This window comes from Mustela nivalis, assembly GCF_964662115.1.
Source record: "Mustela nivalis genome assembly, chromosome: 2".
Classification (NCBI taxonomy): domain Eukaryota; kingdom Metazoa; phylum Chordata; class Mammalia; order Carnivora; family Mustelidae; genus Mustela; species Mustela nivalis.
The window spans coordinates 41,582,717-41,654,805 of NC_139021.1; the positions used below are offsets into that span (position 1 = coordinate 41,582,717).

Sequence of the window (72,089 nt, forward strand, 5' to 3'; positions counted from 1 at the left end):
TGGTTGTTGGGACTAATTGATCGTGATGTTTGACTGAGTTGATTTAATATAGTGAGTGACTTCTCAGCAGGTATTTTTCGGATTCATTTTTTAAAGTCTTCCTAATGTCTAATCTGGTACTTTGTGCCAGATCTTTTTTTAAAAAAGATTTTATTTATTTATTTGACAGACAGAGATCACAAGTAGGCAGATAGAGAGAGACGAGGATGCAGGCTCCCAGCGAGTACAGAGCCAGATGTGGGGCTCGATCCCAGGACCCCGAGATCATGACCCGAGCCGAAGGCAGAGGCTTTAACCCACTGAGCCACCCAGGTGCCCCACTTTGTGTCAGATTAATAATAAAATCTTATACAATAAATGGGTATACTTAAAATGGTAAAATGAAAGCATTAAGGTTCAAAAGAAGTGTTAAGATTAAAAAAAAAAAGCATTAACAACATAAATTCAGTGACACCTCTTATTTAAGAGATAACTAACTTTTCCGGATAAGTGACTACTTCCAGTAGACCACAAGATCTCAAGAGGACTGGTGGTACAATTGATTGTTTCTAGGGGTGATCAACAAAACTATCAGATTAATTTAGATACATGTACATAGTACTTGTTATGCTCCAAAGTTGTTTTAAGCACTTTCTGCATATTAACTCATTTAATGCTCACAATAACCATATTGGTTTGGTACTAATATTACTCCCTTTTTACAAGTAGGTAAAGCAAAGCACAGAGAGGTTATATAACCTGCCCCAGGTCGCACAGCTAATAATTATCTGGGCAGGGGTCGAAACCCAGCAGGCTGACTTTGGGGTCTTTACCCCTCAGCACTCTGCTCTGTTGCTTCTCCATGATGAGAGGTGGGGGGGGGGGCAGGTGCGGGAGGTCTCTTCTGATTCCTTCATGCATAAGTATGTCTTAAATCACTGACTCACCAGGAATAATCAGGACCACTTTCCTTCCTCAAGGACTGACTGTGGGACCAGAATAGGAGAGCCAATAGTGGGGTGTTCAGTGTTGCCACAGAGAGCAGTAGAGGGGGGATCTTGGCACCGGGAGCTTTCTGGCCTGGGGAAAAATTGAACTTTCTGAATCATAGTTTTCTCATGTTATCAACATGGAACAGAGAGTACCTCCTGGATAAGACTATTATGAGGATTATGTGAAATAATGGGGAGAAAGCATAACATTTCAGGCACAGAATGTAACAGGTGCTTAATACATCTTTGTTGAACTGCACTGCATCCCCATTCTGAGCGGCTCGGGAGCCCAGTAGATGCTAAAACAGGGGAGAGAGGCTATGCAGCATAGGTCTGCCTACACAGCATCTTTGAGTCTTTGCACAAGCCAACCAAGGCTGGAATACATGCTTCTCTGTCCTTCACTCAGTTGTTGGTTCCCAGTGGTAGTAATAGCATATTATGAATGTATTATATTATGAATGTTCTTGGAAACATTCCTTCAGATTTCTAATAGCCACGATTCCCTTGGGGATTGATGAAGCTTAGACAAAAGGTCTGCGTGATTTTTATTCACATCCGTCCCATCTGTGCTTCCCTGAGTCTTCCCCACCTCCCTTGGGAGGACCACCGTTCACCCTTGCATTCTCTATCCCTCACTGGGTTTGGGAGGATCACGGTTCATCCATGCGTTCTGTCTCCCCGTTTCTGCGGGGAGAACCTCCGTGTATCCAGGCGTACCACCCTGGGTATTTCTTGACTCCTCTCTTATCCCCATCCCTCGGTGGATCCCGTTAGCGCTGCCTTCACAACCTGTCCTGAATCTAACCACTTCTCTTCTCTGCCAGATTAATCCTGGCCTCTGTCCCCTCTTGCCTGGGTCACTGTGAGAATCTCAGTCTTGCTTCCTCTCGAGCCTCTTCAGTATACTCTCCACAGGCAGCCAGAGTGATCACGTCATTCTGTGCTCACCTTCAGTGACCTTCTGTCACTGTCAGAGCACAACCCAGTGTCTAACCATGGCCCGAGAGGTCCCTCATGGTCCTGCCCCTAACTATGGCTTTGTCTTCATTTCTGTCGTCCTTCCTCCTGCCTTCTGCTCTCCGTCCACTGGCCTCCTTCCTTCTGCTCTCAGAACACGCCAAGTGGCCTCCCACCTTGGGCACTCCGTGTTCACTTGCTGTTCCCTTCTGGAAGACTCTTTCCCCAGAATTGCCCTTGCCTGCTGCTCCTTATTCTTCATGTCTCTGGTCAAACTTTGTCTCCTCAGAGAACCCTTTTCAGTGTTCATTGCTCTCTCTCCCCAACCCTGTTTATTTCCCTTCACAGACTTAAAAAAAAAAAAACAACTACATATTTATTTGCTTTTCTGTTCTATGTCTAGGATGTCCAGGGATTCAACACCTGGAATAATAATTGGCACATATCATGAGTTTATTAAATATTTGGAATGGATGAGTGCATTATTGAAGAATTAAAAATGAATGTAGTAGAAGAAGGAATTAGATATTTCAAAAAGATTTCTTCTGAGAGCAGCAAGGGAGGTAGAAGGAAATCTGTCTAGGGGTAATTCCCTCCCCTGGACAGCAAAAGGGAATTTAACTATTTGGGGAATAGAGTGAGTCTGAGTTGAAGCAGTCCTCACCAGCACTCTGTTTTATACACCTGTTACCTGCCTGAGCCCCCCCCCCCCCCCAATCCTGCTGGTTGGAGGGTTAGGGAAGAGCACCTGATTGGCCATTACCAAGCAGAGCAGCTGTGCTTTCCTCTCTTCTTCTGTGTTTGGGGTCTCTCTGGGAGGGGGCCTACAGAAGCTTGTGGGCCTATTATTCCCTCCCTGGATGGTACGGGAGGTGCCAAGAGCCTCTTCGTCCGCTTGGGAGTAAGGGTCCTTAAGGAGAAGCTCACTACTTTGGCTGAACAGCAGAGCCGTTCTCAGGGAAACTCTCTGAGGAGTTTCTGCACAGACCTCCCAGATAGAGCCGCAATTTGTAGCAGTATTAGGCCTCTTTATATTCCAGTTTCATCTCTACCCATTGATTTTGTCATTTGCAGCTTATAATGGAAATGAGGATAGCTCGTACGATGGAGCAGTTACCAGACGCTTCTCTCTGTCTTGTGGCTGGGGCCCTCCTGGGGAATCAGGTGAATGGGCATTTGCTTCCTTAACCCCTCTGTGGGTTTCACCAAGACACGGCTGCCTGGAAGGTGGTCACCAATTCTGTAGATGGTTCATACTGCACAGTGTGAAAACAGATAAAAGAATTAGGATCACCCCCCAAGGTAAAAGCTTAAAGGAGAACATAAGTATATAAGTTGTGACAATTTATACTAATTTTAGGAATACACCTCGCTTTAAACAGGATGGAAAATACATTACATTTGGTCAGTTTCCCTCTATGCTATTCCTGGGGGACAATGGGATCTGTAGATCTTTGGATTGATTATGATGCTAGGGCCTTAAGGAAGGCTGATACTTATTTTGCTTTAAGAAAACTAAAGATGGGGGTGCCTGGGTGGCTCAGGCATCTGCCTTTGGCTCAGTCATGATCCCCGGGTCCCGGGGTCGGGCTCCCTGTTTATCAGGGAATCTGCTTCTCCCTCTCCTTCTGGCCCTCCCCTGTTCATGTGCGTGCACGCTCTCTCTCTCTCAAATAAATAAATAAAATCTTAAAAAAAAAAAAGAAAACTAAAGATATATATGGTGGCATGCACATGTATGTAGAGGTCAGTCTGGAATACAACTTTGATCTGAAAAAGTAAGGGGAAAAGGACTGTGAAGATGTGAAACAGAAGACTCAATCTCTGCCTGAAAGCCAGGCCCCAGATCACTTTCTAGTATGTGTGCTGCTGAAGCGAACACCCCTGCGCACTTTCTATTCTTTTTTTTTTTTTTAAAGATTTTGTTTATTTATTTATTTATTTGACAGACAGAGATCACAAGTAGGCAGAGAGGCAGGCAGAGAGAGAGGAGGAAGCAGGCTCCCTGCTGAGCAGAGAGCCTGATGTGGGGCTCGATCCCAGGACTCCGGGATCATGACCTGAGCCGAAGGCAGAGGTTTTAACCCACTGAGCCATCCAGGCGCCCCCGCACTTTCTATTCTTGATTTCTATTTAGTATCCTAGTCTCAGTGTTTTCAGTTATCTTTCTCGCTAGCCCAGTTGAGAAGCAACAAATCAGATGAGGGCAGAGGAGGTTTCAAGTCAAAGTCATGCTAATGGAAGAGAGTAATGACAACCGACAGGAAGGCAGGTGACAGCAAAACTTAAATAGCAATGCAGAACTGCTGTGAACTAGCTTGGAATTGTTGGGTTTTGTCTGCAAGTTCAAGATGGATGCAATGGGGGTTGCCTTCAGCATGACAGCCAGGAAGAAGACATTGGAGGGAGGCACTCTTCCTTTGTGTTACTGCATTTGTGATTTGTAGCACTTCCTTTCAACTCTTTCTTAGAGTTTCTGTCCCTTCTTACTTTACCCATGTGTTCTGGCCTTGAACTGACTTTGCCTATCTACTTGCTTTCCCCATTAGAGTCTTTTATAGATAAATCATCAGTATTTTCAACTCCCTGTATGATAATTCCAACTTCTGTCATATCTGAGTCTGGTTCTGATGATGGTTTTTTCTCTTTGTACCAAGTTTTTTCTTGCCTTTAGTCAGATCTTATAGTTTTTTGTTGAAAGCTGGGCATGTTTGTATTGCATAATAAGAACTAAAGGAAATAGGTCTTTAGTGTGAGGGTTTATGTTAATCTGGGTAGGAGTTGGTCTGTGTATAATGCTTATTTTAGCTATAGGTGCCAGAGGCTTTAGGTTTTTGTTTGTTATTGGTTCTCTCTCTTGGCTTTGAGGCTTCCCTATGTACTACTTGAAGAGATTCTGAATTTTAAATTTTCTTTAGTTGTAATTCACTGTTATTACAATGGAGTCTGTTGGTGGGGTGATAGGGTGTGTGTGTGTGTGTTTCAAAAATTTGTTTAAAAATTGTGTGTAGGTGAAGTCATTTTCCCTAGAGAATAGGCCTTTGTTATGGTGATGGCTGTGGATGGGTTTCCCAATGATCCTGGCTAGGAGGGCATCTTTCTCAGTTCCTTATTGTCAACCTGCTGGTGTTCCTGGAGGGAAAGCTCAGGAAAGTCCCTTGTCTCAAAACTATGGACCCCAGGAATTTCTCACTCTTATCCTAGTCTATGCTGAGTCTCCAGCAATTTGTCAGAATTACCAGTTCCTACCAATTTATGACTCCTGCAACTTCTGTTCTAGGTAAACAGATCTTGGTTGTTCTATTTTTTGGGATGTTCCTATCTCTCCAGATTTCAGGGATGCAATTTGCCCCACTACCTCAATTTTATGATAGATCCAAGCAAATTAATTGATTTTCAGTTTGTCATTTTTTTTCTCCTTATAAGAATGGGAATGATGATCTTTACATGTCAGAGTTGAGATTAAAGTGCCTCACACCAAGTCTCATGGTTTATATCCTAGTCCTGTTACTTCTAGTTCCAAAATACGTTTTGAAATATCCTCAGCTTTTGTCAAGACATCATGATTTTTTGTCTGGATCATTTCAGTAGTCTCCTGACCATTCTTGGTACCACCAGTAATGCATTCATGTTGTAGATTCTTTAAGTCTCATCTTTGACAGTCCTTATTAATACCTTCTAATGGCCCATCCACCTGAGTACAGGATACAGCATCCTACTACAGCCACTGCCTTACAGTGTTGTCCCTTAAAGTAGAAAAGACCACATGTTCAGTGTTTGGAGACAAGAATGTGGATGCGTTTTATAAGAAATAAGGAATTCTTCAATTTCTCTTGCTTTGATTAAATGATCCCTTTAAAGTGGGACATGTTCACAGAGGAAACCAGGTCAAACAGAAATAAAACTCAGTTAGAACAGATTTTAATATATGATCTATTTATTGATAGAGCATACCTGTTTCTTCCTGATCACACTAACATACCCCAAATTTTTACTTGTACAGAGGAAGGGACTGGATTGAAACATCTTTTATTTTGGCCACAACTCCTATAAAGTTCTGAGGGTTGTGATGTGACACACATTTTGTTGAAGCATACATGAGAGACGACACAGGTAAGATGAGGGCCCCTAGCATAAGCATTTGACCTCTTTTCAACTTTAGGCACTCTTAACTCACTATCAAAGACCAAATGAAGTGATAACTGTAACGCACCAATAGTCTAGAATTTAGCTGGCCCTGGAGACATTGCATTAGTGTCCTGGGGGTGAGGTCTAAATTAGATGGCAGTCAGGTACGTATGTACACAGGAGCGGTCATTACTGCGGGCAGATGTGCACAGCTAATGGCTGGCAGTGGAGATTGCTGCAGGGGGAATTCCTTGATAAAAATGAGTTAAAATGAGACAATGGATTATCCAGAAGGGTACTTTTCTACAGACTACACTTTTATTGGTGAAGGCAATCAAAGGAAAAATATTGAGCTATTAAAAATGAAAGCCACTATAATGTATTTATTTAATATCATCTATGTAGCACAAACTGTATGCCTATATATGAATTTTTTCTTAGGCTGTGTAAACTAAAGGAGATACTGCTCTTATTTTTTTCCCCAAACAAATGTAGATGGGAGGCTGGTACATTAAAGCAATGCAGGAACCTAATGTACTGGGGCAGAGGGACTACTTGCAAAAGAGTTAAATCTTTATGCTTGTAAGCCAAACTACCCATGATCTCATTACACCGCAGAGAGCTTGCAAGCATTGCTCCCCAATCACAAAGAAAAATCAGCGCACAAGTGACCTGTGTATTAGCATCTCTGCAAATCTCAAGCAGGAGCTGAGATTTATATACACTTCACACACCCCTGAGGAAAGACCCATTTTATGCCATTGATAGGCCAGATGTATTTTTCTCTGTGAAATGTGATCAGAATGTAATTAGAACAAAATACACTGTGTATTCAAAAACAAATAGACAGTATTCTTTAAAACTCCGTGGTAATTTAGAACAGGCAGCAATATCAAATTATAGGAGTTGTATGGAAGGCGTATTACCGTGTGATTGGGCCGGTGTGGTTAGATTAGCGACACTGCACTGGTTAGTTCTACAGCCACTGAGATGAATTGAAAATTTCACATGTCCAGAAAATCTTTGTCTCTGAATATAATTACTTCTGTGAAAAAATATCTTACATTAGATAGTGTGATTCCTTAAAAATGCCAAAATGTGGATTGGAGTCCTTTTTTTTTTTTCTTCCTCAAAACCAATTTTACATGGAAGGAAGAAATTGAAGATGGCTTTGGGGGAAAAATACACACATTTGTAACAGAACTTGCTAGAGCAGTACACAGGCTGCTATTATTCTGCATCTGTGCATTTTACTGTAACAACGTGATTAATGTGGTTTAAATTTTGAACTTATGGACTCGACTGTTTTAGTGTCATATTAAAATACACGAAAACTTGACACATCTATTTTCTATGTAATCCCAAGGAGTAAAAAATTATATGCATATTTGTAATGTTCAGGCTTTTGAATAGACTGTGTGACATAAGCATGGACAGTTATATACTGAATAAAACATGAATAAAACATGGTCAAATGTATAAACAACACAGACACCAGCCAAAAGAATTGTCTGTGTGCAAGATGAATTAGAATGAAAATCCATCCTTTAATTTCTTCCAGACTTTGGATCACAATATTTTGTATAAGACTGAATATAGGAAATATTAAGGGGGGGCATAATTTATAACCTGTGTATTACAAGGATTTTAATCCTCAGTTTTATATGAACCAGAAAGATGAGTTAAAACATTGTTAATGTTTCTAAACCTCTCTGAAGAGGTCCAAAGAGAGTATGGATTAGTGGCAATGAATTTAAAGACAGGATTAACAAGGGTTGCTTCAGAATTGAAGGTATTAAGAACCAACTTTACAAAGCAGAATATTCTCATAAGCAGATTTGAGCATCATCTGGGACTATCGATGAGTTCCAAGAAACCAGTACCCCATCGCCTTGCACTGGTATTGGTCAAAACCTTGCTGCTGTGAACAAGGTCTAGAGAAAAGGAAAGTTTGTGGGTGCCCATTGAAGACTGACACAAGACCTGGGGCGGTTTAAAATTCTTTGATAGTCCTCTCACTGACAGGCAGGGTTATGCCTGTCCCATCTGCATTTGGGTGGGTCTTTCACTGCTTGGACCCATGGAATGCAGCAGAAGGAATGCGGTGTCATTCTGAAGCTTGGTCAGGAAAGGCCATGCAGCGTCCACCTGGTCCCCTTTGGAATGCACAGGCAGTTGAGCCTGCCCGTGGCTGCACCTTGAGGTCTTCCCAAGCACAAAGGAGCAGAGACAAGCCATCCTTCCTTCTCCTTCACCCAGTCTCTCGTCCAGGGAAGCCATGGGAATGGTGAAGTTACTGCACACGACTTAGTTTTGGGGATGTTGGGCTCAGGACAGCAGTCACTGGAGCAAGCCAGGAGTTCCCAAACTGACCTTTAACAATGGCCACTTGGGGAGCAAGTTAAAAACAGATTCCCCTATTTCACTCGTGGGCATTCTGACTCACTAGGTCTGGCTGGGAGTAGGGGTGGAGAAATCTCTTTTTAACAAGTAGCACGGAAAGTTAACTATGATAAAATGACTCCAAGATGCCGCATGATTTGTTGGTCAATTTTGACATATGAATTTTTCATGACAAACCTATTTCTTTGATTACTTGGAATGGGCTCACGGGGCTGTTATTTTCCTTATTTTAAGACTGTAGAGCACACCACTTAAATGCCTATCTATTTTTCTAGTCCCAGTTGTGAAAAAGCAGTGAACAAGACAAGACACTCTCATTAAGTACTAAATCAGAGAGGCAAGAGGGAGGAAAAGGAGGTTTGGCATAGAAGGGAGTTTTATGGAGGATGTGGGGCTGCAGTGAGGCCTTCGATGCTGGCAGCACTGGGCGTGGCTTAGAGGAGAAGGAGTCTCACTGGTGGAGGATGGAAGCGAGAGGGAAGGCAGACAGTGAATGATTGCATCGCAGCACTAGCCATACGGGATCGTGCGTGTGTATTACTACTATTACTTCTAACAACAACGACGGCAACCCAGACCATCTTTTATTTATTGAGTGTTTCCTTTGTGTGCATTGCTCTCTTTTGCTCTCGTCTGTCTCCTGCCTTCCTAGTGCCAACACTGCATTGCTCCTGTTTGTATCCTGCATGTGGTCGCCAGGCCCACAAATGTTTGTTGAATAATAATGATGATGATGAGGATAATAGCTGATAAGAAGTAATATTTACGGGGCACTTCCTATGGGCCTGACTTTGTGCTATGCACTTTAAGCAGATTATCCTAGTGCATCCTAATAGTAAATCTGCCATGGAGTAAGATCCTTATTGCCATTTTGTAGAAGTGAGATCTGAGGCAGATTTGTGTTTGCCCAAAGTCATGCAGAGTGGAAATGGTGTGCCCTGCGTTCTGACCTATGCAGCTGGACTTTGAACTTGACTCTGAATCTGAAACTTGACTTTGACAAAGCTGTAAAAGAGAAGGAATAGACTCTGTCCCTCTTGACCCCTCTGCATACTGCCTCTACGTGGGGCACTCTTCTCATCTTTCTTTGCCCAGTGAGTACCTACCATCCCGCCCTATCCTTTCCTCTGACGCTTGCTGCCAGACAGAAATGATGGGCGTTTCCTGCACTACGTTGAACAATCCCATAAAAAAATGCCAATAGCATGCCAGCTAAGAAACACTGCGTAGTAGCACTAACTAAAAACTCAAAAGGAAGCCCCTGCCCCCAATATTTACAGGGGTCAGGTGGTGGTTACTTTTCTTTTATTAGTAAGCAGAGGAAATATTTTCTCCTGATCCTCTTCAAGTGCCAAACTTACAGGGAACAGTTTTATTTAAGAACTGATTCCACAGATGCCTAAAAACAGTAGCATTTTAATTTTTGGGGTATGAATTTAAAGATATTTTAATCTTCTAGTTCTTAATAAAGTCTGTTCATCTGTCCATGTGATCCCTCATTTAGTCAACAAATATTTATTAAACATTTTTCAGGCAAAGCACTCTTCTAGGCTTAGGAGCTAGAGCAGGAACGAGACAGGCTAAGACCCCGTCCTCACGCAAGAGGGAGTTTACAACCTTAAAATTGCAAGGGGGGAGAAAACATGAGAGGGAGAATTCAATTGCTTCTTTTGCAGCAAGAATTATTTATGTGGGATCCCTGAAAATATAACTAGGGCCACATTTCTTCATAACTAGACAAGCTTATAACCCCAAGGGTGTACGCACTGTCCGTGCCTTGCAAGAGAGGTAGATATAGACTGTGTCATTAAAGCCGATTGCTCCCACATACCCAGGGCTGTTTGGGGACTAAGAGAATTGAGGATTTATTTAGAACTCAGAGAACAGAAGAGTTGGCACCTGTAGGAAATCTTGCCAGTGCAGTTATGTTAATATCATAAATATTTCAGTAAAATCAGTGGTTAAAAGGATATCAACGTTGACCTAATTGGTTGCAAATAAGGCAAAACCGAGACTGCCAAGAATCCTTTTAAAGCTGAACTTGATGTACTTTGTTCAGCTCATTTTCCCCAAACCTCTTTGTTGGGGTCAGCCACGCAGGAAGAATATAGGTAGAAGAGGGTAGTTTTGTTGCCATCATTGTTGTCACCATGATTACTTTGTGTTTTTTTTTGTGTGTGTGTATGTGTGTGTGTGGTGATACATCAGATAATGTCTTTCTTAATTTGATGGACCAGAAGAAAGCAAGCTAAGATAATTTGCTTTTCACTAGTTTGATGTAATTGAGAGAGGGAGACCAAGAGAGATATTTCCTACCTATGCCTAAAGCCAAAGATACAAAAATGGGGTAAAGAGATGCTACTGCTAGAAAAAGATAACAGAGCCAAATTGTACCACATTGAGGGGTTGCTGTTGTGGCAGGATCATTTCTTGAGATACGGCCTGTGTTTTGCTTCTCCTGTGCCTGACCAGGAGGTGGTCATTCCTTGGGTCACTTATCCCGGGGGACGTTGGAGCTGGGAGGTTAACTTCACTTCTTGTCTTTGGTGAAAACCTAAAGCCTAAGCTGATTATACTCAAGTGTCTTGGAGATCAGGACAGAGAGAGAGAGAGAGAGAGAGAGAGGGAGGGAGGGAGTAGAGAGAGAGAGAGAGTAGAGAGGTAAGAGAAGAAAGAGCAGGAGAGAGGAGGGATCTTCTAGACCTGGCAGGATCTTGGCATAGCGGATTCTTGGACTCTGTTCTCTCGCCCTGGGCCTTGGAGGGAATGGCAGTATGGAAGACTGGACCCTGGGCGCAGGGTTTGCTAGTCAAGCCAAGGATTCCATGTCTGTTTCTACATAGGACCCTTGAAGTCATTGTCCCTATTGGGACAAAGTGAGCCTGGGCCCTAAAGCAGCAGCTGCACCCATACAGATGGGAGACTGGAGGTCTGACTTTGTTTTCTGGGCACATAGGTGCCTCTCATGTTTCTGTGAGATTTTGGAGTGGGGAAGATGTCAAGAATGGGGAAAGGTCAGAGAGCATGACCCACTTGCAAGGTGCTGACATACTACTGTTTCATGGATGCTGGCAGAACATGGACTTAGAGGTCGCCCATGAAGCAGCAGTCCTCACAGCAGTCCTAGCAGCCGGAGCACCAGCGTTTTTGTGTCGCCTCTTGGAGCTGCAGTGCCCACAGGGTGCTGGGACGGAAGCTGGGTGATACCTGCCCGTGTGGTTGCTTGTGTTGTGGGAAGAGAAACCTTGAGCTTGGGGAATACCAGTCCTGTGTCACGGGCAGGAAGGTATGTGCCCTTTGCTCTGGAGATACCAGGTATGTCTTCCAATATTGTTTGCTATAGAAAACATCTTTGAAAAAATGATCTGGAACAAAGGGCAGTCAGTCCACTGCTCATTAGATGTGCAGAAACATTAAAGACCCATGGAGAATTGTGTCCCAACAGAGAGGACATTCTGTAATGACTGAGACTAAATCTCTGCTTTGTAATAGGGACTTGAAGCCAGATTTAATTTGGCTAAAAGAAAATAAAGAATATGACATTTCTTAAAAGCAGTCTGTGGAATACCTTTTATACCTACGGTACTATTACTGGCCAAGCACGGTGCCCATGTATTATGTGACTTTTGGAGTCAGACAGATTTGAGTTCAAACTCCGGTCATCCCTTCCTGAGGTGGTCACTTAACCCTCAGCCTCAAGCTGCTCACCTTTGAACCAGGAATAACAATTTCTGCCTTGAAGATGGTGTGAGAAATCAATGCGGTGATGCCTGGGAAAAGCTTATCACATTGCCTGGCATGAAGTAATGTTTGGATTATTATATATATTATAAAATCCAAATAATAGTCATATTTGATAATCATATATAATCCAAATGTTTGGGAGCTATGATTTAAGGCAGATAATGCATAACACTAAATGTGTGTGGCAAATGGGGTAATTGAAGGTAGGAAAAGAGAGAAGGCCTCTTGATTTCAAGTCTTTTGTCTTTGTTCTGAGGTTCTCATTCTTTTGAATCAGAAGGCTATTTTTTAAAAAGATTTTATTTATTTATTTGAGAGAGAATGAGTGAGAGCATGAGAGAGGAGAAGGTCAGAGGGAGAAGCAGACGCTGGGAGCTGGGAGCCCAATGCAGGACTCGATCCTGGAAGTCCGGGATCATGACCTGAGCCAAAGGCAGTTGCTCAACCAACTGAGCCACCCAGGTGCCCTGAACCCAAGGCTTTTTGACTGGGCATCTTAGCTTTGAAGAAGATTCAAGTTTTCTGTACTTGTGTCCCTCACATCTTTGAGTTGGTGTAAAAAATGGAAACATTATTGCTTTGCCCAGAAAATCAGGGCTAACAACAGGAAGACCTGAAAAATCCAGGCTGACCCCAGAATAAACCCTTACAGTAGTGGACACAGGCTAGAGACCACGCAAGCAGGCATGAGTTGCTTATCACCAGTGTGACCAAACAGTGGGGTCCTCAGCTGGAATGTAGCTCAAGAAGGTCCCAGTCACCTTTAACTGGGAACATATGTACAATATAAGAACAAATTTTGTATGTACAGCATGGTGACTATAGTTAGTAATACTGTATCATATATTTGAATGTTGCTAAGGGAGTAGATCTTAAAATTTCTCATCACAAGAAAAAAATTATAACTCTATGGAGTGACGGATTGTAATTAGACTCATTGTGGTGATCATTTCATAATATATATAAATATTGAATCATTATGTTGTACACCTGAAACTAATTTAATGTTTTCTGTCAACCGTATTTCAAAAAAAGGAGCAAATCTTATGTTTTATGTGTGTCACGATGTGTATATGGTTGGGAAGCACTGTTGTAAGGATTGAGAACTTGGGGTCCACATTGGGGAAGACTGTAGAGGTAGGAGGTGATATGCAAAGTATTCCTAAAAAGCTCAGATGGAATTTCAGATTTATCAAACCCAAGCAGGGATGGGGAAGTGAATTCTAGGATTCCAGGAAGGCAAATTATTTGCCATGGAGTTGCTCACGTGGGGTTGCCCATGCACAGTTGTGTAATGTAGTGGATCCCATAGGAGGATCCAGCTGTCAGGCCACAAGAACCCTGGCGTTTAGAGGTAGAGGTTCTACTTCTGCCAGTGGGCTTGGGTGCCTGGGACTTATTTGTAGGGCAAGATACTGCCATTTACAAAGCAGAAATCTTTTTATCTGGGAACTACGGTGCCGATGCCAGAGTGAACCTGGAAACCAGTATAAAGCCCTATCCACTGCCCAGGCTAGTAGCTTAAGGCTCCTTGTCGTCCTCAATGTAGGGCAAGTGGACAAGTTTGGTGCCCAAGGCTGGAGTAGAGCCAGATTTTAAAGTAAAGGCTTAAGTGGGCTTAGGTTTGAATGTTAGCAAGGAAGCCAGGCAGGGGGCCAGGCAGACCACAAAACCCCCCTTTCTGTAGGGCTCTTGTGGCTGTGTAGTCTAGAATCCACCAGCTGATCGTGTCCCACCCCCGTATCAGTAAATAGCTTTGTTCCTTGCTGGAGCTGAAGAACATTTAGGTTCTATTCTGCCACATCAGATCACAAGATTTTTTTTTTAATTGAGTGGGTTAAGTAATAAGCTCAGATAATCACGCTCAGCCCTTGTAACAGCATTTGAGTCATTTATTAATGCAGGGACATTAAGCTGCTCTATTATAAATACAGGATAATTACCCAGATGATGTGTGAAGCTCTTTCCAAATTTCTTTTCTTTATTTAGTCCAACATAAGAACTAACATATGGTGCCTTTGCCATGAGTGCATGTGGGCGAGGTCAATTATGAAGAAAGCAAAAACTGATTGATCAGTGGGTGTGGTTTCAAGAATCAATCATCAGTAAAGACATTAAGGCCTTCTGGTATGACTGGAACCAGGTATTGGGGGCACTGAGACAAAAAGTGGAATCCCTGAGTCTATGCCCCAAAGAATTTCTAATCTAGTAGGGAAAGGAAAGCTATGCCACAGGAGTCACCTAGGGTGGGTGAGAATTTGGGAACCCTTGGAGATGCTTGGAAATGCCAACCACCAACCGCTGGAGGAAGGTAGGCATTTACAAAGACAGCAGCTCACATCTCTGATTTTTATCTTCTCTTTAAGGTGGGGAGGGCTCTTTAAAAAGTTAAGGGTTCAATCCAGTGTAAGGAAGGTAGTTGTGAGAAGAGGCAATCCTTTAGAGAAACAACAGCAGCAGCAATGAAAAGAAAGTAAATCTTGGACTCACAGCTTTGATGCTCTTTGAGAGAGTCTGAATGAAAGGTCTAAGATCTGTGCTAAGAGATTTAGAACAATTTCTTACCCTATAAACTTTCTGTGTTTTTTTTTTTTTTAAGTTTTCCCTGCCCCGCCTTCCCCATGGTGATTATGTGTATGCTTGGGTGAGGAAAACAAATTTCAGGAGATTGGAGTTGGCGGACTGTTGGTAATGGGAATTGTAAGAGTAAGCATTCAGCTGTTTGCTGTGCTGGTTGTACCAGAATTCCCCTGTCACTCCTAGAACCCTGCCTTACACCTGATTTGTGGGAGAGGGAGGAGGAAGGGGGGCCGCATCTCACTTTGGTGTGGATATGGGCTGGAGAGAGGAGAGTGACCAAAAGAGGCAAGACAACAGAGGTCGAGAGACGTCCCTGAAAGCAGGCAATCCAAGCAAAGGGAGATTTGGGAAATAGAGTTCTTTTGAGAGTCCTGAGATCCTGTGGTGATGTTAACTCATGCTTGAGAATTTTTTAAATTGATGCTAAGCCTGTGCCACCATCTTTGCCTCCTCGGTGCCAGAGGTTTTATGGGGACACCTAGGTAGCTGACATTTGACTTGTAAAGACCCCCGTGTTTTATTTTGGGCCAAAAAGAAAGGGGTGGGTACTGCAGAGACTGTCCAACTCCACAGCCAACACTGATGGGGCGGGGGACTCAAAAGGGTGGTATAGAAGGGCAGAAAGGTAAGCAGACCTTCCCATCACTGTGGTCTGTGGTGGAGAAGAAAAGGAAGACTGCCATGCAGCTTAAGAAATTGTCCTGGAGGGCGCCTCAGTGGCTGAGTTGGTTGGGCATCTTCGGGCTGCTGGGGTCATGATCCCGGACTCCTGTGGGATCACAGAGTCGCACATCGGGGTCCCCACTCAGCAGGGAGTCTGCTTCTCCCTCTGCCCTTTAGCCTACTTGTGTTTTCTCTTGTTCTCTCTCTCTCTCAAGTAAACAATTAAAATCTTTTTTTTTTTTTTAAAGATTTCATTTATTTATTTGACAGACAGAGATCACAAGCAGGCAGAGAGGCAGGCAGAGAGAGAGGAAGGGAAGCAGGCTCCCTCCGGAGCCTTGAACCCAACTTGGGGCTCAATTTCAGGACCCTGGGGTCATGACCTGGGCTGAAGGCAGAGGCTTTAATCCACTGACCCACCCAGGCTCCCCAACAATTAATATCTTAATAAAAAAAATTGTCTGGATACCTGTGCAGTTTCCACAGGGAGCAGTTGCCCTCCTGTGCTGTCTGCCCCCATAACACATCCATTATAGATTCAGAGAAGTGGGGGAGTGGGGCCACCGGGGCTTCTTGGAAGAGACCTGGCTTCAGTTTGCTTGGGAAGAGTAAGAGGGCTTTGGCTGGACAAAGAGGAGAAATAATTTAATACTAGCCTCTGTGTGCCAGGCCCTTGCTATTTTACATGTTACTTCCTTTAATCATTGGACAGTTTCGTCTCTTTCATTTCTTTCTTCCTTTCTTCCTTCCCTCCCTCTTTTCTCTCTTCACTCTTCTCTCCTTCCTCCCCTTCCCTCCTTTCTCTTTTCTCCTTTTCCTTTCCCTTTCCTTTCTTTTCGTCTGTTCTTTTTTGCCAGTTTGTTTGTGTCTCACTGACACCGGTGCTCGGGCTCTGACCGTGCACCGCCGCTGCCTCAGCTCCTGCGGCTTGGTCTGAGGGTTCTCCGTGGTCTTGTTCAGCTGGGGGCCCCAGGCATGGGGCTTTCTGGACCGCAGGTTGCACTTCTGACCCTTGTGGAAGTTCTGGAGGTTCTCCTCCTGCGTCTGGTCGATGCCGGTAAGGACAGGGGCTGTGGGATGTCTCAGAGCTTGGACGTCGAGGGGCTGAGCCAGCTCCACCTTCAGGTCCTCCCGCTGATTAAGCAGCTCCTCCTACTTACCGGGAAGGTCTCGAGCCTTAATCTTGGCCATGTCCGCACAATCCGCTGCCGACCACTGGACAGTTTATTTACCACATGAACAAATGAGGTATAGAGAGATGTTTTCTGGTAAGTGATGGAGCAAAGTTTCATATCTAAGAACCTTTAGGGCCTAAGAATGTTCTTAGTTTCTATACTCTGGGTCTCCTTAGGTTAGACTGCATAGTTGTAAACTGGGGACAATACTGTTCTTCGGGGGGCTATTTTGGAAAGTGAGGAAGGGGGGTAATTTAGGGTTGTCACATGAGATTGCCAGTGGAGATTCTTTGAGAATTTAGTGGAAGGGCCAGCGTTGCAAATTCTCCACTGTGGAGAATTGCCCCCAGTGTGGGTAGTTCCACTAAGAAGCACTAGAAAGTGTAAGTGTGGTAGGTAAGGCGGTGGGAAATGGAAATTGCCCACAATAGGGGACATAGAGGAGCTGAGTGGAGACTTGTCTAATCAGTGCCAACTCAGACTGGGGAGAAGAGTTTGCTTCTGAAATGTTTCCAGCCCTTTCCCATTTCTGCTGGCTGGTCCTTTGACTTAGCTGGGTTTTGCTTGTTTGTTTTTGAAGAGCTCATTCTTATTCTTTAGGTCTCAGAGCAAATATTATAATCTTCTCAAGTTGGTCTTTGCAACCCAGGGATCAGTTTACTTCAGCATTCTTGTATTGTCACCTATTGCTGTGTAATGAATTTCCCCTGCAATCAACAGCTTAAAACAGTTAGACTTATTGGCAATCTTAGTTTTTCCATGTGTCAAGAATCTGGGAGCTGGTAGTCAGGCTCAGGATCTTTCCTGAAGTTGCAGTCAGCTTGTTGGCTGGGGCTGAGTCATCTGAAGGGCTGAAAGAGCCACTTCTAAGACTCTTCACACTGCTGTTGGCAGGCCTGGGTTCTTCGCTGGCTGTTTGTCATGGACAAGTCTACTTGCCGTAGGCTTTCTGAGTGTTTTCAGTAAATGGCAGTTGGCTTTCCCCCGTGAGAGTGTGAGGTGACCACATAGAAGCCACACTGTCTATTATAACCCGACCTTGAAAGTGACATATCATTACTTCTTTTGTATTCCATTGGTTAGACCAACTCTGTCAAATGTGAGAGGGGACTGCACGGGGTTTAAATATCAAGAGGAGGGATTCAGTGGGGGCCATCTTGGAAGCTGGTGACCACAATCCTGCTTATTTACTTCACAGTACTTATCCACATCTTGGATTCTCTTATCTGTTTACTCGTTGGTTGGTGATCTCTTGCTGGCTAGCAGAAAGTTGTACTAAGGCAGAGACACTTACCTGGCTCGTTTTTGAATGTCTAGCCTCTAGAAGAGTGTCTGGCACAATAAATATTGTCGAAAGAACGAATATGTGAGTCAACCACATGGTAAAGTCTAGGAAGTCACTAACCAACCTTCATTCCTCTATCTAAATTTGTTTTTGTCACATTAGTTTGTGATCCTGTTAAGAATGACTTAGGTCACTGACTGGACAGAGGCAGGAGCTTGATACAGATATCTAGTTTTTTTTTTTTTTACTTGATAAGTGATTTTAAAGAATTGGCTGTATTCTTAGTCTTTCTTTTTCATTCTGTCAGATACATGTGCTAGTAATAAAAATAGTCTGGTGTAGTACATCATAGTTTCAAAATTGCTTTCACATTCTACCTTCCATTTGATCTTAATGCCGTGTTTAAACGTTGGTAGAACTTGTATTTACAGATGGGCTATTGGAGGTTTGGAAAGGTCTGAGATTTACTAAAGGGATATACTTAGTGGGTAACATGGGGACCTAAACAAAGCCTCTGCCTCCAGATCAAGGACACTGCCCCTGAGCCCAGATTGCCTGGGTTTAATGCTTGCATGATACTTCCCTTATGATAATTTTTGATAGTCTTATATAAAATGATATTCTCAGAATAGCTATCTCAGAAGAACTTACTTTCTTTCCTACATGCATGGACTGTTTCTTGTATACCAGGGTGACTGCATTAACTTACCATTATGGCATGGGCTTTGAAGTGTTTATTTTATTTAATTTAGTTATCATTTATTTGAATGCCTGCTCTGTATACCAGAACGGTGTTAGTGCTGCATACAAAAAAGGTGAATAAAATATGTGCCTTGATTTTAAAGAATGACCTTTTGTGTGTGTCTGTGTGTGTGTGTGTGTTTTCTTTTCCTAATTCTAAAAGCAACTTAGGTGTTTGTCAGAATTTTTGAAAAATATGGAAATGTGTAAGGAAGAAAAGAAAATCACCTGTAAACCAACTTACCATTAACATTTTGTAGTCTTTCCTTCCAATGTTTCACTTATATGCATAGGTACATATATATGTATATGTCAGTATGTACTTTCCTATAATATTTTAATGCAAGAAAAAATAACAGTTTTTTTTTCAATCCCATTAAAAAAGACTTAGCCCCTAATTTACCTTAGTCGTCTTGGGTTGGTTAACGACTCCCCTGAGGTTGTAGAAAACCCTGAGAGTGTGCATAGTCTGGGAAAATTAGGAGAAAATTCAGTCCATTGGGGTCCCAGCCCTCGTAGACCATTCAATGGTGGAGGCTTCTCGGTGTCAGGGCTCACGAGGGACTGTTGAGATCCCATATCTCCAGGACCCATGCCATCCCATTGGGCACATTGAAGAGAGCCAGGGAGCAGAAACCCAGGGCTTGACTCCTCCCGTTCTGGTCTTAAAAAATCTAACTCTCCCCTGGGTCTCTAACACCCTTTAGTCATATCCTTCCACAGAGGTCCACCTGGCTCACTTTTGCTGTGTGACTGAAATACCAAGGATGTTAACTCCTTTTTGGAACAAGAGTGTTCAACCTCACAGACCTTGCTATTCAGTGAAAGGGGAAGGTCCTCTTGCTAATGATTACTCAGCAGGAAAAAAAAGAGAAGATGATAATTTATTAACTATACATACTACTTTCTGCATTTCTCTCAACCTATATTTAAATTTAAATGATACTGTATGTAGTTTTGTATTCTGCTTTTAAACTTGATGCCATAATATGAACATATCCGACATTATCAAATATTTTACATGAAACCATATTTTCCTACATTTTGACATTCTAAAGAGTTCTGAAATCAACATTTTTTGAACATAAATCTTTATTTAAACCTTATGATCAGTTTTAGAATAAATGATGGGTTTCTGTTCTTGAAAAGTTCACGCCTGGCTTGGGAATAAGAGGAAAAAATGAGAGAAAGAGTTTTCATGTAGTTGGTGAACTGAACAATGGAGATAAACTGTTAGGCACAAAATGGGGCAAACATGGGGGGTAACCTCAGCATTGGTGACAGATTTGCCCAGATGTGTTTAGACATGCTTCCTTAAATCTGCTGACAGTCAAGGGCATAGATTTCAGATCTGACCCTGAAAGAGCGGTGTGGTTTAAAGCCTTACTACTCACAGTGTGGCCTCAGACCAGCAGCACCAGCAATGCAGGAGTGGCTAAAGTGCAGAATCTCACATCCCACTCCAGACCTTGATAAATTGTAGGTAGCATCACTGTTCTCCAATCCCAAGTCTTTGTGTTCCAACCAGCTGATAGGCATGCATTTTTAGCTCACAGCCTAATTTCCCTTTCCATCAACACAGAGCCCACGTTTGAAAATGCATGAGCAGTTATTGCTATTATGATGATGACTATTATTACTATTACCTTGATTTTATAGTGCATATTTTCTTTTAAGAGCCGAAAAGGCTTAAGAAATATTATATCACTAATCCTTATAACATCACTGGGAAATAGGTAGGTGGCAAATATAAACAAGTATCAATATTATGCTAAATCATACTTAAGTATATGGTGTGAAGTCCTGAGCGATCTAATGAAAGCAATATCCTTTTGCTGCTGGTGAAGTATTTTATGTTTTTATCTCCTATGTTAAATCAGTGAGGGGTAGGGCTTGGTGACCTATTATGTTTTTCTCCATCTCTCATTTAGATAATGTTCCTTTCACATTTATATGAAAACATTTAGATATGTTTTTGAAAAATTCTAGGCCCAGAAGAGATTTTACACACATGACCTCAGCAATGCCTGTATATAAGGGAAGCAGAGATACTGAGAATTTCCCAGTGGAACTGAAATCAAAGGCTGGAGCTGAATCCAGGGAGTTTCTATATCAACGCTTTTCTGGCCTGAGTCCAAGCCATCTTTCCATCTTGCTACTTATTATGCCATATTAGTCGTCTCCAAACTTCCATCATTTGTTTGTCACTTTCACTAATTCTGCTTTTTATCTTTAAAAAGCAACTAATTTAAAAAATCTTAAATAAGTTTTCCCTAAAAGGAAATGTTCTATTACCACTGCAAATGAAAGACCAGTAAAATGTTACTCGATATCAAATACAGTAACACTGAAAACCAACATCATGAGAGCAAACAATGCTGTTAAATTCCAGTAGACTTTGGGCCTGAGGCTGGCTTTCTTTGTGAAATGAGAGATTTAGCAAGTCCTGAAGTGGTGTGAAGGATATATTGGCACCAAACCGGGGCTGTCTTCTTGAGGTAAGTAGGAGAATTAACTGAGTTAGTAGGAGGTTATTTTTCTCTGCCTTTATAATTCAATGTTATTTAATGCCTGCATGTGTACTACTCAAAACCATTTCCCTTCACTCCCATAGTTTTGAACATTAATTCTCAAGCTGTAACCAGTGCAGGCTACTCAGTTTCACCCACGATGCCTGCTTCCTTACAACGAAATACTTCCTGCCCATGTGGGCCTTTGTGAAACTTCCACCGTCTGCTATGACTTCTCCTTTTCTCTGACCATCTGAATCTTTTCAGCCTTTGACATGGATTTTAAATTCCATATATATATATTTTAAGATTTTGTCCATTTGTGAGAGAGAATGAGTGAGAGAGAGAGCATGAGTAGGGAGAGGGAGAAGCAGACTCCCCGCTGAGCAGGGAGCCCAACTCAGGACTTCATCCCAGGATGCTGGAATCATGACCTGAGCTGAAGGCTGACGCTCAACCGACTGAGCCATACAGGCGTCCTGTACTCAGTTCATATTCATCACACACCAACTCAGTGGCTGAGAATCTGCTTGTGGGAGAACTGTCTCCAGCTGGCTTGTAAGTTTCCTATGGGCAGCATGGCCTCCTAGGCTCATTCTTAGATGATGCCTTGCAAGGAGCAGGTGCTCCTATAGTAACTGTTGCTTATTTGGGACAAAATTTCCCTGAACTGGCTCCATCTGTGGTTTGAATACCCATGTGCTAACTGGGGCTGTATGTATAGTAGATTGATAGCTTTGCGGGTTCCTGTTTCACCTTGTCACTCTGTTCAGTGTCGCTACAGCTGATGTAGAAACTTTTGGCAGCCTGTAAGTGAGAACACTAAGTTCCAATTTATTTCTGCTTTGACCTGGAAGTTATGGTTTGTGCTATTTGTGACATTCTTAGGGACCTTAGGAAAGCCTGTCTAACTCAGAGAAGGTAAACTAAATTGAATGGAAACTTGGGGTTTGGATTCAATCTAGGAGTCCAATCATCTAGAATTCATAGAAAGCATTCCAGGAAGAGGCAAGAAAACCATCTTAGGCAACCGACACAGTTTTCATTACCCAGGCCACCAGATCAAACTTCTTTCTTCAGTGTGCAATATTTTTCAGGCTCTCTCTATCATGATATGATTGTTTCTCAATTGAGAAACAATTCCCTTTGGGCTCTGTTTGCCAGGTTAATTAACTACATTTGTCTCAGTTCCTGAAAGGTAATTGTTTCTAAGATTTGGATGCAATATTCCCCAAAAGATCACCGAATTTATAAACAAGTTGGTACTGCTGAAGTTTTGATATTTCACTTGGGGACAATTGTAAGTGCCAAGATCATTATCTAAATACTGATATACTTTCCCCGTTTGAAATCTTCCCATTGTGTATGGTTACACTTCATATGACTTGTAAGATACTTGATGGTTGTAAGGACTCTCTTCAGGAATACAATCTTTTTTGCAAAGGCCTTCTTTTCGTCTGTGACACTTTTCAAAAAACAGCTGCAGTGCATTTTAAACAACACAGACGATTATCTAAAACACCCGAACTCACATAGGAACCAGAGATGTCAAATCCAACCAAGTAAATCCATAGTCCCTTCTTATTTTTGGTTAGAAGGCTTGAGATTGCATTTTCATGGCTTTTATAAAATTGTCAGTAATCGTAGGAGTATTAAGGGGTTAATCCGTTTCGTTTACTTAAATATTCCAAACCACGATGAAAACATTTTTGCACCTAAGAGGAAAGATTGTGGGTGAAAAACTGAAGATACATGATTTATCACTCCCCTCACAAATAAAATTTATTCATTGCATCCACCAGCCATCACACAGATGGTCAGAAAATTGGCTTTGTGTAGGGATGTGGATTCAGGCATGAATATTAATATGAGACAGATGTAAACGCATATTAATATGCATTTGCTTTGCATGGACTGACATTACAATATTTTCATTAAAGAAACTGCATTTGAAAAGAAAGTATAGGTCACCTTTTACAAAGCATAAAATTGTATGGTAGAATATATTTGTTGGCTCTGGGAAATTACTGTTGATAAGAAATGAAAAAATTCATGTTGAATCTGTGGTCGGATGTTTACAATGTGGCAACAGAGACATCGGAGAGATTTTGCTCCTCTGGATTACAATTACACTCTATTCCTACACCTTCAGCCACGCGGGGGCCAGGCCGCCTCTCTAGCAACCTAGGAAGCAAAGCCCTGTTTGGAGATGATCCCGGGACAAGTTTGAATTATGAGGAGTCTGAGATAAGCTAAACTATGAAGAAAGATCCATTCACTTCCTGAGACACAAATTTTCAGTGTGCGGTTGCCATAATGGCAGTGATTCATAAAAATATGAGATTTATGCAGGCATGGGACTTCGGCGTTTTTTGTTTTTTGTTTTTTTTTTTTTTGGGTGCGGGACAGCGTTTATGCTCACATCAGCGCCAGCATCTGTGCTGTTAGTATCTGCTTATGGTAGCATTGTGCTTCCTTCCCAAGTGGAAGGAGAGAACGTGACATTGTAAAAAGCTATTCACGTGCTTGCTGCTTTGTACTCACAAACCATTCACAGGGTGTTTTGCCACTAAAATATTGCTTACTGGAGAGAACAGCAGCTTTCTTCTGTTGGCGAATCCCTTTAAAACTGCTGTGTTGGCTCTTCAGACAAACACGATTATATCCCAGCACACGAACATGCAAGTGAATAATTATAAATGATCTGTTATTGATTATTCAATTGATTGTTATTGATTATTCACTTCAGCAACTTCACTAATCCTTACAAAACCTCTGTGAAGCTTCTGAATTCCATTCTTCAACCTTCATGTTTCCCCCTCCCCTGCCCCCCCGGACTTCCTCATGCCTTTCTAGCTGCCTGCTGAAAAAATTCATTTAGAGATCCAGCAGCGTGTCCAGACACAGAGTTGGAATCTGCCCCCCACCCCCCACCCCAGCACTAGCTTGAATTCCTGGAGAGAGCTTGGAATCTGGTCTGGGATCAAGAAGCTTTGGGTTCAAGTCTTGATTCTGCTTGTCGCTGGCGGCATGATTCTAGGCAAATAACTTTCCTGAGCTTCGGTTTCTTACCGGTAAACAAAGGGCTACTTTGATTTGATTGTTTGTAATGTTGCTTGTGAAAACTTAAGGGAAATTGCTAGCATGTCTGGCACATAGTAATTTCTCAGTTCTATTTTCATAGTTTTCTATTTCTTTTGCTGGCCCAGCCATTTTTCGGATCTCTCTGTCTTTTTCCTCAGTGATCATCCGTTCTGATTCTTACTCATCTTCACTGTCATCATTCTGCTTTGGCCTCGCTTACCCTTCTCCTGGTGTACAAGCATTTGTAATACAATGATTTTGTAACTGGTTTTCCCATCTATTCATCAACTGTGGGACAAGGTGATTTTCCTAAAGCATAGCACTGATCAGGTGTCTTCTTTGTTTAAAGTCTTTCCGGGGTTTAGCATTACTTATCAAGTAAAACCCAAATCCTTTGTTGGCAGGCATGATCTCTTTTTGCTGAGCTTCTAATCTCCCCCTAGGCCAATCTGTCTTTTTCTTTTTAAAGAAGATTTTATTTTTAAGTAATCTCTATACCCAAAGTGGGGCTCGAACTCATGACCCCGAGATCAAGAGTCGCATGCTCCACTGACTGAGCCAGCCTAGGGCCCTCATTTTCTGTCTTCTTGTCATACTTCTCCTGGACTGCTTTTTCCAAACTTGCTCTCACTTTCTTGCGTTGGCCTTGCCTGGATTCTGTCTGGAAGAGTGTCTCTCTGTAGCACCACCTGGTGCTTCTTTCCCAGTAATATTTTCCTCTGACTACCTTAACATTTGGTTTCAGTCCAATAAACATTTGTTATAAAGTTTATTTGGCAAATACATTTTTAGAACTTGAATTCATTCAGCCTTCAACTCTTACACATGTCCATTTTACAGATGAAGAGGCACAGAGAGTGAGTAACTCTTGGTCACAGAGCTGGTAAGTGACAGATTTGAGACTCCAACCTAGGTGGTCTGGCCACAGGTTGTGTTATTAGCCACATGGATTCTATACCATGCTGCTTCTCAGCTTCAACATTTTTAACATTTCATCTACGTTCCTACCGGTCCCTTTTCTGTTAATATACTATTGTGGTTCTGTATCAAGCTTTCCTTTTTTTTTTTTTTTTTTTGAATAAGAGATATTTGTCTAGATTATTGGTTATTGGATCATTTAGCCATGTTTGAGTCAAATATTAAACCATTTGATTGTCTGAAAGGGTTCTGGATGAACGTAGCTATTTGATAGTGGACTTCTGTCTGTCTGTCTGTCCATCTGATCTTTCTTTATCTATTCATGTATTATATTTCTTTTAGGGACTGATACAGAACATTTCCACTCTGGTTCTATAATACTATCAATTATACATGTTGTTTATATATTGAAGATTTTCAACAAGATGGGATGTCTTGCATTAAGCAGGCCAAGAACATTGCCATGCCTCCAGGCACCCAGTAGTTTCTAGGTGGAAAACAAGCCTGTTTTTCTCACTGCCTTATTTCCAGTGCCTAGCATATTGCCTGGAATATGGCTAGTAAACAAATGCTCAAAGAACCATTCTATTTCCTCATGTTGTTCTAAGTACTCTTAGTAATAAGTTATTTATATGTTAATTTATTCCTTCATGTTTGTTATGATCACCCTTGGTGTGGTTCCTAAAGTTGCAATTCAGAGTTCCACATGTAGTCACTTCCAAAGAAACAAAGAAATGAATCTTTATTTCCCACTTGAGTGTGGCTGGGTGTCCTAGCTAATGGGGCCCAGGGTGATTACAGAATATATTTAATAGGTCCCTTGATCCTACTTCTCTCCACGTCTGCAGGCGTCAATTTTTTAAAGCAGGGGTGCTTAGTCAGGGGCACACATACTCTTTGGGAGATCTGTGGATGGGCTTCAGGGTCTATGAGATTGCTAAAATTGTGTACATAATTGCATATGAATTTCTGGGGGGAGGAGGTCCATAGATTTAAAAGAATAATTTATATTATTCTTCTTTGCCTTTTGAGTGATAAAAATAATATGTTCATACTGTGAAAAGAATTCAAACTGTACAGAATATCAAGTAAAAAAATTCAATCAGCACAGAAATATATCAAATAAAAGGCTAGAATTTGTCTTGTCTTTGCTTTTCTCTCTTTCTGTCTTCAATCTCTTAATTTCATAAGAGGATCACACTATGATTCTATTCAATGACTGACTTGAATAATACAAAATTATATTTCCATATCAGTACATATAGACCAGCATTTCTGAAAACCTTTATTTTGATATAATTATAAATTCACAGGAGGTTGCAGAACATGTATAAAGAGGTCTGGTGTTTCAGGACCAGTGGTAATATATTGCATAACTATAGCACTGTATCAAAACCAGGAAACTGACATTGAGGTCTACAGAGTTTATTAACATTTCTCTAGGTTCACCTATCCCTGAGTGTGTGTTTCTGTGTGTTTGTGTTATGTACTGTGCATGTAACCATAACCACAATCAAGGTACGGAACTGTCCACAATCATCAAGACCCCTCCTGCTACTCCTCTGATAGCTGCATCCACCTCTCTCTCTGCTAGTCCTAATCCCTGGCAACTACTTGTCTGTTCTTTAGCTCTATAACTTTGTTATTTCAGGAATGTTATATAAAGGGAGTCATACAATTTGTATTCTTTTGAAATTTGCCCCCCCCCAGCATAAGTCCCTGGAGATTTATTCAAGTTGTTGAGTGTATCCGTGGTTCACTTCCATGTATTGCTAAGCAATAGGTGGTATGAGAGGGCGATGTCACAGCTGGTATTTCCGTGTGCCCACTGAAAACCATTTAAGTTGTTCATGGTTTTTGGCTGTTGTGAACTGCTATGGACACAGATTTTTGTGTGAATAGTCATTTTTTAAAAAAAGATTTTATTTATTTATTTGAGAGAGGGAGTGAGTGAGAGAGAGAGAGCAGTGGGGGCAGAGGGAGAAGCAGATTCCCACTGATCAGAAAGCCTGATGTGGGGCTCGATCCCAGGACCCTGGGATCATGACCTGATCTGAGGGCAGATGTTTAACTGACAGAGCCACCCAGGTGCCTCCACATCTTTCTTTCTTTTTTAAAAAAATTTTAAAAAATGTTTTTAAAGATTTTGTTTATTTATTTGACAGAGAGAGAGACAGAGACAGAGAGACAGAGAGAGCACAAGCAGGGGGAGCTGGAGAGAGAGCAGCAGACCCCTCTGCTGAGCAGGGAGCCTGATGAGGGTCTTGATTCCAGGACTTGGGGATCATGATCTGAGCCGAAGGCAGATGCCCAACCGACTGAGCTACCCAGCACTCCGCCCCATCTTTATTTCTTTGGGATAAGTCCCCAGCAGTGCAATTTCTGGGTTACATTGTAAGTGTTTGTACTATTTTGAGGTCTGTACCTTTATCACAAGTTATCAAAGTGAACTGTGATCCTAAGAAGACTGAACTTGACATAACCCAAATATGGCCTGGGACCTACTTTTTGCTCCAAATTGTCATGTGAAGAAGCTTTTCTTTTCTCATTCTTTCATTGTTACCTCATAGGCATTTCCCACAAAAACTTCAGTGTTTCTTTGAGGACATTCCGTAATGTCCCTGGTTCTAGGACTTCTCTAACTTCTTTTCTGCTATAGTCTTTTCAGTGCCCAGTATCTCTAAGAGGAGTCAGCAACAACTCTTGCTCTCAGGGATTTTGACTGCATTTACCATACTGTTCTTATTTATTTACATTGTTGAGACATCATCCACCGATTGTCTGTGTCTGCTCTGTCAATTCGGCTCTTATAGACAATTAAGTCCTTTCTGCTTACTGTTGTACTGTATTTTTCTATGTTCTCAAAATGCAGCTCATTGAAACCCTATGTTAGCTGTTGTCTTCTTTGCTGCAGGGAAAATTGAATAGGAAACGGCTCTGCCTGGGCTGTTGGCAAGAAAGGAATTTCCTTAGGTGGAGAAGGATGATGATAAAGATTGAGTAAAGCCAGGACGATGCAGGTTTATAATTTCTTTTAAGTTAAATTTTCACTGGGGCTTCCTTTCCTGGTACCTGGCTGACAGGAGAAGTAAAGACAGTAAACAACCATTTACAAATGTAAACATATAAACATCCCAGAGATAATGAAGCAGATAGTTTGGGCTTGAAAGGGTAGCCTGATACTGAAAGCTCCCAGTCAGTGTCTTATTTTCCTGGTAATCAGCGTTTGATCCAGCATTTTTCTGGCTTGTGAGTTCATATGGTTTCTGACTCCAGGATCCAATTTATCCCATGATAACTTATCATCAGAGCCAGAAAACTTGTGTTCTGGAAAGTACTTTCATTTTGCTGCATCTGATTTATGCCAGACCCTCATCTCAAGTCTGTTAGGACTAGCCTGACAAATCCTCAAGGTCTAGGCTCTCTTTGCTTGGTCTTGGTTGTACCTGGACTAGATTGCAGTGATGATGAGCAAAGGGCAGAAGGAATTGTTATTTTCTTATTCTCTCTCTCTCTCTTTCTAAGCTAATGTTTAGCATGAGCTAATTAAGTGCCACACACTGTGCTATTTCTTGTGCATTACCTCTTTTGATACTTACAGCAACCTTACACACTTACTCCATGTCTGTCTTATCTGAGGCTTTCCCTCCCTCTACTACATGTCCACTGGTCTTCACAATACACTGGTTGCTCAAGGCCAGTGGATATTCGATTATTCTTTTAGTGCACTGAGTCCTTCAGCAACTTTCAGTGGAGGGATGTGTGAAGGATCAATGGAGCTTGTTCTCAAGCCTGTTTTCCAGATGCATTTGTTGTTGAAATTATGTACATTGGTTAAGTATTATGTAAAGTGGTAATATATAGGTGGGAAAGAAAGATATTGTTTGTATGAAAACTTAAGTTGGATGTTTAGAAATTCTTAAGGAATTCACTAAACAAGTTGCTGTTCAATTTAGTGTGGTGGAAAATCTAGAAAGATTTTGCACTTAGACTGTTTTACAAGTGTCTGCATGTTCTGTTTCTTGTTAAAGAAAGTAAAACGGGAAGATATAGATACATTATGGCTGTGCTTTATGCAAGAAAGAAAAAAAAGGCTTTCACACTATTTCATAAGCTTAATGAATGTTCATTTGTATATTTTACGTTACTATAAAATATTTAAGGTATGTTTGTATCACTTTAGGATTCCCCTTTTAATGGATATTTTTGCTTATATAACTAATTCGTGGACTGAGTTATGTGGGATACACAGTCTGCAGCAATGTGATGACATTTTGCAGGTAAGGAAACTGAAGTTTACAGAGATTATATAACTTGTCTTCTTTTTCCAGAGGATTAATGATCCCCCAGTGAATATTGCAAAACCTGGATTGGGTATGCATGTTTCATATGTTGGGAAGTTGCTTGATCCAATATCAAGATTTTTTTTAAACCTTTATGTAAAATGCATATTGGTGCCTAAAACCATTTTTGATAGTGATGATAAATTTAAAACACTGTGACATTGTAATTAAAATACTTAAGAAGGTTGAATGATAAAAAGCAGGTTCTAAACCCTATTTATAAGGGAGTTTTGAGAAGAAATATATATACCCAATTGGGGAAAATATATATGCTCTAGATTATCACTATCAAATACATGTATCTCCACATAAAATATACAGTCATTTTTTTTAAAGATTTCTATTTATTTATTTGACAGAGAGAGATCACAAGTAGGCAGAGAGGCAGACGACAGAGAGATAGAGAGGAGGAAGCAGGCTCCCCGCTGAGCAGAGAGCCCGATGTGGGACTCGATCCCAGGACCCTGAGATCATGACCTGAGCCGAAGGCAGAGGCTTTAACCCACTGAGCCACCCAGGCGCCCAAATATACCGTCATTTTTACCAAGTCTTAGTGATTGTTTTTATTTCTGAGTGGTAAGAGGAGAGATCCTTTCTTTATTTTGATTTTCTGTATTTTAAAAGGTTGCCTCTAGGCATACATAATATTTTTACGATCATTGAAAATGTTTTAAAAAACCAGTCATGGTCTGATTTTTTAAATTCTGCTTCACCTTAAAAAATGTGCTGATTGTTCTTTATTATTACAGTCATTTTAATAATGGTGGCATGGAATCAGGGGACGTGAAGGAATCTTCTACAATATTTTCCCTTTGTCTGGTCTTCTGGACAAATCACTTTAAAAAACAGGCTTGCATTCTGACCTGCTTTTCTGATACCTGACAATTCGTCTCAGATGTTTCTCTCCTGGGTCTACGAATGTCTTATCAGTGCTGCGTTCTGAAGAACTGAATGCAGTATGAGTTGATTTAACAGAGTCTGTCATCCTCCATCTCTATTATGTCTTAGATTATAAGAAGTCTCCCGTTTTGTGACCTGGAATGGCCCTGCTAGAATGAATAATTCACCATCTAGTCTTCTCCAGTCACCCTATCTATGCCTTACCTGTTTTTAATGGAAGTTTTCTAACACATGAAAAGATATAGGTAAATAATTTTTCAGATTTTGTTTCTAACACCCCTGTAGTAGATTCCTGAGCTATATAAATGTTCAAATGAAAGCTGTCTCTAATTATCCTCCTGGCTTTCTCCATGCAATTCATTTAGCTATATCTCTGTCTTTTCTTTTTGATGTAACAATTGCCGAGATGAGGATGAATTGTAATGTTACTTGTCTGGAATCGGAGTGAAATATGCCTGGGGAATGCAATGATTTGGGTGGGGAGGCATTTCTATGTGAGAAAAATACTTTAAAAAAAAAATCAGCATTGGTAGAAAATTGCCAGCTGGCACATGGAGATTTAGTTAAAAACAAAGTCCTAGGTCATAGTTTTCCACAGAAAACATGGTAATAATTCATAAAACTTTAACAGTTTAATCCAGAAGTCAGTGATAATGGGGGGCCTCCATGTGAAGCATAGAAATAAAAGGTCTCTCTGAGGTTTGGTGCAATTTTCCTGCTTTTAATCTGGTGTTTGGTGTGTTTCCAATCATCCTTGCTTCACAGTTGGGAGTTTTTCCTTGGTGTTCTCATAGATTGTAGAAGGACTGATAAAGCAGCTGTTATCAGGCTGCGCGTGGGAATCTCTCTCTTACCATGATGAGGGGGGGGTGAGATACAGATGTTGTTTAATAAAGAACTTAAGAGACGGGTCAGCCTGTCCAGCCTGGATGAACATAAGGCTGTAATTGCTCAAGTGGGGACACATGTTACACCCCAAAGAGGATTCTCTTTGACAGCTCCAGCTTTTCTGGCCGAGTCCTCCGAGAGGTGAGAAGAATGATGTCTGTGGATGTATATAGATGTGTGTAAGGGGAAACAGGAGGGTGGCAGGTGGCAGATAGGAGGGTCGAGAAACGGTTTAACTTTCCCTTTGTCTTCCAAATTTAAGACACTTGTGGCATACGAATTGTCCTAAGAATTCAGTATTTGACATTTTTGATCAATTCTCAATCCACCTTCCAGTCAACAACTTGGAAACAAATGGAAAAGTATAAGAGCATGAGTCCAATGCTTTCTTCATTGTAGAGGTTTCATGAGCAGAGAACAAGAGGGAGTTCACGCAAGTGATTTCTCAGGATAGCATCCCCAAACTTCTGCTAACAGTAAACTGACCCATAGAGGCCTGATTCTACTTTTGGTCAGGTGACATAGGCTCCCCAGCCGTCCAAGTGCAGGGCTTGAAACTTTCCAGTGATTAAACACTTCTCCCACTTTGGTGGGCACACAAATCACGTATGACTGTGATAAGAGCTCTAACAGAAAGAACTGTAGAAGATAAGTTTCATATTTTTAATGCAATGTCACTTTTAATCTGTTTTTTAAATACAATATAAAAATCTTTCTACGAAAACAGAGAAAAAATTGAAAAAATAAAAGAAATAAAATATCCTTGACATGTAACCCCATTATCCAATGATAAATATTGTTAAAATGTTGGTGTATGCTTTTCCATACTGTTTCTTACATTTGCGTAAATGACCCCTCCACATACATTTTGATTTTTTAAAAAATAATAAATAATAATCCATGAATCATCACATTCATGTTGTTTAATAATCTACTTTCACTTGATAATATGGTCATTGTTTTGTGTCAGTACATTAAGCCTAGGTTATAATTTTTAATAGCCACATTGTAATCAGTTGTATGGCTTTATCAGTAGTTATTAAGCTGATTCTTTAAGATGGACATTTAGTATGTTTCCACCATTCTCTGATCATAACAAACTCTATGATAAATACCTTTGCAATCTTTTTTTTTTTTTTTACACATTTAACAAATTATGTTAGAAAATAGAATTTCTGGAAAAAAAAATTGATAGCTACAGCCAAACCGTCACCTAGAGACGTTAAACCAGTTTATGTTGTTGCCAGTAGTATATGAGAATTCCTGTGTTTTCTCAAATACTTGCCAACATTAGGTTTTGTGGGTTTTTTTTTTAAAGATCTTATTAATCTATTTGACAGACAGAGATCACAAGCAGGCAGAGAGAGAGAGGAAGGGAAGCAGGCTCTCTGCTGAGTAGAGAACCTGACGTGGGGCTTGATCCCAGGACCCTGGGATCATGACCTGAGCCGAAGGCAGAGTCTTTAACCCACTGAGCCACCAAGGCGCCCCTAGGCTTTGTGTTTAAAAAAATCTGTATTAATCTATTAAATTAAAAATACTATCAGATTGTTGTCCTGATTTGCATTTATTTTCTAACTAATAGGATAGAGCATTTTTTATATGTGTGTAACCATTTGTATTCTTTTACTGTCTGCCTTTTTATAACTTTTGTTCATTTTTTATTCTATTGGGATGTTTATATTTTCCTTATTGATTTATAAATTCACTATATATTAAGCATATTAATTATTTTGTCATGAATTCTTCCCCGTAAGTCCCCAATTTGTCAGCTTTTCCAAACCCTTGTTAAAAAAAAACCCTTGGTTTTTTGGGTCAAAGAGAAACTTGAATAATGGTATGTAACAAAATCTATTCATCTCTTCTCTTTATGATTTCTATCTTTGCTGTAATTCCCAGACCAAGACTATATTAATTTCACTGATATTTTCTTCTAGTACTTTTATGATTTTTTTTATGAATCTTTAGTTTATATGGAATGTTTCTTACATTCCGTGTACAGCACTGGTTAGGAACTTAACCCTTTCTCCTTAAATGGGTAACTACACTCTTCATCATCACATATTGAATTTTCCATCTTTTCATTATTGTTTTGAAACACTTTATCAGATTATAAATTCTGATGCATATGGGTCTATTTCTGAATTTACTCTTCTGTTAATCTGTCTACTCTTATGCCAGCATCACTAACATAATGTAGTGAGCAACTGGAGGGCATGTCCTTTTGTCTACTTAGCCACTGCACACCACCATCTCTCCATCATGGTTGTGAATATATGCCTGGACTTGATCCAACCCTGTTACTTACTACATGTGTAAACGCAAGCAAATTACCTACCTCTTTCATGCATTGATTTTTTCTTGTATAAAATGGAGAAAACATACCTCATAGAGTTGTTGTGACAAGTGAAGTCGTCTGTGTAAAGCTCTCTGTGCAGAGCTTGGTATAGAGTATGTTCACCAATAACTTAGTTCACAATATAGACATTTAGGACATGGTCCTTCTCATGGTTTTGCTCATGACTTGTTTGGAGAGATTAAGGACAAACACGAAAAGGGAGATAATTTGATGATATACCATAAGGTGAACATGTACGTTTCCAGCCCTGTTAGGTGGCAGACTCGGGGCTGCTGTGGCAGGAATGGGGATGTGGATAGGGCAGCTGGCTGTTCAAGACATATATCAGGGTGGCAGTGACTTGATTTTGTCATTGTTGTCCAGGAATTGGTTCTCAGCTCTGTCGTCCAGTTGATCTGGAGTTAGCTCAGATCTGGAGTCACACTAGGCCAATATATGGTTTCAGATGATCAGATCGGAGAAGATGCCCATGGCTAATGAAACAGAGATCACTTTCAGATCATGTGCCCTGTCCAGAAGGCATGGAGATCTGCATTCTGCTGGCTGTTTTTATAAACATGGTACAATCCTTCTCATTTTTTGGTCTACCAATCATTATTAAGTTCAAGTTTCCCAGATCAGAGGGGTGGTGCCTCCTGCAGGAGCCCAGATGCATTTGCAACTTATCTGGTGCCTTCTTGTTCATGGAGTCTGGGTCCCTTAAATTGTTCATGAATGTGGATTTCCAGTTTGGAAGACTTGCCTTTGATACCGTGTATGACACTAAAGTGACTTACCGTGACTTATATTAACTTGTTATACTCCTTTTCTATTCCTTTACCTGGCAGCTCTTCCTTATGCCAGTCTCTCAAAGCTGGGTGCATTATTTCTGCACCCCCAAATAGAATAACTCTTCTAGAACAGGAATAGTTACTTCTACTGCAATGTCTGTCTCCTGTTCACTATTGGATAAATACAAAGTCACATTCTTTACCCAGTTTTCCTTGATTACACACACACCTCTCTTCTGTTGCTACAGCTCTTCTTTATACTTGTTATCCAATACAGTTGATGAAGTTATAACCTTTGTTCCCTACATTCTAGCCTTTGAAATGTTGGGCTTGGTGGATTCCTTAGTCCATGCAACAACGCATTTACACACCAACTCTTAGGACCGCTGAATTGCTAATCCCTTGTATGCAGTTTCTCTTTCAATGGTTGGTTGTTTCCTGACCTTGCCTCCGAATTCAGAGGGTGTAGATTCTTGATTATGGCCCCCAAGTGAGTGGTGTCTTCTTTAATGCTACTAAAAGGAAGCTTGTGCTTTCATCCTAGTTCCATTTTCCTTGGGTGACACCAGATAAGGGAGTTACAGTTTTCACATCTAATGTTATCTATCTATAATATAATAGCGGGTTTTATTCTTCCAAACTGCTGTTGAAAGACACAACCACTACTGAGCCATTACCTATATATATTTTTATCACCCACTATTCATTATAATGCCTTTGTGTTCTGTCAGCGTTATCAGAGGCAACCAGTATTTATTAGGTATCCACTGGATGTGTGACATTGTGGGAGGTGCTGCCAAGGGCACTTGTTTAGAATGAAGCATTATGTAGGAGGAGGGTGACAATTTTTCTTTAGAGCTAGTGCACCATTCTACCTTTCACTGTAGTTTTGGCCACCAGGTTGGTCAAATTATTCATTTTGTCTTTTGGTCCCTGTTAGGATTTCCTAGAAATTTGAGTATGTTTGTCATTTCTTTCAGGTGGGCTCACTGCAATATGGCCTTTGTGTGAATAAAATAAGAAAACATAATTCCTTCCATGATATATAAAATGTGTGTGTGTGTGTGTATTTATGTATGAAGTGGCATAAGAACTTCTGCTTTTATTTCAGTATGTATTCTGTGGAGCTGGGTTAATTTAATAGAAGACTTAACAAATATTTCTAGACCAATTTACCCAAATAAACTTAGCTGACCTTATTTCACATCATATCCTGGAGTTTCTGGTGAGGACTTAATGTTCCTTTCTGTGAGTAGTTTCTGACTTCTTGGCATCTGACCAGTAAAGAGTCTGAGCTCCCAGTTTTCTTAGTCTTTAGATTCATCAACCATCTTGAGCCTCACATTGTATGTGTAGCTGCAATAATCACCTTGTTGGGATAGTGGGTCTGAGGTGTCTGTCCATTTTGGCATACACAGTATGCCCTTTGATCCTGCTGTCTCTTGGTCTCTGGGGTGTCTGCCATTATATCATAGAGTCCTGCCAGATACTGACAGGTGGCAAATCCACCATGATCTTTTTCAAGTTTCAGATGCTTCTTTTATTATGAGAATGATGATGGTTTGAGTTATAACTCGTGTCTTGTTCTCTACCCAAAGTGTCTTGGCAGAGCTAGAATCACTACTGTTGTCTCACTGGTCATACTAGGTAGAGAGTTGCATGATACTTTTTTGGACACCAAGAGTGACTTATTTTATCAAACACAGAAGCAAGCTAACTCATTAAACAAAACATTTCAGTGCAGTGGATCTCACTTTGTATATATGATAGCCACTATTATTAATAAAAGTATTGATAAAGAATTTTAATGCATGCAGTATCGTTATTTTACATAATAGCCAGATATCTATTAGGCTTTAATTTGCATGATGTTGTATGTTTTTCATGTGTGTCCTTTTATTGATCATAGGCAAAGTAGATAGCATTGCCTTGTGGGGAGTCATCATGGAATATTGGAGAACCAGACAAACCTGGAGTTGGATTCCGCCCCAGCTATTCTAATCACTCAGTAATAAATGCAAGGAATTTACATGCAGGCAAACAACTTGAAGGTTGTATCATTTGGGTTCCAATCAGGAAGCTGCAACCATATGAGTTATGGTTTAATTAGAGAATTTAATACTAAGAATTATTTACTTAGTGTTAGAGAAATGAAAAGTTTAAAAACAAACACCTAGGTATCATGGTGGTGATGCAGGATCCCCCCAACCCCTCAGTTGGGGAAGCAAAAGGAAGAAGATGGAATTATTAAAACTTAGATAGTTGGGGGGCAAGGGCAAAAATGAACTATTGGGACTTCATCAAGATAAAAAGCTTTTACACAGCAAAGGAAACTGTCAACAAAACCAAAAGACAACCAACAGAATGGGAGAAGATATTTGCAAATGACTTAGCAGTCCAGTTCAGGAACGTTCAAGGTGGTATGGGCATTGACTGCAAATGACATATTGGATAAAGGGCTAGTATCCAAAATCTATAAAGAACTTATCAAACTCAACCTCCCCCAAACAAATAATCCAATCAAGAAATGGGCAGAAGACATGAGCAGACATTTCTGCAAAGAAGACATCCAAATGGCCAACAGACACAAGACATGTGCTCAACATCACTCGACATCAGGGAAATACAGATCAAAACCGCAGTGAGATAGATATCACCTCACACCAGTCAGAATGGTTAAAAATAATGTCAGGAAACAACAGATGTTGGTGAGGATGTGGAGAAAGGGGAACCCTCCTACACTGTTGGTGGGAATGCAAGCTGGTGCAGCCACTCTGGAAAACAGTATGGAGGTTCCTCCAAAAGTGGAAAATACAGCTATCCTACAACCCAGCAATTGCACTACTGAGTATTTATCCTAAGGATACAAATGTAGTGATCCCAAGGGGCACAGGCTCCTGAATGTTTATAGCAGCAATGTCCACAATAGCCAAACTATGGAAAGAATCTAGATGTCCATCAACAGATGAATGGATAAAGAAGACAAGGTATATATATACAATGGAATACAATGCAGCCATCAAAAGAAATGAAATATTGCCCTTTGCAGCGACATGGATAGAACTAGAGGCTACTATGCTGAGTGAAATAAGTCAGAGAAAGACAATTATCATATGATCTCTCTGATATGAGGAACTTGAGAGGCAGGGCAGCGGGTTGTTGGGGGTAGGGAGGGAAAAAAATGAAATAAGATGGGGAGGGAGGCAAACGATCAAAGACTCTTAATCTCATGAAACAAACTGCAGGTTACTGAAGGGAAGAAGGGTGGGAAGGATGGGGTGGCTGGGTGATGGACATCGGAGAGGGCATGTGCTATGGTGAGTGCTGTGATTGTGTAAGCCTGATGACTACCAGACCTGTACCCCTGAAACAAATAATACATTATATTAATAAAAAAAAAACCCAAAAACCCCAAAAAACAAAACTAGAGGTACCATTCCCCCAAACAAACAAATAAACAAACAAAAGTAGAGGTACACACACACACACACACAGACAGACAGACACACACACAGACACACACACACACACCCCAAAACCTTAGAAGACTGGGCCTGGTAGGGCCGGGATGCACATCTCTGAGAAGGGTGCGCTGGCTGGGCTCGTGTCACGGAAGGGCTGCTTCGAGGAGTGTTAGAAAACCTGTACGCTTTTCCTCCCTGTTGCTACTGGACTGAAAACTGCCACCGTGAGCAGAAGTGAGCTCCTGCTGCCAGAGCTAGGAAGTGTTGTTGCTGGAATGTAGCAGCAGAAACAGGGAATAAACCAGGAAGGCACGAATCATGCTTCCTCCCGCAGTCTTGCGGTCTCCCTGACGCCCCCTAGTGACAGAGCTTAACAGGGAGCAGCGGGCTCTGCGGTCTGCAGAGTTCCAGAGCAGAGCAGAGAAGACGTGAGAAGCAGAGCAGAGAGAAGTGTGAGACGGAGAAACCATAGTTTCATAACCAGCGCAGGCATGAGGTTGCCTACCCAATGGGCTGTCATTGAAATTTATGGAATTTATGGAATTATGGAAACTCTCTGATGAGAGTTCATAGGAAGGGCTAAAACTCCTCAGTTCTGTTCTTTTCTTTTTTTAAAATAAGATTTTATTTATTTATTTGTCAGAGAGAGAGAGAGGGAGAACACAAGCAGGCAGAACAGCAGGAAGAGGCAGAGAGAGAAGCAGGCTCCCTGCTGAGCAAGGACCCCCCCGATGCGGGACTTGATCCCAAGACACTGGGATCATGATCTGAGCCGAAGGCAGCAGCTTAACCAGCTGAGCCACCCAGGTGTCCCCCCACCCCTTAGTTCTTTTCAATTCTTATTACTTTACAAAGTCTTGCGCTAGCCTAGTTCTTAAAGATTCTCGGTTACACTTTGATACTGATTCCTTTGTTTTGACCCCAGTCCCACCATAGTAGCATTTTATGTGTGGATCCGCAGCATTGGCTGTGGAATTCCTTGGTTATTAGCTGTGGCCTCCGGGCAAGTTAGTTTAAGTTCTCCCGGCCAAAAATTTGCATTACATGAGATAAACATGAACAATGCTTAATTCAAAGCCTGGCAAATAAGTAGTTAAACATGTTAGCTACCATTATTGTCATCCTCATCATCACTGTCATTATTTAACGTGTATGGAGAAGGAGGAACCAAACAGCTTCCACTTACGATACAACTGGGTGGCTCAGTGTGTTAAGCCGCTGCCTTCGGCTCAGGTCATGATCTCAGGGTCCTGGGATCGAGTCCCACATCGGGCTCTCTGCTCAGCAGGGAGTCTGCTTCCCTCTCTCTCTCTCTCTCTCTGCCTGCCTCCCTGCCTGCTTGTGATCTCTCTCTGTCAAATAAATAAATAAAATCTTTAAAGAAAAAAAAATTTCTTAAGATACAACATCGGAGAATCCAGCCTGCTCCAAAATCACCACTGATTACCTTTATCTCTGAAACCTAACCATTCCAATGAAAAAGAAACACCGTTTCCCTTGTTAGCCATCTAGCTCATTTTTGCTTCTCCCCCAAATTTCCGTTTTTCTAATCTTTGATCTGATATGCTAAAAGAAGCCAGTCTTACCAATTCTGCTTTGTATTAGGGGATATTGAGACCCGAGATTCTTTTGAGACTTTCCCTGAGTCATGCATGTATTTGTAAAGAGGCCTGGAAGGGATTCAAAAATCCATCACGCCGCTATCAGGGAGTCTCGAATTCTGAAGCATTCCTGGCTCCCACTTGCTCAGGGATATGGAGACTGTCACTAGAAATTCAGAACGAGTGTTCTGCATGGTAATGTGGTACATCACTGCTAGGTCCTGAGGCAAGCTGAGGACATCCTGAATTTTATGCATTATGCATGAGAGGGTGTAAGAAATAAAGGATCAATCATCTTCTCCCTCAGATAACATTGATCATTTGCTACACATTATTTGGCTGGGCTCTGTGCAGATTTATTTTCTCCAATGAGAACGAGAAGCAGATTGCCTGTTTTCTTAATGAGCAATGACATCAATCTAGCCAAATCTATCTAATGTACTGGATGACTCTCTCTCTCTCTCTCTCGTCCTCTCTCTCTGCCCCCCTCTCTGCCATAGTTAGAAGAAATGGGGACAGCTTCTGAAGACCGTGCCAGCTCCTGTGAGCTGTGGTGGTGACAGAGTGGGAAAATCGGGTCTAATTCAGGGTGATGAAGAGTCTCTTTCTCTCCCTTTACTTTTCTCTCTCTTTAATTTAAGGCAGTGTTTTCACTCTTCATTTTTCCAGATGGCATATTCGGAGGGGCTGATCTGCAGAAAAGGCCAAGTGAAAAGTCACCCAATAATGAGAAAGGAGAAAGATGGCATGTGAAATGCATGACTCCGTAGTGATGCTAGGGCTCTGAGCAGGCTGGAATGGCACAGTCACCAGGAAAAGTAACAAATCCCAATCAGAGGATGTTATTATAGGCACTCTCGCCAACACAAATGACTCTCAATGACATTGGAGTCAACACGTGGCACCCATGAGCAACTGGAGTGGAAACTTCTATTGAGATGGTATTCCCCTCATCATGCTGGCCAATGTGCAGTAAATCGGCAGGTGTCGGAGATAATGCTGTGATTGAAGGTTTGAGAAGAGAGTAGGATGTCCTGCCGGGCACGTTCCCTCCTTCAGTGTCCACTGTGGGAGGCGGGGGCTTTGGGACATTTGGTATTTGGTGGAATAGATTACAGATGGCAGATGAGGGCCGGCCTGGAGTCCTGGCAGGAATGGTCCCACTAGAGGCCGTTGGCGGGGAATCACCATGCCTGTGGGAGAGCAGATATCACAGGGCCCTGGGCTGGCAGAGGGATCCCGACAGGGGAGGAAAATGTGTTCCCAGGTGGAGGGAGCAGAGGGATAGGGCGACTTCCAGGAGATCCTGCCAAAAAATAGGTTCAGGCCCCAGAAGGAAGAGAAGGCTCTGGTGAGAACAAGACAAGACACACATCCCAGGCAAACGCCAGAGTGGTGGGACACAGGGCTTCCCACCTCAGAAATTTCCTGCTTACACTGTCGTGTCACCACTTCCCCTGTCTCAAAGTCACAGAGAAAGAAATGGGTTTGAAAGTGTTGGAAGCTAATTAATCATGAGCCACGATAGCACAGGGAATCCGTGATGATATCGTGAAACTAAGTCCTGCTTCTGTTTTTTATTCCTGCAGAAATGGAAATATGGGGGAATTTTTGCCCAATTAAAATTTAAGAATGAAGAAGCCTGGGGGAGGGGTATTGCATAGTGCCCTGCCTCTACCACATCGGGCTTGCTGCCCACTCGGAAGGTGAGGACGTGGCTTATTGGAACCACAGCTCAGGAACAGAGCCGGGAGACCCTGTTAAACAAGCGGGCCTTCGGTGGAGGGGGAGGAGAGGCAGGGAGAGCGTCGGAGGCGCCACTGAAGTAATAGGTCACTCTGTGCCAGACGGTGCTAGAACTATAAAGATTTTCCCATTAAATGAGGTGTTCTTAGAATTTTTTCTTTTCTATTGTTTCTTTCCTCCCTCCCTCCGGCCCTCCCTTCCCCCTTTTTTTAATTTTAAAAGATTATACTTATTTATTTGATAGAGAGGTAGAGAGCACATGTAGGCAGAGTGGCAGGCAGTAGGAGAAGGAGAAGCAGGCTCTCCACGGAGCAGGGAGCCCGATGTGGGACTCCATCCCAGGACCCTAGGATCATGATCTGAGCCAAAGGCAGCCGCGTAACCAACTGAGCCGCCCAGGTCCCCCATTCCCTTTTCTTTTTTTTTTTTAACAGATGGAGGAAGCCCATTAAGGAGAAGCAAAGGAACTCACCCAAATTAGTGTCAGGTAGAGAGCGGATCTCTCATGTGTTGTGTGAGTTCAGAGTCTGGCTAAGCCCTGTGTCACACAGCATCTCAGTCACCTGCCCTGGGATGTAAAGTCTGAGTCAGCCTTGCTCAGAGGCTGCCCTGAGCCAAACCATCCCCTTTCCCATTCAAGAGCTAGAGATAGTCCTTTTATGCATTCCCCCTGAGATCAGCTTACTGTTTGGGGGAGTTCAGCCACAAGCCAGTGTTGGCGGCACTAACTTGCAATCGGCTCCTGAAGGGTCCTTTTATTTTGTACTCAGATGTAGATCGTTACATTGTAGATCTTGCTTAAAGTCATCTTTCCATATTTAGCCTCTTGCTCTGGCCTGTCAAGATCTTTTTAAATCCTTACTAACAGCAGATTCTTCTTCTTCTTCTTTTTTTCCTTTTTAAAATCCAATACAACATGAAATGAAAACCACAACTCTCTTAAAAGCCCTCCTGTTTCCGAAAGCTTTGACACATTCAGCAAAGATCTATTCCTTGGTGTCTGTCTGTGCTATGTTTATTTTCTGCTTTGCCGATTCGTGGAGGCTAACTGTACCCAAATGTGCCTTTAGACGGCAAACTCTTCAGGGCAAGGGCTCTGCTCTTTGTTTTGGCACGTGCTACCTATTACAGAGCTCAGTGTGCACCTGGGGCTCCAGATACATAATAACAATCCAGGAGTATTTCTCACTTGGAGAGCTGCACAGGTCTTTCCAGGCTGCGTGTTAGCTTTCTTTAAAGAATATCCGAGTGACCGATTTTACCTTGACATTGGGTGCCCATCTCTCCACACCTGTTCCACCTGCTGCCTGGCTGGTGTCTCCCGCTTTATCGTTTGCTGTTTCTGCACTGCCCTTAGGAGCCATTCCTGAGAAGTAGCACTTTGGCTCGCAGATCATGCACGCGTTTATGAATGTTTTGGTTCTGACTCCCGCCAGGCAGCATTCTCCCCGCTTTCGCTCCCCACCCTGTCAGTGCTGAAGTGTGAATCCCGGATGCTTTCCAGTGGACAGAAGCCAGAGCAGGAGGAGGTAAAGAGGTGGGAGGTGACAGGTATTTGGTTTTTGGCAGTTTTAAAAACAACTAGCCCAAGCCGGAGTTTCGTAGTTTTTAGCAAAATAGTCCTTGTTTTTGTTTTTGTTTTTCCCCTCTCTCTTTCTCATGAGAAGCTGGAATGGGGGGTTTAGGGAGAGGATTACAGCTTTTTTATTTTTTGTAAATGTATTTATTTTGTTAGCTTTGAAAAGAATAGTTTAAATTTGGTTAATGCACATGCTATCATTTTCCAAAATCTAGAGCGAGAGAAATCCTGGATGGTTCCAGTGGGTTTGGAAGCAAAGTTGCCTGCTCTGGCTGCAGCCAGATTCGATTACTGTAATTCTTTCAAGTGGCACTTTTGCTAAAAATTAAAGTGGGTCTTTTGGAGGGACCAGGATTCAGCTGAGAGGAAGATGTCTTACAGCCCTGAATCAACCACTTCATCTCAGATTTAGAATAATAAAAAAAAAGATCAGCTTCTAATCCCCCCACTTTTAAGTTGCCATCGCATAAGGAGGGCTTGCTGTTTAACAGAGCGACACTTCAACTCTTGAGTTACCTGGCTCCGTCTCACGCCTTCGGGCTCTTCTTGGCAAACCAGACTCCATCATTAGATGGTTCTTAGATTCTCTATCACATGGTCCTTTTGAACATCATGCTTACATCTCCTTCCCTCAAAACTTGTCTGTCTAGGAAACTACTATTATTCTGTAGTGTGTAATTCATGTAGCTGATATTAAGTGTATGGTCATACATTGCTGTTCCAAATGGTAGCTTTTTTTCTTGCCTTTATTCAGTTACTTATTTGTTTTGAAGGCAAATGTTTTATTTAATCATTTTCATTTGCAACGGAAGCTCTGGAAACTCAAAGTTAACATCTTTGCCCATGAGCTTCTTCTTGACTAACTTTAATTTCTGCCTCTGAGTCTTCAGTACCCCCCCCCCCACCCGCCCTTCAAATTAAAGGTATCTGGTGCACTAGCTTCTTGGTCAAGATCTCTGAAATGGACATAGTCTAGTTCAGCATTCAACTGTATCAAGCCCATTTTTCCCATGCAAAGTTTCTTCCTCTGTTTTTCTTCTGATCTAACTTTTAAGTTACCCCGAGGTGATGGGGAGTTAGTCTCGTGACTAACTCAGATAGTCTCAGATAGGCTCTTAGAGCCACTCATTGGCTTGTCTTCATGGGCCTATGAGACACCTGTCATTCTCCATGCTTGGTTTGTGACTGATGGTGGTGGTGGGCTGCCACACTCTTATTTCCTTCAGGTTTCACTGGGGCTGAACTGCAAAGACTGCCACTCTCCAACTGTACCTAGGAAAAGTATTAGCGCCCCCCACCCAAGATATCCTAAACGTTACAGGACAATGTCCTGGTACCCCTCCAGCTCCAAGTTTGGCCAGAGCTGAAAAAGAGTAAAAAATTTTTCACTGCTCATTTTTTCCATCTTTTCATCTTAGTTGGATTCCTTCATCTGCCCTCTTTTCATGTGCTCAACTGCTTACCGCGTGGCAGTAGGCAGTGGTGTTAGGCCTGGAGAGAGAGGTTGGGGACCAGCTCCCCTGCTTTGGCCATATGTACTGGTATCTTCTTTCTTACTCCTGAAGTCATTTATCTCAAAGTCAAGACTTGGGCATATCTTTTTACTGCTTCCTACATGTAATATGTCAACTCTGTTTATTTTCAGATTTAGAATAAAAAAAATGAACTTTTCATTTTCTCCCTTGGGTTGATGTTGCATTGATAATGGGAACAACTGCTTCCCCATGGCAAATGGTAAGTCAGTGTAGCTAGGTCTGGGTGCAGAAGTTGCCATGAATATTTTATATTTCTTCCTGCTTCATATGTGTGTAAATATGTGTGTACATTTGTGTGTGCATTTTGGCAACTAACATTATCAAAGTTGATATTCACAAGAAGAACAAATTTCTTAAGTAGAAAAAAAAATGTATTATTAATGGTGCCAAACATACAACTACTTAGTAATGTCAACTCTGATGTCACCTCAAGAGCCATACATAAGAAAGGGTCAGCATCACATTTTTGTTTCTAGAAGAAAATACACATGACTATATCAAAGCAGAACCATCCTGATTAGTTGTATGTGAGTATTTGATTATATTTTGTTGTTTTACAGAATCTGGAAGCAAGACAGCAATCTTCCTGTAGTACTGGGCTGAGTGGTGCTGGAGCTGGGATGGGTATGTGTGGGATGCTGGGCTGGAGGTCTGGTGGGAAGGACCCACTGCTGAGCAGAGAGGATTTTATTCTTACTGTATAGGGTTTCACCATGTAGCCTTTATTTTGTTTGATTATTTGAAATGAAGTCCTATTACCCTTGTGTTTTCTTTGAGAGGCACTTGAGGAGGTTTAGTTGCTCAGGTTATGGAAATCCAGAGAGGATAAACTAGTAGGAGAAATAAAAGGTAACATGATATCAATCCAGCTGTTACTAGAATCTAGTGTTTGAACTGAGGGAGCGGTCCTGGCAGCCGGGACCAGAACTAGCATGAGGGGTGTATGGGCACCAAACATGCTCTAAGAAATGTGTGCCACCATCCCAGAGACACGGATCATAGATGCAACTGAATAGGAACAATGTCTTTTATGGTCACATACATCGGAGACATGCCACCACCTTATACACTTTTTTGGTCACAACCTCGATCTTATTGAGTCTCAAAGTTGTATTGTTACTATAAACTAGAAAGTATTAAATTTTATTCTAGGAATTTGATGTGGAACTTCAGTCAGTAGACCTATATTAAAAAAATAAAGAACTAAAGAAATTGTTTAGAGTCTTGGATCTATAGCAAAATATACAATATTAAATTTGTGATTGTGTGCTTTAAATTAAAACAAATGATTCAAGTATATATATATGTATATATGTTTTATTTTTTTATGATTACTTGCTTTAATGATGTTTTGATCAACTCACTAAGTTGTACTGGATTTCATTTAGGGCTATATCATATGGAGCAAGCTGCATTAACCTTTATTTATTTATTTATTTATTTATTTATTTATATTTCTTTTCAACTTAATAGTATTCATTGTTTTTGCACCACACCCAGTGCTCCATGCAATACATGCCCTTCCTAATACCCACCACCTTGTTCCCCCAACCTCCTACCCCCCCAGCCCCTTCAAGACCCTCAGGTTGTTTACCTTTAAAAGCAACCATAAGTGACTCTTAATCTCACAAAACAAACTGAGGGTTGCTGGGGGGAGGGGGTTTGGGAGAAGGAGGTGGGATTATGGACATTGGGGAGGGTATGTGCTTTGGTGAGTGCTGTGAAGTGTGTAAACCTGGTGATTCACAGACCTGTACCCCTGGGGATAAAAATATATGTTTATAAAAAATAAAAAATTAAAAAAAAAAAACAAAAGCAAACTTAATGTAGGTGAAGTGTGGGAACGTAGTTGGCTGAAGCAGCAGCAGACTCTGCTCTTCTTTATCAAATTCAGTTTAGAGTCATACTCGTTGAGTAGAATTGTTCAATAAATTATGGTTGCAAATGTAAATTATTTTTTCTTATGCTTATACTTACTCTCCTTCTTTTGCAGAGATCATAGAGTTAAATTCACATTAATTAAGTGCACATTTACATTTTATTGTTATCTTCTCCTCACAGATGAAGAAATAGAGCTTAGAGCAGTTGAGAAACTTGTCAGCTTCTCAGAGCTTTAACAACCAAGGAGAACATTTTGAAAGCAAGCCCTGGGGAATGTTTAGGCTTGCATCTGAGGCTAGGAGAGCTGTCTCTCCCTCTGTGTTCCTTATCCGCTTTCACCTAGCTATTTGCTTGAAGTCAAAACACAGTAGTCATTCTCAATTCCCCCCCTTTCTCACCTTCCACACAATAAATATTTAAGATCTATCCATTTCCACAGTTTAGGCCATCATTATCTCTCACATGGATATTAAGAATATGTTAATAACAAATGTGTGTATAAACCACTCACTAAGCATTATACCAAGCACCTGACTTATCCTTACCTATATTTAATTCTCACATTTACTTCTTGAGGTAAGTGCTATTGTTTTCCCATTAAAACAAAACAAAACAAAACAAAACAAAACAAAACAAAACAGGAAAACTAAGGCACTCGGATTAGAGGCAAAGATAACAAACAGCATCCTCCCTGATTTTCCTACTTTAGTTTTGTTTGCTGTAGTTCCCTTTCCACAGCACAGCTAGAGTGATAGTTATAACATAATAATCTTCCTATGTTGCTCAAGGTGTTAAAATCTTTTTAAAAAATTTTTGGCTTATGTTACTATTTGGGGTCCATATTTTCTACCCCCTTTCCATGGGGCCCTACTCATGTAAGAATAGTAACTGATGGAAAATTACTGGTGGGAGTTGGGTATCACATGAGGATCGGTGGAAGTGGAGAGCAGGCTGGACCAACACCTCCTTGGTGCCTTTGACAGACTCTGTTTGAAAGATGACTGCCACAATGTCCCCCTTCCCACATGGTCTTATAAAGTGACAATGAGAGGTGCTTCTTTCTCTTGAATCTGGATGGGCTTGTAACTATGGTTGCTCTGAAATCATGAGACTTCCAAGTCTAGATCACAAAAGGAGATGTGACTTCTGCATGGATCGTTGGAATTGCTCTGGATCTCTGTGTAAGCAGTCAGAATGCCCCAACACCACTGTGTTATGAGGAAGCCCGGTCTCTCCCTGGGGAGAGACCCCCTGGAGAAGCCCTAAGACTGCTAGACAGAGATGGCCAGCCACCCACCGGCTGCTCCAGCACCAGTCATTGACTGTAACTACATGAGAGACCTTGAGCCAGAAGCAGCCAGGGATGACCTTCCCAAATAATGACCCAGAGAGAATCAAATGATTGCTGCTCTTCTAAGCCATTAAAGTTTGGGATGATTTGTTATACAGCAATATATAACGGGTGCTGTGTCTTGTAATTTATACTCCTTGAGAGTAGCTGTATTCTTGAGGAGGACACGCTCAGTGTTTTGATCCCCAGGTTGTACTGGGAATGGCGTCTTCCTGTCTTCCCAGACTACTGTATTTGGGGTTTGTCTTGCCTGGTGCTGAGCTACAGCCTTGACTTGGTGATTCCAGAAGGTGAGTGGCTAAGACAACTGTGTGCACTTGAACTATGTTTCTTACTGAACTTTCAGCATCTTGGTGTGTCACAGGTGATGAAACACCCATTTTCTCAGTTGATGACTCTGCCAGCTGTCTGCTGCCTCCTGTAGTAGCTTGGCAGGGAGACAGAGTCACTAGGTATATTCACTCTGATCTTCCTCCTACAAGCTCCCTGTCGGGTAGTTCACAGGTGTTCTCTTCCCCCTTCCCAGCATCTTGACAAAAATTTCCAGCAACACTAGCAAAAATGATCTCTTTTCTGGACCATTTTCCATGGTCTGTTCACTGGGCTGATAGGCCACATTCCCTGCATGAGCTTGAGGAATTAAAGGCACTCCTTTGCTGATCTGCTTGGGTTTTTCTCGGTAAGTCTCACTTTAAGCTTACACCTTTCGTCACTAGTGGTGTCTTACATGGTTTGTCTGTCTCCTTACAATAAGAAGTAGGGTTAATGGCCAACACATTCTATGGATTTAGTCAGTCCAAGCTGGATAAATAGTGACAGAACGGGGGTGGGGTGGGGAATCCCTTTCCTAGTTAGTGGTAAGAATACTTCATCAAAAATATCTCCTCAGATATCAAGATGCCTGTTTTTGTGCCTGGAATTTTACCATTAGTGATTTATGTAATCAAGGACCCTAGAGTGTAGAGGGGGAGACAGATGAAGGAGCTGGCAACTACTACTCAGGATGAGCACTGCCATGCCAGGACAATGCACAGGGCATGCTGGGAGGCCAGTAGATCTTGCTGGGGGGGAGCGGCGAAGGGGAAGTCAGGGACATCTGAGGAAGCCATAATGTCAGGGTTGAGACCCGAAGCCCAAGATGGCACTGGCCAGGTGAAGGGAAGGAAAGGGAAGAGAAAACCTTCCTCATTTCAGGGATTGAAAAACCACTCTGCTTGTGGAGATGGGTGGGGTGGGGGGTTGGGGAAGGAGGAGAGCAGCAGGATGGGGCAAGAGAAGGTGCAGAGTACAAGCACACCAGGCAGGAGAGTTGGACTCTTATTTTGAGGGCAGTAAGAGCTGCTTGTCATTATTAGGCTGAAGAGGTACAAGGCAAGATTTGTCTTTTAAGAGTATGGCTTTTTCTGTAGTGTAGAGCATTGGAAAGGGCTATGCTGGTCATGCAAGTAAGAGATGCTTGTGTTCTCGAAATGGAAAAAAGTGGACACGTTTTAACACACTTTTCAGTGTGACCTCAAGAGTATTTTTGTTGCCCTCATCCTCCTTAATTCCCAGTTTCCCAGTCCCACACACATGTTGTTCCATCCTGCTAGTCTTTAAACGCATCAGCTCTTCAGCAGTGTCAGATGGTACAGCCCTTTCCCCCCTCCACACTTTTTCCTGTCTGTAGTGTTCCTTGTCTTCCACATTTGGTAAACTGTTCTTCATCCTTTAAGATCCATCTCCTCTCTCTTTTCCCTGACTTCCTCAGGAAATATCATTTTCTCCTTCAGTAGATTTTCTTTCACTCTTCTGTTACGTGTGTTGTATGCTCCTGTTTCCTCCCTTCAGATCTACTTTCTCATCCTGTCCACCCTGCTGGTTGCCTGGAAAGTCAGTCTGAATGGATTCCAATGGACTCTCTTTGAGAATGATTGGATATCAATGGACTTCTCTCTCTTCTCTGGCTTCTCATTGGGTTGGACATTTTCAGGAGAAGAGAAAGGAGGAAGAGCATAAGTTTGGGCTATTTATTCCCCTAGTTCTCTTTCTGTGGGGTTACTCTGGACTGTTTGCCTCCCACAACACAGGTTATACCTAGCGATGCACTGGTAAATGGCTAACAACCAACCTGAGGGATGGGAAATCCCTGACTTGAAGTGTTTGCCCATTTCTGTGGTGTAAATACTCCTACCATGACCAATTTCAAGAAACCAATGTGATGTCACTAAATGTGGAGTTGGGAAGTGATGCACACTGTCTGTTCTCTCAAAGTGGCACAAGTCAGCTTCAGCCCCCCACTTCTTCACCCCCCACCAGGTTCTAGTCTTTCCTTGTAGATAATTATATCTGTTGTTCCCCTAGCCCTTCAGGCCTGTGAGGAGGGCTGTGCCACAGTTTTTAGCCTTGGGACACTGCCCTATCTTCTGTGGCTTTCTTCACAATACCCATATCTTTGAAAATAGTCCTTTTATTAGACTCTTCTCAGATTATCCAATTTGTGGTACCATCTGTTTCCTGATGAGATCCTAATTGATTCACCAAGTAGGAGTGTGTGGAAATTAGTCATTTAGAAATCTTTCTCCCGCTGTATTACAAATACTTAGAGTGCAGGGATTATGATTTATTGATTTTTGTATCTCCAACACCTACTCAGTGGAGGGGTGAGAAGGGGAAGAAGAACTAATTTTCAATCAAATACCTACTATGCACCCGATATTGTGTCAGAGGCTCTAGAAATGTTTTCCATTTAATCTTAACAAGTCAAATTAATTCTAGTACAATCATTATAGGCATTTACAGATAAGGAAACTAAGGCTCAGAGTGATTCAATAACTTTTCCAAGGTTCCACAGTTCAGAAGTAGCTGAATTAGGATTTGAACGTGCGTATCTGGCTCTAAAATCTATTCTCTTTGCTCTGTTGCCTCAATTTGTTTTTAGTAAATGGATGGATGTTTTAGTCAATAGAGAAGACACAGTGAGGGCGTCAGAGAGAGATCCCTGCTGAGAGGGATCTTCAAGTGGGAGGAAGATGGCAATGGCTTCCTTCTGTTCCTTGGAGTAAAGTTTCTAGCAATTTAGCACCTTATGAAATGTAAACTGTTCATGTATAAAGTATTTACACTAAACAGGGTATTTTAGGGAACATCAGGGATATCATAGTTTAGTCATAAATCTGGTAGATATTTTTGTTAGTAGCTTAACAAATTCATATATTATAGCAGTACCGGGCAACGTCTTATCTCCTTAGGTCTTAACATTAGCTTAGTACTTGGAGATGAGGAGAACCATGTTTGTACAGTTGCATTAAATGATGGAGGAAATTGCAAGAATTCAGCTGATCAATTCAAGATCAGTTTTGTAAAAGAAAATACTTAGATCATCCTAACATCTCAAATTTTGTGCTCCAGTCTTTTCATCTAGAAGATACTGGTGGGGGCACCTGGGTGGCTCAGTGGGTTAAGCCGCTGCTTTCGGCTCAGGTCATGATCTCGGGGTCCTGGGATCGAGTTCCTCATCGGGCTCTCTGCTCAGCAGGGAGCCTGCTTCCCTCTTTCTCTCTCTCTCTGCCTGCCTCTCTGCCTACTTGTGATCTCTCTCTGTCAAAAAAAAAAAAAAAAAAAAAAAAAAAAGAAGTTACTGGTGACCCTACTCAAGACTTGGATCTATGGGAAATCTGCTTTAAAGAAACATCTGTCATATATTTCTGCTCTCTTGAAAGGGCTTGATAAAGCAACTAGTATTTTGTTTTAATAATGAAAAGCATTCTCTGGAAAAGTCGATCTTGTTTTGGCAATTTCATTCTGTTAAAATAGCCTGAAAGGGAACGTAATACGGCTAGTCCTTAAGTCTGAGTGAGAAAACTTGAGTCTGGTTCTGGCTTTGTTACTTGCCTAGGTTTTTGTTCATTTGTTTGTTTTTTAAAGATTTTATTTATTTGGGAGAGAGAGTGTGCTTGCAGGAGTCGGGAGAGAGGCAGAGGGAGAAGGAGAAGAAGACCAGTGAGTGGGGAGCAGGATACAGGGCTCCATTCCAGGACCCTCATATCATGACCTGAGTAGAAGGCTGACACTTAACTGAGTCACCCACGTGCCCTATTGCCTGGTTTTGTTATTACAGCTGAGCCACTTAAGTATGTGTGCCGCTGTCTCCCCATAGGTGCCATGGGTAGTTAGATTAGATGTGGACTAATCTTAGACTGTCTTCCTAACTCTAACAAGCTTATGAAATGCTTAAGAATTTTGCTTTCTTTTTAGTAAGTCTATTACAATTTTTCTACATTTATTAGCCACTATGTCTTTTAATTACAATTTTATTCTTGTTTTCTTTTATAGCAATAATTTTATTATTCAGTTAGTCATCCTCTGTCCCTCTCCTTCTCTCTCATTATCTCTCTGTCATTTGTTTACTGTCTACCTATATCCTATAACTACTAAGGAGATACGCTGCCCAGTGTCCAATATGAAGGTATAAAAATAAAGCATCATATTTCTGTCTAGCCATCTATTCCTTAACACATGTTTTGTATATGTGTGTGTGAGTGTGCATGTACACATATACATATATACTTACAGATATAAACATACAGTATATTTATATACACATATGAATACTAACCTATCTGTATACACAGTTGTCTTTCAGTAATGGTTTACTAATCAACACTCTTGGAAAAAAGAAAAACACTTCGATTTAGAGCATCTGCCAATTTCTGTAGTGTAACTACTCCCACCATGGTAATATCAAATTAACCAGGGTAAGTTGCTGAACGTAGAGCTGAAAAAAAATGCACAAAATTGGTTCTTGCAAGTGATACAATCTGGCTCCAGCATACCTCTGAGTGTAAGCAGCTTGGGGAGGTGCAGACTGCTCTCTTTAGTACTAAAATACCTATTTTAACATATATTTTGAGAACTGAATACTGAACCTAAAAGTAAGTACTACAAAGCATGTGCTTTCTATTTGGTTTCAGTTCATTAGGATCTTTACTTTGAATTATTTTTAATAGCTCTCTCTTTCTGTCGTACCAAATGTGTGCATACACGAGCACGTATATGCACATATCTAAATTCTGTTGATTTTTTTGATGATGTCTGTGCATTATGTAATTATGTATGAGTAAATAATACTAAAATATGGTACAGATTTTCTTTTTCACAGGTCATCTATCCTTCCAAATTTAAAAAGAGCTACCTTTAAAATCTGTATTTCTAAAGGGTTTTAAACCTGTAAGCCTTTCCTCGTGAATGTGTCTGTATTTGCTCCAAGATTTTCATTGATTAGTTGTTTATCAAGAGAGTTAGGGCTGGAAGAATCCCCAAACTATTAGAATCAAGTCTGAGAATGATATAAATTTGATATACTCAGAAATCTAAAAAGCTGCACATAGTAATTTGGTATTTAGTCAATCACAGAAAGGCTACAATGCGTTAACTGTTGACTGAATGATGAACATCAAACAGAGAGTGTAATTAACACAGACAGAAGCTTACTGCCAACAACAGTTTGAAACAATTTTAGTCCTCTATCTCCTGCCAACTTTGATATATAAAGAACCCTTCATGGCATGATGGAGAAAATTTGTTTTTGTATGGGGAATTCAGCTTGCACCCCAGAGCCACCAGAATAGTGACTTTCACAAGATAGGAACTTAATGGGTATTTGTTGGATTGAACCAGATCAACATTTTAAAAAATGGGTCCTCAGACACCACACCATTCTTGTTAGTAAATTCTCATTGAATTTCATGAACCAATCGTGACATGTTCTCTGCACCTTCAAGTAGGAAGGGAGCCTTAGCCAGGCTTGCGAACATTTTCTAAAGGAGAGAATACAGTGGTGAATACCTATCTCACTCGATCCAAAGAAAACTTTTACAAAAATAGTCATTGGGAGTTGAAGTGTGTGCTCATGCAAGAGTTGACCTGTGCTGATCAAATGTGCAAGAAGGAATATCAGCTCTAAGGTATCCATTTCAGCTACCACCTGAGCTCTGCGTTAACCACTGACAGTTTATCTGCTATAATTGGAACCAAGTTTCCTTGATCCTTTGCTGTGTCCTGGGCAATCAGCTTGAATTTTGAGCTGAGAGCCAGGTAGGACAGGGCTTGAAAGAGTATGTGGCTGTGTGTGTGTGTGTGTGTGTGCGCACACACACACGAATATTACAGAGTGTCGTTCATCCACACAGATGGAGAATATTGTCAGAACATAACCATCATCTATAGCCCTCAACTGTCTTTAGCTTACAGTTCAAAGTCATGAGCTGCCCCTGTGTATCTCTCTGGCCTCATCTCCTGCCACTGCCTTCCTTGTCCCCACAGATCAGTCATGCTGAGCTGTTAGCATTTCCTCAAAGTGGTCAGGCTTTCTGACTACCTCTGGACCACAGGACTGCTCTTACTGCTTGATATCTGCTTCTTCCATCCGACACACTCCTTCCACCCCTGACTCAGATTGGTTTACTCCTCCAGACCTTTCTGCCAAACCCAGTTCGGATGTCTCTTAGAATGTCACCTTTGTCTGCGCTGAGTGCCTATCCTGTGAGGTCCGTTGCATATAGTAACACACCTATTGGTGTCTCTTACGTTGTACTGTAGTTTTTTGCTGCCTGTCTGTTTTCCCTGCAGACTGTATGTTCTTGAGGAAGAGATTGATTATTGTCTCATTATATTTCCAAGACCTTGCACAGCACTTGGCAAATAGTAGGTACTCCATAAATGTTGAGTTTTTCAATATATAAATAATTAAAATTAAAAAATATGTAACTTACCCGTTGAGTATTCATCTATTCAGTCTTGAGTTGTCTTTATTCATCAGGATTTTCTGTTGTAGCAGTAACACAACTCAAAATCACTTAAGGAAAAACAGGAATTTATTAGTTCAAATAATTGTGTGTCTAAGGAGTGGTGCTACCTACGGGCATATTGGATCCAGGTCTCAGATGATGCCCTTAGAAATCTCTTTTCTCTCCATGTCTTTTTTCTCCTCTGAGGTGCTTTACCCAACAAGTTCTCTCCATGTAATTGGAAAAGATGGTTCTTTTAGCTCTAGGCTTACCTAGTCCAATATAGATCATAATTTCAGAAGGATACTGAATGTCTACTCCAATACACCCAAAATGTCTGTGCTTGGTTCTGATTGGGTTTCATGTTTGCCGTTGGACCAATCACTGTGCTTAGGGCAGTTAGGCATTCTGATTGTTCAGCTTAGATCACATGTAAGCGCCTGTAGATAGTAGGGTTTCTTAGCTGAATACTTCTTGGGAGGTGGTTCTTGGGGGTAGTTTACAACAGGAAGTGATACTGAAGTCAAAAACACAATAGGTTGATTTTGCAATATGATCAACAAATACTCATTTTAACCAGTGTAGCCACTCTGGAAAACAGTATGGAGTTTCCTCAAAAGGTTAAAAATAGAGCTACCCTATGACCCAGCAATTGCATTGCTAGGTATTTCTCTAAAGGACACAAATAGTGATTCAAAGGGGTACATTCACCCTGATGTCATAGCAGCAATGTTTACAACAGCCAAACTACGGAAAGAGCCCAGATATCCATTGACAGGTGAATGGATGAAGAAGGTGTGGTGTATATATACATTGGAATATTACTCAACCATCAAAAGAATGAAATCTTGTCATCTGCAAAGAGGTGGATAGGAACTTGAGGGTATTATGCTAAGTGATATAAGTCAGAAAAGACAAATACCATGGGATTTACCTCATATGTAGAATTTAAGAAATAAAACAGATGAACATAGGGGAAGGGAAGGAAAAATAAGAGAAAAACAGAGAGGGAGACAAACCATAAGAGACTTAACTATAGGACACAAACCTACGGCTGCTGGAGGGGATGGTGGGTATGAGGATGGGGTAACTGGGTGATGGACAGTAGAGAGGTCACATGATATAAGGAACACTGGGTGTTAGGGTCAAGTGATGAATTACTGAACTCTACCCTGAAACTAATAATATACTATATGTTAACTAAATTGAATTTAAATTAAAAAAAAAAAGAAAAAGAAACCCGAAAAACAAAAAAAAGAGATGTGCATTTTAAAAAGTCTACCACATGTCCAGGCCAATGTAACTCCATACATCTTTTCTGGGCCCACGGAAATGCATCGAGACTGATGTAAAAGAAATCTCTGGAGGACACTCAATTTTCAGGTGCTTAGATGCTGAACTTAGGTTTGTAATTCTATGCGTCTGTCTTGCTCCTTTCATTGAGGAGCCTTTTAGTTATGGCTTTAAAAAGCTTTGTTTAAATTTCAGATTTTTTTTTTTTTAAATTTCTAGCCAAGGCACACAGATAGCACAGAGAGTTATCATCTACCCCATCCCCCAGTTTTCCCTGTTGTTAGCATCATACGTTACTAGGGTACATTTGTCACAATTAAGAAACAACATCTGTGCATTACTGTTAACTGATCGTCACAGTTTATTTGGATTTCACTAGTTTTTTCCTAACATCTTTTTACTTTTTTCTTCTAGGATCCCATTCAAGGTCCCACAGGATATTTAGTCATGATCTTCTTGGCCTCCTGCTGTTTGATAGTTTCTTGGGCTTTTCCTTGTTTCCGATGACCTTGACAGTTTTGAGGCATGCTGGTAGGGTATTTTGTACACTGTCCCTCCATTTGGGTTTGTCTGGTGTTTTTCTCGTGGTTAGACTGGAGTGATGGGATATGGGGGAGGAAGACCTCTGGGGTGAAGTGTCATTCTCACCACGTACTATCAAGTGCGTCCTATCTGCATGACTTACACTGTTGACACTAACTTTGATCACCGGCTGGAAGTCATGTTTGCCGGGTGTCTCCAGTGTAACTTCATTTTTCCCTCCCTCTTCTCACACTCTACTCTTTTGAAGCAGGACCATGAAGCACCACTTACACAAGAGGTGGGGAGTGAAGCTTCACCCCCTCTGGGGGAGGAGCACTTACAGAAATTATTTGGAATTCTCCTGTATGGGAGATTGCTCTCTCCTCTATTTATTTACTCAACTATTTTTTAAATGTCAATGTGGACCCATGGATATTTATTTTTTGCTTCGGGTTACAAGTGAACGCTGCATTATTTATTTTGTTCTGTAAACTGTTCCAGCTTTAGTAATTGAGAGCTCTTTGAGTTGGCTCTTCTGTCCCTTTGCCACGCTCCCATCCTTTTGTTTTTTGAGCACTTCTTTACCTTCCGGCTAGATACCCCATTCTCATTTTGTATATTCCATCCCAGTTCCTAGAATGGGCCATTTCTCCAAGGAGCCCTGGTTCCTGTTGTTGGAGAGTGGTATTAGAAGCTGAGCTCTGGGAGCTGATGCTGGTGGTTGTTGGGGCATCATTATTCCTCAGTCCTCTGGTTCGATGGGGCTGATAAATACATGCTGTATTTGCAAATACTCTAATATGCAAGTCCTCTAAACCTAGCTCATTTCAGTACTTGCTTTTAGTTTCCTTCATTGCTGACCTTTCCCTCTCTCGTCTATGCGTGCTTTCCCCTTGTCCTTCAGCTTGACGCATAATTTGTTTTCTCCCGGCTTCCAAATTTGGCCCTATTTCTTGGTTATGCTTTTATTGCATTTTCTCCTTGATTCAGTGATTATGATGTAAGAAGTAATATGTTCAGCTTGCTCCAGCTCTTCAAATAGCTACTTCTCTGCTGTGTCCTTGCAGACTACGTGTTCTGTCCAAGACTTATTGGTGACACCCAGATGCTAGCGGACATTTAAACAAGGTTTTCTTTCTGGCCTCTGTTTTGAGACACTTGTATAGAATTATATAACTCTGTTTGGAAAAAAATATGCATTCTGTCTGAATATCCATTTTAAATATGCAGCAAGTGGTAAAGTAAATATTTTGTGCCAGAAAGCTGGATCAGGTTGAAAAAAATTCTAGAATTTTGCTTCTGCAAAGATAGAAGATTCTTTGGAAATTATGGTGTTATTGGGAAAGAGGATGAGCTATTTGAAGGGACATAGAAAGACCACTTCAGAGTTAGAAGTAGATACAAGAAATGTTCAGATAGCTCTTTTTATTTCCTTTTAAAAATTGAATATATTTGACATAAAACTTAGTGTAAATTTAAGGTGTATCTTTTTCTCATTTTTCTTTTTCCTTCCTTCTCCTCCCCCCCCCCTTTAGCTATGAGTGAGGAAAAGGATTTATGAAAATCTTTAGGGGAATTTAAAACACCAAACCACGGCAAACAATGTGTAAGGAAGAAAGTGAGATTTGTTCCCAGAGAAACTGTGTAGAAGGTAAGCCCCTATAGAATGAAGGAGGGAAATGAATGCCCACACTCTTATAGGATGCAAGCAGATATTTTAAGACCGGATGCAGCCTAAGGTCCCCTGGGTGGGGGAGGGGGGATAAGACATCAGAAGAGCACATGTCACAAGAAGGCTCTGGCTTCAGGTTGTATTTGCTGCATAGGTCTGGAAGATAAAACCAGAATTAGATCATCTAATCATTTCTGAATAATAAAAATAATAATGAATAATAAGAATTTTAAATAATAAGAATTTTAGCAAGCAAATTACTCTCTTAAATTTGATCACATATTTACTTGCTTGATTTCTTAGAATAAGTATGAAATGAATGAACAGTATTTTAAAAATTGATATTACATTTTCCTCAAACCTTTTTTTCTAAAAAAAAAAAACACAACTAGTATATAATCTTGACTCTCATTTAGGCTTCTTGGGGAAGGCTGGTTTATTTCAGGCATTCATTAACTCACTCAGTCATCAATCATTTATTGAGCACTAATGAGCCAGACATTATTCGAGGCCTTGAGGATAGAGATTTGAGTCAGTTACAGTCAGTTACAGTCTTTATCAACACCCTTCAACTCCAGAGTTGGGGAATGTAAAGGGGACCACTGTGAGGAACCCAGTGCTTAGGTACTATGCAGGAGGTGAGTGTGGGGTACAGTAGAAGAAAAAGGGAAAGGTGAATCCATTCTATCTGGGCAGCTTCCCCTACCTACCCCAGGGCCCATTGCCAGGACAGTGCTTGAGAAGGAAACCAAATGCTACTATGGCAAATCCTCTAAACCCAAATGTATGCAGACAGAAGGAAGCCATGCTGAAGTGCTTCCTCCCCTTTATGGTCTCTCCTTCTCCCTCTTTTCCTCTCATTCAGCAGAGGTCAGGGGATTCAACTTTCGAAGTATTATTATAATCAAGCCATTTAGAAATCTTTCTCAAGGAAGTGTCTTTAAATTCCATGATCAGAGAATGAAAACTAATCAGGATTTTTGGATTTAAAATGGGCTGGGTGTTGAGGGATGAAATGGGGAGAAGGTGTGCAGGAAAGACATCAGGGACAAGGGGTAAGTCCACAATGGTCTGTATTTCCAGGCTTGGTGAATGGGGAATGATGGAAATTGACAGACAGAGTATAGTAGTCATTCAACACAGATGTCACTAGCCAGATAGTGTAGGTTTAAATCCTGTATGACTTATTTAACCCCTCTGTTTCCTTACCTAAAGGTGGGGAGGGTAATTGTTGTACCCATATTGTGTGAAGGTTGTATGATTTCATATGTATGAGAGCCTTAGAACAGTGCAGGGCACATTGTCAGTGCTGTACAATTAAGTGTTGGCAATTGTTAGATTTATATATTGAACATCTTGTAGGTGCAAGATAACTGTAATAAATACTAGGAACAATAAGAGATTTTCCGGGTAGAGTTCCTGCCACAGTATTCATCACTTCTAACTCCTCTTCACCTGAACAATTTTTATAACCCATTTTTGCTATCCCTTTAAGGAAATAATCAATCCATCCTTTCTCCATATACCTCTTCTTATAGGTCAGCATTTTCTGTTAGGTTCCATATCAGGCTGTTCATTGAACAAGGAAGTATTTGTAACTGTATGAAAACTTCGGCTTGGAGTGGAAACATCTTCTAAGGCAACAGTGTCTGGATAATGAAGAACCTGATTTACCTTGCTGAGACGGGAGTGAAGTATTTGTATGCGATTTTCTAATAGCAATATCTTCAGATGCTCTGAGGGTCTTTAATTATGTTTGCCAACTGCTAAAACTATTGAAAGCATGCTGCCTACCTAAAAACAGCCATTTAGACTCTAAAATGAACAGACCAGCCATGATGTAGCATTAAAAAGTGCAGCTACTTTAATTGAACATACTGTTAAGAAATAATGAGAAAATGTTGACAATTTAATAAAAAAATTTAGTGACTCATCACTTCTTGGAATTTATGAACTGCAAGTCCAGGACTGTTGACCAGCCAAGAAGTTCTAGGTGTGGGTCTGTGGGCCATCAATTACCTTCTTTTTCTTAAGTAGTAAAAAAAAAATCAAAAAGGTAAAATCATCATGTTTTTACTGTTTAGGAATACTATGAGGTTAGGGAAGTTAGAGAACTTTTTTGAAACTTGGAGACCTTAGGTGTGAGTAAGTTTCAAAATAAAACTTTCATATTTGAGTTACTAATGAAAACTGTGCTCAGAGTATACTGAAAACTTTACTTTTAGATGTACATCAGGTAAAGCCAGAATCAAGAAAATAGTTTTAGCTTCAAATAAAAATGGGTCCTTTTAAAAAGTTCAAAAATGGGAATTTTGACTGGTCACGATTCCAAATTAGTAGCTGAAAAGACGTTTGGGAATCTCACAGGTGAGCAGTGGTTCCATTTTGAAAGATTTCATATTATAGAGAAGCTGTAAAAAGAGGAATAACTTCACAAAATCTTGATCTCACAAAAAAGAAATAAAAAATAATTCCTTTTGTCAGGTTTAGTTTTGGGGTGCAATCTTTAAGAAATTTGGTATATGCACTAGGGGATTTCACTGATTTTTCCCATCCCCGAACTCTCCTTGCTTCTTATAAAGACTTTCGATGGGGTTAGTTTCAAAATTAATCGAGGCATTTGAGGGCAGTTGGGCCCTCCGCGCTTGAATAATTAAGTGAGTACCATTAAAGAAAAGGCTACACATTAGTAACTTGGAAGAATCAGAGTGGATGAACCACTTTTCAGAACCTGCATGACAATTTTGAAAATTAAACCCAGTTAATAGAAAAAAATGCTAAATCAATGGCCATAAAATTTAATGGGTTTATAGCAGCCTTAACACAGTAGGACTGAATTATCATGTTAATTTAATTTCCATTTCTAAATGAACCAGAAGGCACAATAAAGGTCAATTAACCAGCTACCTTCCCTGTCTTCTTTTTCTTTTACTGCTGGTTTTAAATCACATTCAGCCCCAAAGCGCTCACACTGCTTCTGGAAACTCATTAGTTTTTCTTGAAATTAAAACAAAAAAGAAAAAAAAAAGAAGAAACAAAAACTAACAACTAACCATGTGCTGAGAACAACCACTGGGAATGTGCCACAATTATGGGGATATATGTATTCAATGAAAAAGCTTTACTCTTGTCACATTGAGGCTACAAACAGTCACACCAAGCCTAGGGAAACATACAAGTTAAAGGTCTCAATTATAGTGTTTACCAAGTGTTCATCTACAGTGAAAAAGCTGTGTGTGCTACTCTTAACATTTATGAGGCGAATAAGGAAAGAAACTCCATCTGTGTAATGTGGGTCTGTTGTTAGTACAGTGAGAACCTCAAGCTTTTCACAGCCTGCATTTTTCACATTGAAATGTGTCACTTTATATTAATAGGCTTTTATTATGGTTTTTTATTTATTAAAAAGGGGGGAAAAAGGAGTCCGTTTCTTCCTTCTCACGAGCAACAGAACTCACTCCTTGTTTTTGGTGTAATTAATTTGCAGTGTATTGCCTGTAATTTGATACAATGTGGATCAAAAGCTTCAAACATTCTGGTGTTTTGCCAGATTAAAAACATCAAGGGCATTAGATTTGTGAAGAAAAGATATTATTTATTTTAAAGATTTTATTTATTTATTTGTCAGAGAGAGTGAGCACAGGCAGACAGAGTGGCAGGCAGAGGCAGAGGGAGAAGCAGGCTCCCCGCTGAGCAAGGAGCCCGATGTGGGACTCGATCCCAGGACGCTGGGATCATGACCTGAGCCGAAGGCAGCCACTTAACCAACTGAGCCACCCAGGCGTCCCAAGAAAAGATATTTTTAATTTTCAAAATCTTTATAGTCTCTAAAATTGGTTTCTAACCCCAGTGTTTGTCAGAATTGAAAGAATAATGTGTAGATATTGCAAAATGATCATACCTTTGATTCCAGTAGGAACATCTTTAAAATAAAATAAATATTGGTTGTGAAGTATCGCGCAGCTGGTGCCGGGTAGCTTTCCATGAACGTTAGCCTTCTTTCTGTTCCACCTCTTCAGCATAAAGTGGACAGATGAAATATTCATAATTTATATTTTAGTTGTTTGGAATTATTAGGATTGTAAACATTTAAGACAATAATGACTTCTCTACCTTTGCTTATCAAATTTTCCATCAAAGATACTGAATTTAAGTGTAATTTTTTTTGAGATTTATTAATTTATTTGAGAGAGAGAAAGTGTGCGTGTGAGTGTTGTGTTTGTGCCCAAGGTGGGTGGAGCAGAGGGAGAGGGAAAGAGAGAATCTCAAGCAGACTCCCCAGTGGGCACAGGAACCCCAGTTCCATCTCAACAATCTTGAGATCATGACCTGAGCCAAAATCAAGAGTCCATTGCTTAACTGAGAGCCACTCAGGTGCCCATAAGTATAATTTAGGTCGGGAGTATAAGAGTTTCAGTTTATGGCTAACATCTTTTTTTTTTTTTTTTTTTAACAAAAACATGTAGTTCACCTTTCATTTAGTAAAAATCTGCCCTGTTACCTCCCCATTCACACCAAAGATCAGTTGATTTCTGTCTACCTCTCTGTCCATCTATCTATTTATCATCTAGCTATCATTTCTAGAGACATTAAGTAGGATTTAATGATCTCATGACAATTTCTGGACTTAAAGTGAACACATGGCATGCAGAATGTTGATGTAGGGTTATATGTTCACAATATACAGATTTGACAAATACACATATACCCACAGATGCGACTGGTTTTGAGAGGCATCCGTTTTTTTTTTCTCTGAAAATTTGTAGTCTAGCAACAGAAGCCAACCTTTCTTTTAATTGGAACCTGCTCAGTCGACTCCTCGAGTTCCTCTAATAAAAGAGAAAAAAAAAAAAGGAAATCTTTCCCCTGAAATTCTTTAAGCATTAAATACATTTAAATGATTTTATTAATTGCATGTGTATAATAAGCAGGGCTTTTATTAGATGGAGGGATTTCGTTGCTGTTTTACTCCCGGTCTTTCTTCAGCTTGACATTGGGGTTGCACCTGTAAAGCACCCATTCTGTCCCGTGTGCAAGCTGTCTTCTCCTCGGCTCTCCCTCCTCTCTACCCCCCAGAGCTCTCACTGAGTGCAGCCCTCGGAGCAAGTGTGAGCCAAGTGCTGCTGTGGCCTCTTGCCACTTGCTGTTTGCTACAATTGATGAGGATGCCCTGTTACAGTGGATTCTCAAAAATTATTGCTGATTAACTGAACGGTATCATATCCTATGATGTAATGACCCTGTCCTCCCCCCATCTTGTTCTGAGACTGTAAGGGCTGCCTTTAACCACTGGGGCACTGTGTCATGAATTGTGTCACGGAACTGTTGATATGATTTAGCTGTTGGAGTCGTGGAAGTCACTAGATGGAGGCTGACCATGTGTAGGCAGGGCGTGTAGAGGGGCAGTGTAGGTGCGTGGGAGGATAACGGGAAAAGAAAGAAGAAAGATGAAGAAGAGGAAGCGTGTCAAGAGAGAACAGGAGAAAGCTGTGGCAAGGCATGCCCTTCCTGACCATGTCCACGAGGCAGGATTCCCATTTATGCTTCTGCACAGCTGTGTCCCGCCCCCCCAACCCCAATACACCCTGCTTACCGACCCCTGCCAACATTACTGCTGGTATTACTTACAATGTCATGGTCAGGTCCAAGGATGATTGAGTTTGGAATTTTCTGTCTTTATGGTTTTAAGGAACTTTCTTCCGGGTGAGAGTCTAACTGGTGTCTCTTCCAACCATAAACTGGTATTTCATAAGCTTGTGTCTCCCAGGGGTTGTCTTATCAGAATCTGAGTGCATTTCACAGGTTTTCTGCCATCTGGCTGTGTGGTTTTGGGAAGGCACTTTACTTTTCCAGGCCCTGGTTCCCTCAGTGGTGAAAAGAGTTTGCCCTTTGATTCTGAAGGAACCTCTGGCTCCTATATTCTCTGAAGCCCCATTTCAAGCGTGGGGTATGATTACAAAGCAGGACCAAAATGCCCTGCCTTTCCCCTTTTCCTGTAGTTTACCTATCTTGTGCAAAGATGAAGTGATATGAACTGATTTTTTGCTGGACTAGTATGTGTCTATGTATATGCTTGCATACATATATGCATATATAATACATGTGTATGCTCATATGCACACATATATGAACATATATTTATGTATATAACATGTATATGTTCATCATATATACAGATATATATAGATATGCATTCTATAGTAGTTTGAAATCTTATTATGGTAGTAAGTGACTTGGAGGCAAAATTTAGATGTTGCCTAAATAAAGAGACAATAAAAAGAGGGAAAAAAGTCTGTTTTTTGACTTCTAAAATTTTTTGACTTTTACATTCTTCTATTGAAATGGGTCTAGTGTATGTGCAGACATATGTTTGGTTTTAATCAGCCTGTTTGGAGAACTAGAGAAAAGTGATACTTATTTACTCACTTAAGAAACACGTGTCCATTTTTATATTACAGTATATATGTTTTTTAGTGACAATATTTTACATACACTCTGACATCACCCAGTAAACTGAAGCTAGCACGCGAGGAGAGGGAGGCTGGTGCCTTGCATGATGTGGGCCTTGTGGCCCACTGGTAAAGGAAGATGGAAGTTCGTTACCTAGCGGGGCTGACTTGACCTTGTTAAAAACATGTTTGCTAAGAATGTGAATTGGAAAATGAAACAAGATGGGATCGGGAGGGAGACAAACCATAAGAGTCTCTTAATCTCACAAAATAAACTGAAGGTTGCCTGGGGGAGGGAGGTCGGGAGAGGGTGGTTGGGTTATGGACACTGGGGAGGGTGTGTGCTATGGTGAGTGCTGTGAAGTGTGTAAACCTGGTGATTCACAGACCTGTACCCCTGGGGCTAATAATACATTATATGTTAATTAAAAAAAAAAGAATGTGGATTGGAAGGAAAAATCTTGGGAATGTATGCTTTGTTTTACATTTGGAGTGAATGAATAAGGGTGTGATGTGAATGGAGCTTGGGTACCCTTCCCTCCCACTGCCTAGCCTCTGTCACGAGAAGAGGATAGGGACTAAGGAAAACCTGGCCAGGACGGCTGCGGCTGCGGAAGGGCCCTTCCTGCAGCCAGGAGAGCCTTCAGAATCCCTTCCCTGCAGAAGCAGAAAGAAGAGGGACACAGGTGACAGCTGTAGGTCTAAGGCCCTCTCTCATTTTATTTCTCAGCTGGGGGCTGGATGTTCTCATTTACAGGCACTTGTCCCTTCCAGCTCTGAGAAAAGAGATGGTTTCTCCCTCCCTAACTCTGTCATCTCCGTATCTTATTCTTTGTTGCAGAAAGAAAAGGAAAACAAAGCGCTAGGTTGATTTCCTTGAGAAGTGTCCTACTTTCATGAAACTACACAAACATAGTTGAGATTGAGAGCTGGGTGAAGTGGGGCGGTCAGCCTGTCTCCTGCCCAGCGTCTAGAGAGGCTGTCCATGCAGCCTGGGCACCAGGGAGGGATGAGGATGGCTCAGGTAGATACAGAAAGATGGGTATGATGTGCCTGAGAACCAAGTAAATAACACTTAAGCCCTGTGGGCACCACCCAGGATCTCCACTGTAATCTGTGAAAGGGTGGGCTGGCTCTGTTGTTTCTCCATCGCCTTGTCTGTGGTCACGGACCCACTGACTCAATATGAGCTTCTTCTCTGTGTTGGGCACCGAGGCCCTATATATAAGCTGGAATAAGTCTACCAAGGGAAGACGCTGAAAATAACGAGAACTTTGATTTTGAGTTTACAGTTTGCCAGGCTTTGTGTTAAGTACTTTATATGCGTCATTTCATTTAATCTTCTGATGACCCCATTTTTCAGGTGAGGAAACTGAGACTCTGAACCTCTCAGGGGCTTCCCCAAGGCCACATAGCTAGTAAGTGACAGAGTCAGATTTGAACTTGAGACTGTTTTACTTGGGAACTTCCCACAAAGAGTTCATCGCACTAGAAGGTGATAAATGCAATGAGGGAGGCGTGCCTGGGGACTGAGGAAACAGAGCAGAGGGATCGACACCACCATTGGGAATTCAGTCAAGACATTTGGAGATAGTGGTTTTTGAGTATAACCTTAAACTATGGGCCTGAAAGCAGATTGAAATATATTGGTGATTTGTAATTCCCCACACACTCCTTTGGTGAAAAGGAGTGTGTGGGAAATTACAAGGGCTTTGGTGTTTCTTTCTTTCTTTTTTTTTTTTAAAGATTTTATTTATTTATTTGACAGAGAGAGATCACAAGTAGGCAGAGAGGCAGGCAGAGAGAGAGGAAGGGAAGCAGGCTCCCCACTGAGCAGAGAGCCCGACGCGGGACTCGATCCCAGGACCCTGAGATCATGACCTGAGCCGAAGGCAGAGGCTTTAACCCACTGAGCCACCCAGGCGCCCAGGGCTTTGGTGTTTCTGAAGGATCATGTGTCAAACAAAGAGTCGTGGGAGATGAACCTGGAGAGGTGGGTGGGGCCAGATCCTTGTGGATCTTTTATTTTTATTTATTTATTTATTTTTAAAAAAGATTTTATTTTATTTATTTGACAGACAGAGATCACAAGTAGGCAGAGAGGCAGAGAGAGAGAGGAGGAAGCAGGCTCCCTGCTGAGCATAGAGCCCGATGCGGGACTCGATCCCAGGACCCTGAGATCATGACCTGAGCCGAAAGCAGAGGCTTTAACCCACTGAGCCACCCAGGCGCCCCTTTGTGGATCTTTTAGAATCTATGATGTAGCCAATAACAAATGAGCTTGGAGCCTGTGCAGTGGGCTGGGGGAAATGTGATGGGGGCTGGCCATGGCAGGTGCCACGGAAGGGTGGAACAAGGCAAGGGAGGGAAGACCTGATGGCCAGCTGGGTGGACAGAGGGAATGAGAGAGGTGAAAAAGGTGTAGGAAGCCTCCCAGACTGCTAGCTTGGTGGGATGGGTGGAAATGCCAGCAGTGTAGACACAGAGGATCCAGGAGGAAAACAAGGTTCAGAAGGGTGTTGAGAGGTTTTATTTTTCACCAGTCAATTGTTATAACCCCATATTATTATTAAGTTTTTTTCTAGTAGGTTAAATTGGTAATGCATAGATTTCAAACTTACTATAATTTATAGCTAATTATGTTTTATAATTTCATAAATAAGAACTATTTTTTCTTGGCTGGGGGACATTAAATACATTTGTTTTAATCTCAAAAAATAAAACAGAATTAGGTCAGCTATAATTTTATGGGTATTTATGATAACAACCACCTACTGAGCATGGCACATGGTTCGGGTCTTGTTCCATGACCGTTACCTCCATCAGTTCCATTCATCTTGCCTTCAGTGATTTTAGTCTGAAAACCCAAGTTGTACCACTGTGGAGTATGGAGACCTTCTGGTGTGGCTCTGGCAGTGGTGAGTTTGAGCATGGCCTCATCCCCATTGCCTGGTGACTAAGACCCAGGAAGACAGCTTTGTGGAAATAAATCAGAGAAAGCTGTTTCACCACAAACTACATGAGGATGGAGTGTGTCCTTGCTTCAGAGTAAGTTTGTATTCTAGTAATCCCAATTAGAAGCGGTGTGACTTGCGGATGTTCATAGAACCATTATTCATAACAGCTGACATTGGAAACACCTTACATGTCCACCTGCTGGTGGATGGACAGTCAAAATTGATGGAAAATCCACTGAATATGACTCAGCAATAAAAAGAAATTACTGACACATGCATGCTTATTATGGACGCACCTCAGAAACGTTACACTATGGGAAAGAAGCCAAGCACAAGAGACCATGAATTGTATGACTCCATGAACTGTCCAGAAAAGGTCATTTTCTAGAGAAAGAAAATAGATTAGTGGTTGCCCGAGTCTGGGGGTGAGATGGATTTAATGTATGTATGAGGAATTTTATTGGTATAAAAATGTTCTTTAATTATGGTAATGGTTGCATCCATTTGGTAAAGTTACTAAAAATCATTTAATTGCACCTGTGAAATGGGTGAATTTTATGATATATAAAATATACTTCAATGAAGTTGTTAAAAAAAGAAAAAGATGGGGAGCCCTCCTACACTGTTGGTAGGAATGCAAGCTGGTGCAACCACTCTGGAAAACAGCATGGAGGTTCCTCAAAATGTTGAAAATAGAACTACCCTATGACCCAGCAATTGCACTACTGGGTATTTACCCTAAAGATACAAACGTAGTGATCCGAAGGGGCACGTGCACCCGAATGTTTATAGCAGCAATGTCCACAATAGCCAAACTATGGAAAGAACCTAGATGTCCATCAAAAGATGAATGGATAAAGAAGAAGTGGTATATATACACAATGGAATACTATGCAGCCATCAAAAGAAATGAAATCTTGCCATTTGCAACGACGAGGATGGAACTAGAGGGTATCATGCTTAGCGAAATAAGTCAATTGGAGAAAAACAACTTTCATATGATCCTCCTGATATGAGGAAGTGGAGATGCAACATAGGGAGTTAAGGGGGTAGGAGAAGAATAAATGAAACAAGATGGGATTGGGAGGGAGACAAACCATAAGAGACTCTTAATCTCACAAAACAAACTGAGGGTTGCTGGGGGGACGGGGGTTGGGAGAAGGGGGGTGGGGTTATGGACATTGGGGAGGGTATGTGCTATGGTGAGTGCTGTGAAGTGTGTAAACCTGGCAATTCACAGACCTGTACCCCTGGGGATAAAAATATATTATATGTTTATAGAAAAATAAAAAATTAAAGAAAAATAAAATAAACAATGGCAGTCCCCTGATGAGCTACTCTTCCAAATGGGACTAGCCTCTTGGAAAAAAAAAACAAAAACAAAAAACAAAAGCTATGTGACCTTGGCCAAGTTCTTCAATTACTTAGTGTTTCCCCGTCCTAATCTATACAACGGGATGATGAATTTTTAGTCCTTATTTAATCTCTAGAAACATTTGGCTCAGGTTATCATTTCCTGCTCCCCCTACTGCTGGCCCCCATTTGTTTGCTGGATGCTTTCCTGACTTGATTTCTCTGACACTGAACCCTTTGGATTTTTTCACACCAAAGGCTGGAATTGGGTTGTCGGAGAGTGTGGGGACTGTTTTAATTGCTTCACTCTGCAATTAATTATCCAACTAAGTGCCTGGGGTATGCATCCTTATTTAGCTAGCTTCTGCTACTTCTGATGTTGGGATTGTTCTGGGTTCTGCCTGGCATATTTTGGGATTTGTTTGAGAGATTTTTTTTTTTTTTTCCTGACACCTGAATATCACTTCAGTTTCCTTAGCTCTGTGGGGATTTTTATCAATCATTTCCCATCAGTTTCTAGAAAATCTTCCATGTTCAGTTTTGCTAGAGACATCTCTCCTGATATTCTGAATTCATTACAGATTCACTTTTGTTTTTATATTTTACTTGTTGTGTCAGTAAGATTTTGTGAGGTGGGGAGTGGAAAGAAAGGATATGCTGGGGGCGCCTGGGTGGCTCAGTGGGTTAAGCCTCTGCCTTCGGCTCAGGTCATGATCCCAGGGTCCTGGGATCGAGCCCCGCATCGGGCTCTCTGCTCAGCGGGGAGCCTGCTTCCTCCTCTCTCTCTGCCTGCCTCTCTGCCTACTTGTGATCTCTGTCTGTCAAATAAATAAATAAAATCTTAAAAAAAAAAAAAAAAGAAAGGATATGCTGGATGTGCTACTGAGGTTACATTCAGGACTGACGGGCTTGTTCATCCAGCTGCCCACCGTTGGCTTCTTCACAGGGAGAGCCTTCATCCAATGACTCATTCTACACAAGGCTCTACCTTCTAACCCAATTTGCTACGATTCTGAAGAACCACCCAGGTTCAGAGCTTCCTGGGGCTGGCAGCAACTTTCATTGAGAATCTGCCTGGCCTAGCTTCTCCCTATTTTCCCCCCCTTTTTTCCATAGGAGTTGACCTCAGAGGAACCCCCTAATCAGCCTTCTCTATGCTAATCTCCATCTTAGAGTCTGTTGTCTGGAGAGCCCAACCTGTGACAGAAGAGATGTGAATATATTTGTCCATTCAGCCATCAGGAGTGCTTTTTTACAAGGCTTATTTTGAGATCAGGAGCCTTTTCAAATAAGATATTGAAATGCACAAATTCTTTCTATCCAGAAGGTGAGGCTAATTTTTCTCTCTAATGCCAGCTCACTTCTTTTGACTTTTGATAGAAACATCAGGCTCAGCGGAGTTCCCATCTTCTCTCTTCCTCCTTCTTCCCACCTCTGGTACCACGTGACCTTGACTTATGACCTCAGCTTCCCTCTTCTCTTGGGCTAACCTAACTCTAAATGGAAAAATGTTAGCATTTGTCTTAAGTCAGGCTTTCCTCCAGCAGATCCAAAGAGTAGGGTTGGTGTGTAAGTGCTTTATTAAGGAAGTGTCCCTGGAAGAAAGAGAAGAAGTAGGGCAGAGAAGGGGAGGAAGCCAGCCGAGACAGGTCTCGTGGAGAGTTCTATGGAGGTAACGTGATGGTTAATTTTATGTGGCAACATGACTGGCCACAGGAGGCCTAGAGTAAACATTATTCCTGAATGTGTCTGTGAGGATGTTTCCAGATGAGATTAGCAGCTGGATCAGTGACCTTGGTAAAGTAGGTTGTTCTCCACAAGACTGTGCAAGTGGGGCATCACCCAGTCACCTAGGGGTCTGGAAGGAACAAAAGGCAGAAGGAGAGGAATTTCTTTTTTTTCCCTGCCTCCCTGGCTGAGCGTAGACACATCTCATTCTCTGTCCTGAAACTGGGATTTACACCACCAGCTCCTCCATTTCTCTGGCCTTCAGACTTGGACTGAATTATACCACTCTTTCTTGGTCTCCAGCTTCCAGCTAGCAGACTGTGGGACTTCTCAGCTTCAGTAATTGTGTGACCCCATCCCTCATAACAAACCTTTGTCTATCCATCCATTCATCCCCGTGGTTCTGCTTCTTTAGAGAATCCTGACTAATATAAATAGTGTTTGGTTCTCAGAAGAATTCTGTGATGTAATTTATGCCTCAGAAATTTTTCTTCCTGAGGCAGAAGAGAATTTTGTACTCTTACACCCAATATTCAGATTGATTGGCAGTGACTCCTTGTGGTGGGGCCAGGAGCTGGGAAGAAAGCTCCCAGGTACTTCTGGCTGTCTGTCCATGCAGAGGAAAGCCACTCCAGTACCATGAGGTTGTCCTTCAAGAATACAGATGAGGGCTGGATAGTGGGAGCAAAAGCACACAGTAGCTAGGGAAGGGGCATTCAGAAGGGTCTGAGGGTATCTTGGCGGACCAGTGATACCATCTGTTTCATGGTTCAATTACCAGCATCCTTATCAGATTAACTTCGGTGCCAGGCTCCAATTTTGATAGTGGGTTAGGACAGGAGACTTGAAAACCAACCTCATAAGTAGTCTGTCCCTAGGCTAGTAGAACTTATAGAATATTTAATTTTGTGTTGGGCTGCATTCCAGTGAGCCTGCTTGAGTGAGTTAGTTGCAAAATGCTCCATTAAATAATGAAATGAGTTAATCTTTTTATGGAATTGCTCTGTATTTGCTAACAAAATGCAAAAAGTCTTTGCCAAAATCAGCAATCCTAGTATTGGTCTAATTGATATTGAGCTGTTCCTCATACTTGTAATTGCCCACTAAGCTTAGTGGCTCCTTGAGGCCACTCTAAGAATGATAATAGGACTGTGTCATCAGCATAAAGGAGGGTGCTAGGACAGGAGGTCACGTATCCAGGTTATCAAAAGATGTATTAGATGGTTTGGGGGAAAATTAAAGAGGTGGACTAGGACATTTGTACTATTTGGGGCTGTAAGCTGCTCTGTCAAGAGCCCATTTTTCATCTGTTTTGATCCCTTTTTGATGTTACAGTAAAGGCTCTGAAGGACTATTAAAAGCCAGGGATCAATATCGAGATTATGCAACTTGGCCCATAAATGGTTTCTGTCCATAAAAATCAAAGGCTGACAATAGAGTAATAAATGCAGTAAGTCTCCAATTATTTCTAACCATTTTCCCTAATAGAGGAAATAGAGTATAGTAATAGTCCAAGATAGCAAAGCTATCTCTCAAGCATTTGTGCTCTTCCTATAGGATATTATATTGAGACACCCAGAGAAGCAGTGTTGAAGAGTAAAGACTTTTTTTTAAAGGATATTCTGAAGATTGCTGGGTGGTAAGCAAAGTGAGAAGAAGGTTGCTCCCTCCACCCGTTTTTTAATACTAACAGCAGACTATTCTCTTGGTCTATTTTATAGAGATTATACTGTTGGTGAGTATGTCAATAGTTTTGCATGGATTAACAC

At 41.3% G+C, this 72,089-nt stretch overlaps 1 long non-coding RNA gene across 1 annotated transcript; it reads left to right on the plus strand.

The window, feature by feature from the left end:
* Positions 1–21,496: 21,496 nt before the first annotated feature.
* On the plus strand, positions 21,497–44,971 carry LOC309860606. The gene is made up of 3 exons (XR_014309488.1): positions 21,497–21,718; positions 29,346–29,442; positions 44,908–44,971. It is a non-coding gene; the product is annotated as an uncharacterized lncRNA (long non-coding RNA).
* The last annotated feature ends 27,118 nt before the right edge of the window (positions 44,972–72,089 follow it).